Source organism: Adelges cooleyi, unplaced genomic scaffold (genome assembly GCF_023614345.1).
Source record: "Adelges cooleyi isolate 19-005CV unplaced genomic scaffold, UGA_ACOO_1.1 ACOO_flye_CR_arks_rails_tigmint_CR_PRNA_446, whole genome shotgun sequence".
In the NCBI taxonomy this organism is placed as follows: domain Eukaryota; kingdom Metazoa; phylum Arthropoda; class Insecta; order Hemiptera; family Adelgidae; genus Adelges; species Adelges cooleyi.
Genome location: NW_026096129.1, coordinates 634,916 through 707,004, shown reverse-complemented (window position 1 = coordinate 707,004; position 72,089 = coordinate 634,916). Strand labels below are relative to the sequence as shown.

At 30.3% G+C, this 72,089-nt stretch overlaps 2 protein-coding genes across 12 annotated transcripts; both read left to right on the top strand.

Moving 5' to 3' along the window:
* The first annotated feature begins 6,539 nt into the window (after positions 1–6,539).
* Positions 6,540–8,563, top strand: LOC126842125 (uncharacterized). The gene is made up of 2 exons (XM_050579017.1): positions 6,540–6,719; positions 7,307–8,563. Exon 2 carries the CDS (start codon positions 7,328–7,330, stop codon positions 8,561–8,563), a length of 1,236 nt encoding a protein of 411 aa, XP_050434974.1. The 5' UTR covers positions 6,540–6,719; positions 7,307–7,327.
* Positions 8,564–15,136: 6,573 nt separating this feature from the next.
* On the top strand, positions 15,137–39,524 carry LOC126842111 (uncharacterized). Of its 11 annotated transcripts, none has more exons than XM_050578993.1 (4): positions 19,989–20,264; positions 21,580–21,725; positions 22,776–23,988; positions 39,426–39,524. In XM_050578993.1, exons 1-4 carry the CDS (start codon positions 20,039–20,041, stop codon positions 39,461–39,463), a joined length of 1,623 nt encoding a protein of 540 aa, XP_050434950.1. In that variant the 5' UTR covers positions 19,989–20,038; the 3' UTR covers positions 39,464–39,524. The 11 variants fall into 11 exon arrangements, with proteins under 11 accessions (XP_050434957.1, XP_050434958.1, XP_050434956.1 ...); XM_050579002.1 differs by lacking the exon at positions 39,426–39,524 and adding an exon at positions 39,125–39,383 and having other exon boundaries at positions 22,776–23,688; XM_050578997.1 differs by lacking the exon at positions 39,426–39,524 and adding an exon at positions 34,134–34,232 and having other exon boundaries at positions 19,989–20,191; positions 21,654–21,725.
* Positions 39,525–72,089: the final 32,565 nt, after the last annotated feature.

Below are 72,089 nucleotides of genomic sequence, written 5' to 3'. Positions count from 1 at the left end.
ATATTATTATTATCATCATCATCACTTGGAACAGACAACGCACATTCACATGGCACACTAAACAAACAACTAGCCGTATATTATATTTAATACATTATATTTTTCGGTATATTAGTTGATGGGTCACATACTATATGCAGGTGACGGTGTACCTACCTATGTACACACACACACACAGCATAATATTTATAATGCCTTGGCGGCGTTTAAAGACAAAAAGATTGTGCCCATATATATATATAGGTAGGTACACTCTCACGTTTTGTGTGTTGCTTGTTGTGGCTGTGGTTGATCAAACATTATCAGGATAAAACGAGGGGAAACAGAGTGAGTGTGTGTAAGATGGAAAAGTGAAAAAAAAAAGGTTTGGTTAGTTAAATGGGTAGATAAATATTATAGGTATAGGTTGTACGCCTTAAGGTACACCTCTAACCTATGACGATGCCGCTTCGGAAGCGGTTTTGATAAACAGAGGCCTTTTTTTTCAATTTTTTTTTTTTTCATTGAGAGTTTAGGAGTGCTCTGGGGCAAAACGGTGAGACATACTCTCGTTCATATTTTGTACGGTACCGGACAGGCGGTAAATAATAAAAAAATAACAATAATAAACCGTCGGCTCGTTGTGGAGTTGCGGCCACTTGAATAATATTGTACACAAGATACAATGTGTGTATATGTATATATAAATATAATGTGTTGGTTTTTAATAAAAATAATAATAATACGGCGAGGTGGCCGCCCTTAAAGGGCCGACGATGACGTATAAATAAAATAGTGGTCGGGTTTAGAGGGATCAAACGCCTATATACATATACATGTACTATATGAAAAGGGGGATGGGTCGTGTATAATAAGTATGTATGTGTGTGTGAGTGAGTGGTGTTTATTGTTTTTACATGGGCACGAAAACCGTGTATGTGTGTGCAAAGAGAGTGTCAAAGGAAAATATTATCATTGATAACAAGAGTTCAGGGAAAATTCACTGAATTATATATATATATTTTTTTTTTTGGCAGGGCCAAGTATACGGTCAATATGAGTCGAGGACGATTTCTGTGTGTCAAATCCACAGTCTCTGGATGATCTACCGCCGTCTGCACACTACTACAATAATAATATTGCCATAGTCTTAGTACAGGGAAAAAAGGCCAAGCTAGACTGTAATAATAATAATATAAGAAGGGGGAGGAGAGGGGATTGCCCGAGACCGGAAGTTCGTGTGGTATTTTAGCTAATGGACCGGACGACTGCGGCTTGTGTGCGTAGCAATATAATATTTTATATTATATATATATATTGTATTATATTATAGACATTTCGTACTGGGACGACATCCGGTAGAGGAGGGAGAGTGGTCTCTAAGACTAAACCAGTGGAGAAGCTAAGAATTTTGGCCGGAGGGGATAGGGGGGCAATATGATAAAATTGTTCATATGTCCTGGATAGGTATTGCATTTTTAAAGAATTCCCTTTTCAACCGATACCAATTACAATATCCAAGACTCTCAAGTCTTTGTCGAGTCATGGCTGTTGTTCTTAGTTTGCTTTTGACCTTAAGCAATGTGCAAGCAATATTAGAATAGCTGAACTAGACAAAATTAGTAGTGTATTTTGTTTAATTTTACCAGAGTTTATTTCGAAAAAAAGTAGGTAGTGTAAATTTGAATTAAATGTCTGTAATCTGTATTTATACTAGACAAAATTAAACGGTTTGGACCCAGGACTAAAGTCAGTCTGCCTAGTTAGAAGGTAAAAAAATACTGTTCAATATACAATGGTAATAAGATATCAATAATAACAGTATCTTCAAAAAAAATACACAGATAAGTAAAATAAACTAGATTGTTAACTAGTGAGAAGAACGGAAGTGGACGTCGGCCATTTTTGTAGGATTTATGTGTGTTGGAGATAATACATATGTATTATACCTGTGATTCTGCGCTATCAACTTGACTTATAATAGTTATAATCAGTGATAACAGTTATAAACGTGTGATAAGGTTCTAATTCCCGCAAAGATGTAATCTAGTTTATTAATAATAATTATTAGTGTATAATAATTATTATTATATATATCTGTGTTTTAAGATAAGGAGTAAAATATATTTTATCATAATATAGAGTAGGTACCAATCGCTTAATAGGGAGGACTTTTTTTTCCTTTTGTGTGGCCATACTGCGGTTTTATTAATTTTGTTTACTTCACTATCGCATGCAATTTAGTGTATAAATTATAACTAGTTTACATTCGACTAGTTCATATTAATATTATCACTCTATGTTTGGACTGCATACACGTAGTGTAGAGTACGGTTTATCGGTTTCCATTGTACTACAATGATTGTGGCGATTAAATTATAGTAATTATTATGGAAATGACAATGGCGCGTTTATCGGCTGCGATGAAGTCACAGTGTTGTTTTCATGGGTCAAAGGTCGCAGAGGTTCAATGGTTAACAGCAGCTGCTGCGGTACCAAAACAATCAAACCCAGGTTATAACCGATGAGCTAGATTACTGCGGTAAAGCCGCCATTGTTTTGTTGAACAAAATACATTTCATATTGTAGCTGTTACACGATAGATTTTCAACTATAAAGGTTTTTTGATTGGTTAAACTTAATGCAGTAGGGCCAAATAATATTATAGCGTCAAAAAAACCGTACACGTTATTTACAATAATAACGTAAACTGATAAGAAATACTGATAACGAGTGACTGATAACACTACAGATGTTTGATAACATTTTTTTGAATACACTGTTTAAAGTGCACTACCTGATTTTATTTAATCTTTGTTAATATTTTTCAAGAAAACAAAATTTATATTAGTCGATGAATTGCCAAAGAAAGATGACAAATTATTTAACAATTATGTATTATATAATAATAATAAATAATAATAATAATAATATATATAATTCAGACACTTATTTAGCAAACATAAAAGTTTGATCAGTAAATAAAAAAAATGGGAATTTATAATAATTGAAAAAAACAGAAAACATGTGAATTAATGATGATAATATTTTATGGGTAATAAAAAGTTGAATGACTTAAAAACAATAAAAATAAACAGCGCACTATAATGATATTTATTGAAACCATTTGAATTTACTAATTTAGCATCACAAAAGTCCAAATGTTTTTGAGTATATTTTATAATTATTTTGTCAGCCAAAAGTTCTTGACTATAAAATACTGTTTGAATATTATGAATTTCTTCAAAACCATAAGTACATAAAAACATTTATAATAATATATTGAAAATTTTTTAATGTTTGCGCTGTCCTGGTAATTATGAGTTGACATTTCAGACAGGTACAAACTTCTTCTTAGGCAGTTCGATGACTAATTTGAGTTATAATTTTTTATTTTTGGTGGAAAATGGTCAAACCTAGGAAACATACAAGTGTCAGTAATTCAGTACAGGATGTAATGCAATTTAAGAGTTTGAACATAAAATTTATCAGTAATTCTACGTCCAGAAGCAAGATATTCTAAACTAAGACTTTATTTGCAAAGGTTAGCAGAGGTGAAAATATATGCGAAAGACTCCATAGAACTGAACAATACTCCTAATATTAGCCTGACAATTTATAGAAACATACATTGTTTTTGAGTCAAGACTCGTCCTTGAAATCCTTTGTATTTCTAATTATTATCAAGAAACTCAGAGTTCTTAGGGCTTTTGAGCAAATTTGTTCAATTAAGACAAAAGATTAAATTGAAACAGCACTCCGAGAACGCACAAAAAGTGTTAACTTGTTCTAGGCGAACCCCAAAAATGTAGTATTCATTGTCTATTTAGATGTGTTTAATAATTACAAACCCATCGGTACGAGACCAAACACTTAGTGTGATTGATCAACTTACAAATGGTGTAGTACAAGGCAATGCACTTTGGTGTGTCCAATATCGTTTGCGGACGATATTGTGGTTTTAGTGGATGAGAGTACGGCTGAAGTGTCAGACTATTGGTGACAAACAGTATTGAGAATAAGTAGAGAGGTCTGCACCGAAATAACATTATGGTTAAAGAGCAAGTGGTTAACAGAATAGAGGGTATAAGTACATTGGGATCGGTTAGAAAAAAGGCTGGATGAGAATATGTAGTGGGAGCAGAACTAATTATCATTGGATGAGATGGAAAGGGACAGTAATTATTAAAGGGTTATGTGAAAAGTACAGATAGGTGAGACCGGAAATGATGTATAACGTGGAAGTGAATGTTTGGTATTGCACAGGAAATGTGCAACGACAGGAGTTAGACAGGATCAGGTGTGAGTGTATACAAGATGCATTTCAGGAGAGTTGCCAAAAATGACAGAGAATAGATTGAGATGGTTTGGGCGTACTGCTAGAAGATAGTATATATTATATTGTGAATGATTTAAGAGATGGACGTGCGAAGCTATGATGAATATGGTGGCTGATGGGAAGTGATAGAGCTGATAGGGCTGATGTGTGGATAGAAAGGATTGGGCTTGTCGACTGTTATATTTGTAAAGTTTCTTGGTAAATTGATGTATGAAAAAAAATGTGTTAAAAAACCTAAAGCCAAGTTTGTAGACGATAAAACCAAGCGAACCGTTCGAAGAATATTATTTTTAAAATCGTTTACAATATTCATCCGGCGTTTGTGTGTACAGCAAACAGTCGGTACCGAGGACGGCTTCGGCTGTTATTTTGTGTGTGTATGAACAAAACAAAAAAAAAAAAACGACGTGCAGATAATACTATACCTACAGATGTAAATGTAAAAAAAAATTAATAATAAATAAAAAAGCTCGGATTTTACATATTTTATTTTATTATTATAATGTTTGTTCGGCGCGCGTACCAGGGAATCGACGCAATATGGAATGGATCGTCGACGACTGCTCATTTAATAGCAATAATAATAAAGGGGGTTAACGCTTTTTTTCAATTACACAGGACCGATTCGTTTGCCCGTGTCGGTATTAACCTAACGGAAGATCGCATGTTATTTTAACGCGTACAGCCCGAATAGATCCTATAGATCCTCGGCCGGCGGTCGCACACGCGCCGCTCAGGATTACATCTAGTTAAACTCTTGTTATTGCTGCACCGCCGTCTGTCAGCGATATTCATTATTAATGCCACGGTTTAAAGAATATTACAATAACAATACAGTGCAGCGTGTGTAGCAAATTATATACCTACAAAAAGGCATTTTTTAATCGATAAACTATATATGTACATAATCCAAACGTTTTGCAAAATAGAAGTGGTTTGATTGGCAAAAAAACCTTTATATCTGCGGTTCTGTACCATCAAATTGTTATAACAACTATTAACATGTGATAACACTATTATAAACGGTTCTAATTCCTGCAAAGACAGTGGAAAATGGTAATTTCAGTTATCTCTATTGGCGGCATGTACATTTAGCAATCTAGTTTATTATAAATATCTGTGTTTAAATCTTTGTTTTATAAAGAATATTTACAATTTGTGCTGCAAGTCATAATAAGCAAATAGTTACATTGTTTTATGTACAGAAATAAAAATAAACAAGTTTAAATCTTATGACTGACATCTGCACAATAATTTATACTAATCCATGCGGCCTGTATCAGTATTTTTGAAAATTTCCTTTGTTTTCGATCACACATGTATATATAAAACTAGATAATACATTTTTAGACACATATTTTTCTTAACAGGGCATTTATCGACTTCCACCACCTTTTCGCATCGAACCATTTATTAAAAAGTGACATTTTTGTTTCTTAAAAAGCTATAAAGATTTCGGCAAAGTCGATACTTCAGCGGAGCTCCAAAATAAAAAATATTACAATACTCTTAGCGAGTCAACTTTTACACAAAACAATATCGAATATCATATTTGATATTCGATTTATAGGAAATATTCCTATAAAATATTTTTAAATAATATTTTGTGTACACGCAGTGAAATAGACAATAATAATATGGAAACAACCGGTTTGTTGCATTAACATGGAATTGGTGACATCCGCGATAACGAGATATTGCAGTTGACTCTACTGAACAAATAGTATTGTATTTATAGGAATTTTTTCGTTAAAAATCTGCTGTAATTGTCATATGAGATTCGATTGCTAACAATGCCAACGCAGAATATTTTTCTTGGCTAATAGTAGATCTTAAATTGTTTTTGACTCATATCACGAGAAAAATATGCAGCTAAACAGTTGGCAGAAAACCGTTGCCAAAAACAAATACTACATATCATACTGTAGATAGTGAACTACAATACACTTTTAGTATCAACGATTATTGTTAATATTTTTTTCTACACAAAACTAATACAAAATACCATGTTTATAAATGTTAACAATCAAATACATAAAAGCAGAATACGAATGTAAATATTTTAACTACTTTAGGCATTGTAGGATGCGCATTAGTTTAAAAACATTATTTTTACACCAACATTTTGTTCACTCATCTTGTTCTCATAACTCAAGAATATTGTCTAATTATTGTGAAAGCTACTTAGTAACATTATGAAGCTGCAATTAAGAATTATTTTCTTAATCCTAGAGTTGGTTTTCTGTTTTTTAACGGAGGGCAATGGTAAAGATGACGAAAATGAAAAGAAAATGAAAGAAGAATTCAACATGAACGGTTGTACGAAAAGGTTTTACGCAAGCCGACTGCCTCCGAAATTACCAGCGCGATATCGGATTCAGCAGTTTATCAAAAAATACAAGTAAATACAAAAATCTTTTAGGGATTAAAACAACTCGTTTAGGACTTTTTTTTAAATTATCGAAATTATGTAATTACAATAATATTGTGACTACTTAGGTATTGTAAAAATAAATTACGTCTTTGTTTTATGTAAAAAATTAAAAATATACTGGAAATCTACTGTTTTTCATAGTTATTCTTTTTTGTAACATTCCAGTCTGCTCTGTTCTTTAGTTGGATTTTTGTTCATAAAACATCCCTAACTCCTGACATGTTGTTACCGCTGGTTCTGTCTCTTCCAAATCAGCGGGTTTTTTTTTCCAGCATTCAAAATTTCCATTGCCTAACCTAATGCTATAATGTGAATAATACGTCATAATTCATGATCGTGACCGAAGCCTAGGAAGTAAAGTGCCTTTTGATCCCCTACCGTCATCGTTTATAACTTCTTTCATTCTCAACGGTGGTTTTTAGATAAACTCATTTGCAAATTGACAGCACCATTTTTAAACGTTGTAAATTTAAATCATTCTGTAATGCCTTAAGACGAAATGAGTTTAATACAAATAATATTCAAAACCAAGTTGAATTGTCGCATGTTTTTAGGTGGAACGTTTGCAACAATTCATGTACATTGCACCGTATGAGGTTGCCTTTATTGAAACGTTGAACGCATACAAGACACTAAGTTCCAGACCAATTGAATTTAGCACTAACGACATAACGACACTGACTTCAAAATGTGACGACGGCGAATCGCTGAACAATAGAATTCTAACTCAAATTAAATTTTATCGCGGATTACAAGAGATACTATGCACGAACATCGCACTGCTTAAGGTCGCTTTAGCTGAAAACGTATTTGATTTAGATTATATTGCTGATAACGTCTACTGTATGATAGACATGTCGTACGTGGGGAGATATGCAGTAAGCGCTTGGCTATGGAAATTGCATGTACAACTCTTGGAACTAAAACAAAACGTGTTGGACAGAGAACAGAAATTTCTAGACGAATACATACCAGAGATTGAAGAAAGTCTACGGAAAATTTTAACGGAGTGTCGTGGAAATAATTACATAGTGGATGATGATAATCTAAAGTCGGATAAGTTTTTGGAAATGTACGACCGAAAATCTAATCAAATTTTCATCGCGGACAGTTATAAGTCTACATTGCGCATCGATGTCGGAAATTTGTTGTTGGACCACTTGTGGTGGTTGGCTCGAGGATACTCTGATGACATAACTAGCCTTTCATTTGGTTGGCCAAATATATATCCTGTAATTAAAAAGGAAATTGACAATCTCTCGGATCAATATGAAAGTGGGGAATGGCCAAAACAACCGTTCAAACACATTAAGTTACACAAAGTTCTTTTGGACATCATAAAAGCGAGATGGTACAGTCATATTTTCATCATTTTATTTGTTTATCAAAAAATAGGAAGTCAAGCTCAAAGGCTTTTTGATACGCTAATAGAGATAATAAACGAAGAAGTACATTTTTTCCATACTGACGACCCATTCTTTAACGACGTACTAAATATATTGAGTGAATTATATACACCCGAAGATGAAATGCTAAATACAATTATACGAAAACTAGAGGTCGAAGTAAACTACATTATGGGAAGTGTAACTGAACCAAATTCTGATTATGGAGAGCCTACAATTGATTTGGAGTTGATTACAAAAGCGTCTAGAAATTTTAAGGAACCAAAATTTCAAGCAAATCTTGTAGATAGATTTCGTAGCTTCATTTCAGATACTGAACGTCTAATGTCTGGTACAAATTTAAGTATACTAATGTTCTACATAAGAGGAAGTCAATTCGCTGACTTTGTTTTTCCAAATGAATGATGGAAATACTTTGAATATCAGATGTTAAATAAATATATTTTATTGCAAATTATTAACCAAGTATGAAAAATTCACATTTACTATGAAAAAATCATATTTACCATTTAACTAAATTGTTGTTCATTGCTAAATGATATTTAAACTATTCTTTCGATTCATAATAATAGATCGTCCTACATTATGCTGCTGTCTGTATAAATTAGGAATCTAAATAAAACATATAATAATTATCAATAATTTTGTTTCCTATTTAAATTTAAAAAAATGTATTTTTATTTTTCTACGTTTTTAGTATGTATAATTAAGGAGGTTCAAGTAACAGAGTTTGAATGTGGCAAAATTGGATATTAGGATTTAGCTGTGTTTGACTCTCGGTTAAATTTACTGCTGACTTTGGTTAATTAAAGATAAAAATATAATTTTTTTCTTCAATATTTTATCACAGATACATTTAACACAATTTATTCTATTATAGATTTACTTAAGAACCTTTTATGTGTAAATAACTCATTGCCTTAGTTGCGCAACCAAATTAAAATTGTTTTAAGCTTTGCCATTAAAAACATTTCTAGACGGGATTCCTTTAAAAATAAAGGAATTATTTCGTTAAATTTGGTTTTAATTGTTGTATGAGATTAGTTTGCTTACCATGCCAAAGAAAAATATTTTCTTGGATCATAGTAGACCTTTTATTGTTTTCGGCTCGTATTGTCGGAACATTATAATAAAGTGCAGCTTAACAGTTGGTAGAAACTATGAAGCCTCGGAAATATACAAGTTTCAGTAATTCAGGTTGTAATGTCATTTAAGAGTTTAAACATTAAATTTATTATTATAAGATATTCTAAACTAAGACTATATTTGCAGAGATGAATAATATATGCGAAGGACTCCATAGAACTGAACAACACTCCCAATATTGGCCTGACAATAGAAACCCACATATTTGATTTTTCGGATGAGTGAGCTTTCTGAAAGCGATCGAAAGTGTGAACTCTTTAAATAAAAATAAATACTTCTGTTCTTTATAAGTTGTACAGTGTACATTACGCATTATAATCCGTATCAACTGTACTTATAAATAGATGAATTCGAATTTTATATTGTACGACTGATAAGTCATATGTTTCATATGTATCACACGCGGTTGCAGTGGTGAAACAAATTAAAAATATGTACAGGAGAAATATAATTTCGTCGTTTTGGTCACAATGCAGCTCGTCATTTAGCTTACTTCATAATATTTTACTTATCGCGATCCCTCGTGGTGTACCATGTGATGTGTAGGGTTATCAATATGAAATACTTCACCTAGGTACTCGGTAATGATTCATTGAAATAATGAACAATATAATCTTTTCCAAAATATTCGTTGGTCACATTCCAAGTTACGACGTCCTATGGGTCACACTGAGAACATATCCATATTTACTTTCCCAGAGAAACTATGCCTTGGAACACAAGGTCAAATGTACAAAAACGTCACCATGTGTGAAGTTCAATCAACAGTTAAGCAGTATCTGAAAAATAATTTTACAACTTTGTTTAGTAACATCATATTCGATATTTCTTATAAAATATTAAAAAATAATATTTTGTGTACAAGCAGTGAAATACACAATTATAATAACAACCGTTTTGTTGCATTAACAGGGAATTGGTGGCAACCGTGACAACCAGATATTGTAGTTAACTCTACTGAATAAATAGTATTGTCTAAATCATTATTTACTTATTTCTATCTATAATACGAATACAAAAAAACCTAGATGTAAAATTGTTTTAGACTATGGTATTACACAATTATAACATGAGAAAAACTTTAAACAATTTAAATTCTAGACTGGATCATTTAAAATAAAAGGATTTTTTCTTTAAAATCTGTTTTACCTATTACCTACGTCGGATCAGATTGGTAATAATGGCAAGGCAGAAGAGTTTTCTTGGCTTATAGTAGATCTTACATTGTTTTTTTACCCATACTACGAGAAAAACCCACAGCCAAACAGTTGGCAGAAAACCGTTGTCAAAAACAAATACTACAATAGTGAACTACAGTATACAAAATATAATGGTCATAAATTTTACAAACAAATATATAAAACCTCAATACGAGTATGTAAAATTTTTTACCACTTTAGGCAATGTCAAGTACGTATTGAATTAAAAATATTATTCGTAAACCAAGATTTGTTCACTTATCTCGTCAGCATAACTCAAGAATATTGTCTTATTATTGCGAACGCTAGTTAGTAACATTATGAAGCTGCAATTAGGAATTATTTTCTTAATACTAGAGTTCGTTTGCTGTTTTTTAACGGAGGGCAATGGTAATGATGACAAAAATAAAAGAGAAAATGAAAGAAGAATCCAACATGAACAGTTATCCGAAAAGGTTTTACGCAAGCCGACTGTCTCCGAAATAACCAGCGCGATATCGGATTCAGAAATTTATCAAAAGATACAAGTACTTAACAAAAATATATTATTAGGACAAAAAATACTTGTTTAGGAAAAATGTTAAATATACTATACTAAACTGCTCTCACGTACCTTCCAGATGTTACCATATCTACTGTTTTTCATGGTTATACTTCTGAGCAACATTGCAGTCTGCTCCGTTCTTTAGTTGGATCTCTGTTCAATGATTTTATTCCATCAATTATCCCTAACTCCTGACTTCTTTTCATCGATGGTTCTATCTCTTCTAGATGTGTAGTGTTTTTTATTCAGCACATACAAATTCTTTTGCGGACAAATTCGTTGGGCGCTCCTTACCGTTCACCACCTATTGATGTTCTCTACAATTAAAATTTCCCTTGTCAATGCAATGCCCTTTTTGCTTCTGATTGTAATTCTGCCTTCTAGCTAATTGTTCTAATCCTTTTAATTCCTCACTTCCTCCTTTTGATCTCCTAAGTATAGAACCGAGACCGTGAATGTGAATTGAGCTTTAGCCTAGGAAGTAAAGTCGCTCTTGATCCCCAGCCGACATCTCTCTTATAACGTCTTGCATTTTCAACGCTGGTTTTTAGATAAATTTATTTGTAATATGTCAGCTCTATTTTTAAACATTGTAAATTTACATAATTTTATAATTTCTAAAGACAAAACACGTTTAATACAAATAATATTCAAAATCACGTTGAACTATCGCATATTTTTAGGTGGTACGTTTGCAACAATTTATGTGCATTGCTCCATATGAAGTTGCCTTTATTGAAACAATGAAGACATACAACACACTCAGTTCCAGACCACTTGAACTTAGCACCGACGACATAAAGACACTGACGTCAAAATCTAACGACGGCGAATCGCTGAACAATAGAATTCTAACTCAAATTACATTTTACCGTAAATTACAAGAGATACTATGCACGAACATCGCACTGCTTAAGGTCGCTTTAGCTGAAAACGTATTTGATTTAGATTATATTGCTGATAACGTCTATTGTATGATAGACATGTCGTACGTTGGAAGATTTGCAGTAAGCGCTTGGCTATGGACATTGCATGTACAACTTTTAGAACTAAAACGAAACGTGTTGGACCAAGACAAATTTAAAGACGAATACTTACCAGGGATTAAAGAAACCCTACGAAAACTGTTAGCGGAATGCCAGGATAAAAAATACATAAAGAACGAAGATCATCTACCGTCGGGTAAGTCTTTGGAAATGTACGACCAAAAATATGAAAGATTCACCGTGGATAAGTCTACATTGCGCATCGATGTCGGAAATTTGTTGTTGGACAACTTGCGAACTTTGGCTCATAGATTCTCTGAAAACATAACTGGCCTTTTATTTAGCTGGACAAGTATAATATATCCTGTAATTAAAAAGGAAATTGACAAGTTTTCGGATCAATATACAAGTGGAGAGTGGCCAAAACAACCGTTCAAACACATTAAGTTACACAAAGTTCTTTTGGACATCATAAAAGCGAGATGGTACAGTCATATTTTCATCATTTTATTTGTTTATCAAAAAATAGGAAGTCAAGCTCAAAGCCTTTATGATAGGCTAATTAAGATAATAAACGAAGAAGTACATTTTTTTCATACTGACGACCCATTCTTTAACGACGTACTAAATATATTGAGTGAATTATATACACCCGAAGATGAAATGCTAAATACAATTATACAAAAGCTAGAGGGGAAGTAAACCGCATTCTAGGCAATTTCACTGAACGAAATTCTGATTATAAAGAGCCAACGATTGATTTGGAATTGATTAAAAGTGCGACTAGAAATTATAAGAAACCCAAATTTCTAGAAAATCTTTTACTTAGATTTTTAAACTTCGTTTTAGATACTAAGAGAGGCATGAGTAATACAAATTTAAGTACTCTAGTATTGTATATAAGAGGAAACCAATTCGCCGACTTTATCTTCTCAAATGAATATTAATGGAACCTTTGAATATCAGTTGTAAAAATAAAAATATTTCATTTCAAATTATTAAGAACGTATTAAAGTTTATATTTACTATTTAACTAAATTGGTGTCCATTGCTAAAAGATTTGATTCGATTCATAGTAAAAAATTGTCAATCATTTAACTGTTGTCTTTTTCAATGAAAAATCTAAATAAAACATGTAAAAATTATTATCAATCACTTTGTTACTCATTTTCAATTAAAAAAAATGTTTGTATTATCTACGAGTGAAGACCGTATAATTAGGGAGCTTCAAGTAAACAGTAAAAATATATGTACCAGTGAATTCACCATATTACTAATAATACATTTTTAAGCACATAATTTCTTAACAGAGCGTTTATTGATTCCCACCACCTTTTCCAATCGAACCGATTATTAGAAAGTGACATTTTTATTTCTTATAAAGCTATAAAGATTCCTGAAAACCTGTGACCTCCGCCAATCTAATATGCAATATATTTGTTATTTAAATATTTTAGTGTTTAAATTTTATGATTAAATATTAATTTTTTAAATGACGGCAAATTCGAAACTTTAGGGGAGCTCCAAAAAAAAAAGTATTACAATACTCTTGGCAAGTCAACCATACTGTAATCTATTCTGTACAATCAACTTTTACACAACGCAATATCAAAAATCAGATTTAATATTTCCTATAAAATACTTTAAAATATGTTTTTGCGTACAGTGGAACAGACAAAATATAATATAGAAACCACTGTTTTGTTAACAGGGAATGGTGGCAACCGCGACAACCAGATATTGTAGTAAACTCTACTAAACAAATAGTGTTGTCTGAGTCATTTTTTATTTATTTCTAACAATATTACAGATACATCTGTGATAATGAACATTATTTTATAAATATTTTAACGTTCGGAATTCATTACAATATAATATTATTAGTATTTGTGTACCAAACGAGTACTAACTAGTATTTTAATTTTTAGGTGTCTAAAATATATTTCCATAGGAAAGAAAATGTTAGCTACATAGTTGAAACATTGCAAAATATCTAGATGGTGTTACAATATTTAAATATGAGAAAGCATTTAAACAATTTAAGTTCTAGAATTGGTCATTTGAAAATAAAGGAACTATTTCTTTCAGATCTGTTTTTACTAGTGGTGTGACTAATCGAATAAAAAAAATGATATATTCGAATACATTATGCGCACGAATATTCGTTATTCGAATAACGAATATTTGAATTTTTTATTCGAATATTCGATGGGTTATTTGAATATTCGAATATTTAATCATTTTCTTTGTAGGTATAATTAGATAAAAAAAAAAATTAAGTGTCTGGTTCATTATGTCGTCGGTCACCGGTAAAATTTCGAGTCGACTGAGCTTGTACGCGTACGTAAAAAGTATAGTTAACCTAACTAAATGTTTAGTATGTTAATCCAACTACTCATAAACAACTAAACTAGTTTGTATTTCTAACTAAAATGATGTAATAGGGGCAGCCATATTATAGTAGATCAAACACGAATATTTCCAAACATTTACTATAAGCAAATTATTTTTTTTCGTGTAAAAAAACATAACTAAAAAATCTTTTAGAATAAGAAGTTCTTTTAAATTTTGTCATGCGAAAATTCGAATTATTTGATTACTATTCGAATTATTCGATTGTTATTCGAATTATTTGATTACTATTCGAATATTCGAATTATTTTCATACGAATAGTATTGTTCGATTATTCGAATAATAGAAAAGTTGGATTCAAAGTCTCAGCTCTAGTTTTTACCTACATCGGACCGGATTGGTAATAATGGCAAGGCAGAACTGTTTTCTTGACTAATAGTAGATCTTAAATTGGTTTTGGCATACATTTCTAGAAAAACCTACAGCTAAACAGTTGGCAGGAAACCGACGCCAAAACCAATATATTTAAAACATTATATACTCTTTAGTGAACTACAATACACTTTTGGTGTCAATAATTGTTATTGTTTTTTTTTTCATATGCAACTTAAACAAAATTCCCTACTCATAAATTTTAGCGATCAAATATATAAGAACTGAATACGAATATGTAAATATTTTTACAGCTTTAGGCGATGTAAAGTCTGTGTTAGTTTAAACATATTATACATATTCTTTTGTTCACTCATATTGTTCTCCTATCCCAAGTATATTGTCTTATTATTCTGAAAGCTAGTTAGCGACATTATGAAGCTGCAATTAAAAATTATTTTCTTAGTACTAAAGTTCGTTTTCTGTTTTTTAACGGAGGCCAATGGTAAAGATGACGAAAATGAAAAAGAAAACGAAAGAAGGATCCAACATGAACGGTTATCCGAAAAGGTTTTACGCAAACCGACTGTCTCCGAAATAACCAGCGCGATATCGGATTCAGAAGTTTATCAAAAGATACAAGTAAATAAAAATATATATTGAAATTAGAAATACTCGTTTGGGACTTATTTTCAAGTTACCAAAATTATGTAAATGAAAATATTTTGTGTCCATTTAGGTATCGTAAAAATAAATTTGGTCTTTGTTCTATGTTGTTGTGCCAGATGTTACCATATGTACTGTTTTTCATAGTTATACTTTTGAACAACGTTCCAGTCTGCTCCGTTCTTTAGTTGGATTTTTGTTCAATAATTTTAATCATAAAACATCCCTAACTCCTGACTTGTTTTCACCGCTGGTTCTGTCTCTTCCAAATCAGCACTCAAATTTTTTATGTGGACAAATTCGTTGCGTTCTCATTACCGTTCAAGACCTAATGCTATGATCTACTATTTAAATTTCCCTTGACCAATACAACGTCCCTATTGCTTCTAATTTCCAATCCTTCCTACTGTATATCTAGCTATTTTTTATAATATTTCAATTCTTCACTTCCTCTTCTTGATTTCGTAAATGAATGTCTAGTGACTTAGCCTTGGAATTAAAGTCTCTCTAGGTTTTAAGTTATGTCACTAATGAAGGTAACTGTAAGCCAGGTATCAATTGCTGATCGTCTTGCTTTTGCTTACATCACGCATAGCATGGTTTGCTATGGGTGATGTAAAGGTGAATATTGAGGATCATTTAGTTAAATCGATTATGCACAATCTGTTGTGGAGTCATAATTTTCCCTACCTTTCTTGCTGACTCTCACTCCATTCTTTCTCATATTTGTCTCTTGCACCAGGCTGAGATGACTTTTGATGTTTTACATCACATTTTCGCCACTCTGTCCTTCTCGGGCGTATCCTGTTATTTCTTTTCCTTCCCTCTTTTATGTACATTTCTATATATCCTATATTTATAATGTCTAAACACAAAATGCGTTTAACAAAAATAATATTCAAAACCAAGTTGAATTATTGCATGTTTTTAGGTGGAACGTTTGCAACAATTCATGTACATTGCACCGTATGAGGTTGCCTTTATTGAAACGTTGAACGCATACAAGACACTAAGTTCCAGACCAATTGAATTTAGCACTAACGACATAACGACACTGACCTCAAAATGTGACGATGGCGAATCGCTAAACAATAGAATTTTAACTCAAATAAAATTTTACCGTAAATTACAAGAGATACATTGCACGAACTGCGTATTCCTTAAGGCCGCTTTAGCCCAAGGAGAAGATGATTTAAAAGATATTGTCCATTACGTCTACTTAATGATAGACATGTCTTACAGAGGTGGATTTATAGTGAGCGATTGGCTATGGAAGTTGCATGTACAACTGTTAGAACTAAAAAAAAACTTGTTGGACACATCAAAATTGCCAAACGATTGCTTACCAGAGATGAAAGAAAGCCTACGGAAAATTTTAACGGAGTGTCGTGGAAATAATTACATAATTAACGATGATCCTCTACCGTCAGATATGTCTTTGAAAATGGACGACCAAAAGTATCGAATTTTCTTCTTTGATAATTATAAGTTGAGATTGGGGATTGATGTCGGAAATTTATTGTTGAACCACTTGTGGAGGTTGCTTCGTGAATTTACTGAAAAAATAACCGGCCTTTTATTTCGATGGACATGTATATATCCTATAATTGAAGAGGAAATTAACAATCTCTCGAAGCAATATACAAGTGGAGAATGGCCAAAACAACCGTTCAAACACATTAAGTTACACAAAGTTCTTTTGGACATCATAAAAGCGAAATGGTACTGTTATATTTGGATACATTTATTCGTTTATCAGAAAATAGGAAGTAGAGCTCAATACTATTATGATATGTTAATACATGTAATAAATGCACAACTTAATTTTATGTATACTGATGACCAAACCTTTAATGACGTATTAATCTTACTTAGTAAAATATATACACCCGAAGACGATAAGATAAATACAACTATAGAATTATTAAAGAACGAAGTCAACCGCATTTTGAGAAGTGTCACTGGACCGAATTATGAATATAAAGAGGCTACAATTTCTTATGAATTAATCAATAAAAAGACTAAAAGGTTTAAAGATCCCAAATTTCTTCATGATCATGTAAATAGCTTGAAGCACTTTGTTTTAAATATAAATAGCGACATGGATAAAACAAGTTTAAGTATTTTATTATTCTACATAAGAGGAAACCAATTCACCGACTTCGTTTTTCCAAATGAATGATGAAAACCTTTGATTATCAAATGTAAAATAAAACAATTTTTTATTATAAATTATTAACCACGTATAAAAATTCATACTCACTACAGTAATAAAATGTTCATTGCTAAATGCTATTTAAACCATTGTTTTGATTCATAATAATAAATTGTCACAGCTTTAGCTGTTGTCATTATAAATTATAAAACTAAATAAAACATTTAATAATTATCAATCACATTGACATCTCATTAAATTGGTTTTTGATTTCTAGAAGTTGAAGAGGTATATCGAGTTGTCGATTATCCCTCCCATCTTCCCAGTCGTGGCCTACTATCTCTTTCCTTTTCTCCGTTGGTTACATTTCTTCTAATCACAACTACTCCTTAATTCTTGATGCCCAACCGTCATCTGACATACAACGTATTTCATTCTTGATGGTGGTTTTTTAGATAAATTAATTTGTAAGCACTATTTTACATGTAAATTACGATGTAAATTTATATCATTTGAAAATTTAAATAGACTAACTGCGTTTAATAAAACCAATAAGTTGAGATTGGGGATTGATGTCGGAAATTTGTTGATGGACCACTTTTGGAGGTTGCCTCGTGGATTTACTGAAAACGTAACGGGCCTTTTATTTCGATGGACATGTATATATCCTGTAATTAATGAGGAAATTGACAATCTCTCGGAGCAATATACAAGTGGAGAATGGCCAAAACAACCGTTCAAACACATTAAGTTACACAAAGTTCTTTTGGAAGTCATAAAAGCGAAATGGTACAGTCATATATGGATAATTTTATTCGTTTATCAAAAAATAGGAAGTCAAGCTCAAAGCCATTATGATAGGCTAATAAAGATAATAAACGAAGAAGTAAATTTTTTCCATACTGACGACCTATTCTTTAATGACGTACTAAATTACTGAGTGAATTATATACACCCGAAGACGAAAAGCTCCAATTTTTGGGAGTTCAAGAAATTTGGTTTAGAATCCAACATTAAAATAACTAAGTCACCACCCTGTCAAAGCTAATCTAATGAGTTGGCAGAAAGAGGGGTACAAACAGTTAAAAATTATCTTATAAAATATTTATTAGATTATAAATACAATGATTTTAAAATAGAAGAATCAATTTTAAGATTTATTAGTAGTTACAATAATGTACCGTCAACGGTAACGTTAAAATCACCCTTTGAGATGTTGTTTTCTTATAAACCCAAAACCAGAACAAATTTGTTGAATAAAAAAGTTTTAAATAATGAAGTAAAATATAAAAATAAAAAAGTTGCATTTAATTTAAATAAAAATGTATACTATATACAATAAAAACAAACTATTTGTTACTTATAAAGAAAGAGAGAAAGTAATTTATAGAAATCATTATAAAGAGTTAATAAAATGGTTACCTGCAACAGTTGTGAAAAGGTTGAGTAAACTTATTTATGTGATTAAAGTTAATAATGAGATGAGAAGAGTACATTGTAATCAAATAAGATACCCAAATAAAAAAGAGGCGTGTAAATTGGGGACTGAGATAATAAACATAGGAAATAAAGATAAGATAGATAGAAAGAAAAAAGGGAAACATTTGAGAAGATTAAATCGAGAAATTAAGAAACCTAAAAGGTTTAATTAAATTAAATAAAATATTAATGAAAGGAAATTATGTATAAATGTAAACTTATATTTTGTAATTCATTTTATGTTATGTTTTTTATATTGTGTTAAAATGATTGAAACTTGTAATGATCACATTTTTATTGTTTTAATTAGGTTTAAATATTTGTCTAAATTAAAGGGAGGAAAGTGTTATTTATGTTAATGATTATTAATGATAAGGTTTATTAATGTTACTGTTATCGGTCGAAAACAATATACAGTCAGTCTCGTATAGTCCGTATTAGAGTACAGTGATATTATTTAGCATTCAGTTTGAAAAAATATGTCTGGTATATGAAATTGTATAAAAATTTACCTTCTATCATTTAAAAATAAAAGAATTATTTGTTAAAGATCTGTTTTACATATTACCTACATCGGATCGGATTGGTAATAATGGCAACACAGAACTGTTGTCTTGGCTAATAGTAGATCTTAAATGGTTTCTGACTCATATTGCCAGAATAACATGTGGCTAAACAATTGGCAAAAAACCGTTGTCGAAAACAAATACAACATTACATACTCTATAGTGAACTACAATACTTTTTTATTATCAACAATTGTTGTTCTTGATATATTTTTTTCATAAGGAACTTATACAAAATACCATGCTCATAAATTTTAATGACTAAATATATAAAAGCTGTATACAATTATGTAAATATTTTTACAACTTTAGACGATGTAAAATCTGTATAAGTTTTCAAATATTATTCGTACACCAACTTATTGTTCACTCATCGCGTTCTCTTAACTCGAAGATATTGTCTATTTATTGTGAATGCTAGTTAGTAACATAATGAAGCTGCGATTAAGAATTATGTTCTTAATCCTAGAGTTGGTTTTCTGTTTTTTAACGGAGGGCAATGGTAATGATGACGAAAATGAAAAAGAAACTGAAAAAAGGATCCAACATGAACGGTTATCCGAAAAGGTTTTACGCAAGCCGACTGTCTCCGAAATAACCAGCGCGATATCGGATTTAGAAATTGATCAAAAGATACAAGTAATTTAAAAAAATATATTGGGATTAGGTATATTTGTTAAGGATTTATTTTTTAATTGCTAAAATTTTACAAATACAAATATTTTGTGTCTAGTTGGGTATCGTAAAAATAAATTTGGTCTTTGTTCTATGTTGTTATGCCAGATGTTACCATATCTACTGTATTTCATAGTTATACTTCTGAACAACATTCTGTTCTGCTCTGTTCTTAAGTTGGATTTTTGTTCAATTATTTTATTCTATAAAACATCCTTAACTCCTGACTTGTTTTCAGCGCTGATTCGGTCTCTTGTAAATCAGCACTGAAATTTTCTTTGTGGACAAATTCGTTGCGTTCTCTTTACCGTTGAAGATCTAATGCTATGCTCTACAATTTAAATTTCTTTGACCAATACAACGTCCTTATTGCTTCTAATTTTTAATCCTGCATTCTAGCTATTTTAAGTTTGTTATATATGTCTGGAATATGCAAAATGCCTAGATGCAAAATCATTTTAGGCAATGGTGTTACACTATTATAATACGGAAAAGATCTAAATAAATATGAATTCTAGAATGGATCATTTAAAAATATAGGAATTACTTCTTAAAAATCTGTTTTTTCTATTACCTATTTCGGGTCGGATTGGTAATAATGGCAACACAGAACTGTTGTCTTGGGCCTTGGCTAATAGTAGATCTTAAATGGTTTCTGACTCATACTGCCAGAATAACATGCGGCTAAACAGTTGGCAGAAAATCGTTGCCAAAAACAAATACTACATTATATACTCAATAGTGAACTACAATATTTTTTTGGTGTCAACAATTATTGTTATTGGTATATTTTTCATATGGAACTTATACAAAATACCATGCTCATAATTTTTAACGATTTAATGTATAAAAGCTGTATACGATTATGCAAATATTTTTACCAAGTTGGTTTTCTGTTTTTTAACGGAGGGCAATGGTTAAGATGACGAAAATGAAAAAGAAACTGAAAAAATAATCCAACATGAACATGGAATTACAAAAATATATTGGAATTAGATATATTTGTTTAGGAATTTTTAATTACCAATATTATACAAACACAAATATTTTGTGTTCAGGTGGGTATTGTAAAAATAAATTTGGTCTTTGTTCTATGTTGTTGTGCCAGATGTTACCATATCTACTGTTTTTCATAGTTATACTTCTGAACAACATTTAAATCTGCTCCGTTTTTTAGCAGGATCTCTGTTGAATTATTTTATGATATCGTATTTCCTTTGCGAATAATATAAAAAGAATTATTTTCTTAATACTTAAGTTCGTTTTCTGTTTTTTAACGGAGGGCAATGGTAATGATGGCGAAAATGAAAAAGAAGCTGAAAATAGGATCCAACATGAACGGTTATCCGAAAAGGTTTTACGCAAGCCGACTGTCTCCGAAATAACCAGCGCGATATCGGATTCAGAAATTTATCAAAAGATACAAGTAATTACAAAAATATATTGGGATTAGGTATATTTGTTTAGGACTTATTTTTTAATTACTAAAATTATACAAATACAAATATTTTGTGTCCAGTTAGGTAAAATATTTATTGTATAACAGCTTTCATGTACACGCCAGATGTTACCATATCTGCTGTTTTTCATAGTTATACTTCTGAGCAACATTCCAGTCTGCTCCATTCTTTAGTTGGATCTTTGTTCTATAATTTTTATCCATCAAACATCCCTAACTCCTTACTTGTGTTTACCGCTGGTTTTGTCTCTTATAGATAGACAGCGGGTGTTTTCCAGCACTAAAAATTTCAATTGTGGACAAATTCGTTGCATCCTCATTATCGTTACCACTGATTGCTATTCGCAATCCTGCATGCCGTCTATTTTTCTAATTCTTTTAATTCCTCACTTCCTCCTCTTGATAAATAAATGTCTAGTCTATCGGCTTAGCCTGGGAAGTAAAGTCTCTCTGGGTTTCAAGTCATATCAGAATTGTAGGTAACTATAAACTAGGTATAAATTGCTGATTGTCTTGTGTTTGCTATCTTTCGTCTATCTTAGCACCTTTTACATTTTACTTCTCCCACGTATAGCATGTTTCGCTATGCAAGACGTAAAGATAAACACTAAAGGATAAGTCGGTTAAATCAATTTTGCGCCGGTCACAATTTGTTACCCTCCCTTTCTTGTCAACTCTCACTCAATTCTTTTTATATTCGTCTCTTGCGCCAGACCGAGATGAGTTTAGATGTTTCACTCCATATTTTCGACGCTCTCTCTTTCTCAGCTGTAGCCTATTATTACCTCTCCTTCCCTCTTTTACTTCTTCTGACATACAACTACTCCGTAATCTTGATCCCCTACCGTCATCTCTCCTATAACGTCTTTAATTCTTAACGCTGGTTTCTTCGTTTAAATAAATTACTTTGTAATTTTTTACCAATTTTGTTAAACGTCATAATTTTATATCATTAAAACCAAATGCGATTAGTAAAACTAATATTCAAAACCAAGTTGAATTATTGCATGTTTTTAGGTGGAACGTTTGCAACAATTCATGTACATTGCACCATACTGGGTTACCTTTATTGAAACATTGAACGCATACAAGACACTAAGTTCCAGACCAATTGAATTTAGCACCGATGACATAACGACACTGACCTCAAAGCATGACGACGACGAATTTCTGAACAAAAGAATTCTGACTCAAATTAAACTTTACCGTAAATTACAAGAGATACATTGCACGAACTGCGTATTCCTTAAGGCCGCTTTAGCCCAAGGAGAAGATGATTTAGAAGATATTGTTGATTACGTCTATTTAATGATAGACATGTCTTACAGAGGTAGATTTATAGTGAGTGGTTGGCTATGGAAATTGCATATACAACTTTTAGAACTACAACGAAACGAGTTGGACACATTTAAATTGCCAAACGATTGCTTTCCAGAGATTAAAGAAAGCCTGCGGAAAATTTTAACGGAGTGTCTTAAAAATAATTACATAATGATCGATGATTATCTACCGTCGGATATGTCTTTGAAAATGGACGACCGAAAATATCGAAATTTCTTCTTTGATAATTATACGTTAAGATTGGAGATTTATGTCGGAAATTTGTTGTTGGACGGCTTGTGGAGGTTTGAGGATAAATTTTCTAACAACATAACTGGCCTTTCATTTGGTTGGCCAAATATATATCCTGTCATTAAAAAGGTAGTTGACAATCTCGTGCATCAATATGAAAGTAGGGAATGGCCAAAACAACCGTTTAAACACATTGAGTTACACGAAGTTCTTTTGGACGTCATAAAAGCCAGATGGTATAGTCATATTTGGATCATCATATTCGTTTATCAAAAAATAGGAATTCAAGCTCAAAGCCGTTATAATAGGTTAATAGAGATAATAAACGAACAAGTTTGTACTTTCCTGACTGATGACCCTTTTTTTAACGACGTACTAAATTTACTGAGTGAATTATATACACCCGAAGACGAAAAGCTAGATACAATTATAGAAAAACTAGAGGTCGAAGTAAACCGCATTCTCGGTAGTGTCACTGAACCAAATTCGGATTATGGAGCGCCTACAATAGATTTAGCATTGATTAGAAAAAAAACTAGAAATTATGAGGATCACGAATTTCTTGGTGATCTTGTATATAGATTTATAATCTTCAGTTTAGACACTAGCCGTTATTTGTCTGGTACAAGTTTAAGTATTCTACTATTCTTTATAAGAGGTAACCAATTCGACGACTTTGTTTTCCCTAATGAATGATGAAGATACTTTAAATATCATATGTAAAAAATATATTTTTTTTTTTATATTTCATTACCACGTATAAAAAATCATATTCACTATTTAACTAAATTGTTCATTGCTAAATTATATTTAAATTATTCTTCCGATTCAAAATAATAAATTGTTTTACATTGAACTGTTGTCTTTATAAATTTTAAATCTAAACAAAACATATTATAATAATTATTAATTACTTTGTTTCCTATTTCAATTTAAAAACTTGTTAAAAACCCGAAGAATATTATTTTTATTAACAAGTACAAAATTTATCCAACGTATGTGTGTACAGCAAACAGTCGGTACCAAGAACGGCTGTAGCTGTTATTTTGTGTATGATCAAAAAAAACGACGTGCAGATATTATACCTACAGATATAGTGGTAAACAAAATATAAAAAAATAAAAAAGCTCGGATTTTACATTTATTATTACAATTTTTTTGATCGTTGACGAAAGATCATTTAATAGCGATAGTAATAATAAAAAGGGGGTTGACGTTACTTTCCATTAAATAGGACCAATTCGTTTGCCCTTGTCGGTATTAACCTGGGAAGATTGCATATTATTTTAACGACTATAGTAAAGAATAACATCAAGTCAGTTTGCCTAGTTAGTAGAAATACAAATATCGTTTAATATATCTTGGCGATAGGATATCAACGATAACAGTTGATTCAACCTTACTGTTAACTATTTGGGACTGTGAAATTTTACACTATGCAATATCGAATATCATATTTGATATTTCCTATAAAATATTTAGAAGGAATATTTTGTGTGCACGCAGCGAAATACAAAATAATAATATGGAAACCACCGTTTTGTTGCATTAACAGTTAATTGGTGGCATCCGCGACAACCAGATATTGTAGTTAACTTCATTGAACAAATAGTATTGTCTGAATTATTATTTATTTATTTCTATCGACAATACGAATACATCTGGGATAATAAACATTAATTTGTAAATATTTTAACGTTCGGAATTCATAACAATATAATAAAACTAGTATTTGTGTAATTAACGAGTACTAACAAGTATTTTACTTTTTTAGTGTCTAAAATATATTACCATAGGAAAGAAAAGGTTAGCTACATAGTTTAATACATTGCAAAATACCTAGATGAGGAAACAATACTTAAATATGAGAAAGCATTAAACATTTTTAACTTTTAGAATTGATCATTTGAAAATAAAGGAATTATTTCTTTTAGATATTTTTGAACTTTTATCGGACCGGATTGGTATAAATGGCAAGGCAGATCTGTTGTCTTGACTAATTGTAGATCTTAAATTGTTTTTGACCTATATTTCTAGAAAAAAATACAGCTAAACAGTTGGCAGCAAACCGATGCCGAAAACAAATACTACATTATATACTCTATAGCGAACTACAATACACTTTTGGTGTCAATAATTGTTGTTATTGTTTTTTTTTCATATGGAACTTAAACAAAATTCCCTACTCATAAATTTTAGCGATCAAATATATAAGAACTGAATACGAATATGTAAATATTTTTACCGCTTTAGGCGATGTAAAGTCTGTGTTAGTTTAAACATATTATACATATTCTTTTGTTCACTCATATTGTTATCCTATCCCAAGTATATTGTCTTATTATTCTGAAAGCTAGTTAGCGACATTATGAAGCTGCAATTAAGAATTATTTTCTTAGTACTTAAGTTCGTTTTCTGTTTTTTAACGGAGGGCAACGGTAAAGATGACGAAAATGAAAGAAGAGGGTTCAACATGAACGGTTATACGAAAAGGTTTTACGCAAGCCGACTGCCTCCGAAATTACCAGCGCGATATCGGATTCAGCAGTTTATCAAAAGATACAAGTAAATAAATATATATATTGGTATTAGAAATACTCATTTAGGACTTATTTTTAAGTTACCTAAATTATGTAAATGAAAAAACTTTGTGTCCATTTAGGTATCGTACAAATAAATTTGGTCTTTGTTCTATGTTGTTGTGCCGGATGTTACCATAACTATTGTTTTTCATAGTTATACTTTTGAGCAACATTCCAGTCTGCTCCGTTCTTTAGTTGGATTTTTGTTCAATAATTTTAATCATAAGACATCCCTAACACCTGACTTGTTTTCACCGCTGGTTCTGTCTCTTCCAAATTAGCACTCAAACTTTCTTTGTGGAAAAATTCGTTGCGTTCTCATCACCGTTCAAGATCTAATGTTTTGCTTTACCATCTAAATTTCCCTTGACCAATACAACGTCCCTATTGCTTCTAATTTCCAATCCTTTCTACCGTATATCTAGCTGTTTTTTCTAATCTTTCAATTCTTCACTTCCTCTTCTTGATTCCTAAATAAATGTCTAGTCTACTGACTTAGCCTTGAAATTAAAGTCTCTCTAGATTTCAAGTTATGTCACTAATGAAGGTAACTGTAAACCAGGTATCAATTGCTGATCGTCTCGCTTTCGCTTACATCACGCATAGCATGGTTTGCTATGCGTGATGTAAAGGTCATAATTTCTCCTCCCTTTGTTGTCGACTCTCACTCAATTCTTTCACATATTTGTCTCTTGCACCAGGCTTAGATGACTTTTGATGTTTCACACCACATTTTCGCCACTCTATCTTTCTTAGCCGTATACTGTTTTTTCCTTTCCTTCCCTCTTTATGGTACATTCCTATATATTCTATATTTATAATGTCTAATGAATAAATTAGAAAATGCGATTAATAAAAATAATATTAAAAACCAAGTTGAATTATTGCATGTTTTTAGGTGGAACGTTTGCAACAATTCATGTACATTGCACCGTACTGGGTTACCTTTATTGAAACATTGAATGCCTACAAGACACTAAGTTCCAGACCAATTGAATTTAGCACCAATGACATAGCGACACTGACCTCAAAGCATGACGACGACGAATTGCTGAACAAAAGAATTCTGACTCAAATTAAACTTTACCGTAAATTACAAGAGATACATTGCACGAACTGCGTATTCCTTAAGGCCGCTTTAGCCCAAGGGGAAGATGATTTAGAAGATATTGTAGATTACGTCTACTTAATGATAGACATGTCTTACAGAGGTAGATTTATAGTGAGCGGTTGGCTATGGAAATTGCATGTACAACTGTTAGAACTAAAAAAAAACTTGTTGGACACATCAAAATTGCCAAACGAGTGCTTACCAGAGATTAAAGGAAGCCTACGGAAAATTTTAACGGAGTGTCGTGGAAATAATTACATAATGAACGATGAGCCTCTACCGTCAGATATGTCTTTGAAAATGGACGACCAAAAATATCGAATTTTCTTCAAGAAAAACTATAAGTTGAGATTGGGGATTGATGTCGGAAATTTGTTGTTGAACCACTTTTGGAGGTTGTCTCGTGGATTTACTGAAAACGTAACGGGCCTTTTATTTCGATGGACATGTATATATCCTATAATTAATGAGGAAATTGACAATCTCTCGGATCAATATGAAAGTGGGGAATGGCCAAAACAACCGTTCAAACACATTAAGTTACACAAAGTTCTTTTGGAAGTCATAAAATCGAAATGGTACAGTCATATATGGATAATTTTATTCGTTTATCAAAAAATAGGAAGTCAAGCTCAAAGCCATTATGATAGGCTAATAAAGATAATAAACGAAGAAGTACATTTTTTCCATACTGACGACCCATTCTTTAACGAAGTACTAAATTTACTGAGTGAATTATATACACCCGAAGACGAAAAGCTAAATACAATTATAGAAAAACTAGAGGGCGAAGTGAACCGCATTCTGGGAAGTGTCACTGAACCAAATTCTGGTAATGAAGGACCTACAATTGATTTGAAATTGATTACAAGCGCGACTAGCAATTTTAAGTATCCAAAATTTCTAGGAATACTTGTAGAAAGATTTCTAAGCTTCATTTTATACACTAAAAATCTAATATCTGGTACAGAGTTAAGTATTCTAGTATCTTATATTAGAGGAAACCAATTCGCCAACTATATTTTCCCAAATGAATGATGGAGATACTTAGAATATCAGATGTAAAAAACATATAATATTTTATTTTAAATAATTTACGAAATATAAAAATTTATACTCACTATTTAACTAAATTGTTATTCATTACTAAATGATATTTAAACTATTGTTTGGATTCATAATCATAAATTGTCTGACATTTAGCTGTTTTTCTATAAATAAAACGTTTAATAATTATCAATCACTTTGTAACTCATTTTCTTTTTAAATAAAATTATACTTTTATTTTAAAAATTAAGGAGGTATTATTAGGGAGATTCAGGTAACAGAGTTTGAATTCGGAGAAATCTGATATTAGGATCCAGCTGTGGGTATCTCTCTGTGAAATTTGCTGCTGACTTCTGTTAATTAAATACAGGACTGTTGAAACTCCCAAAAAGCTTAACTTGTATTTGAGAACTATGATAGTTAAAACAAGAGAGGCGTTGTCATGTTAATAATAACCTACCTCTAATATATTTATTTTATGCTTTACAATTTTCTTAGCTAACTTGACAGGGCCAATGTGTCAACAATATTAGTTATATGGTTGAATATCTTCTTGGAGGGGGTCCTTTATTGGTGAATATATTTCTTCTTAGGTGGACTTAACACGTTAATAACAAAAGTAATTTATTTTATTTCCTACTTCATACCTACAAGGCGATAAATCCAATATATATATATATATAGCTTAACTGGAAGTTGGAACGGTCGCATTCGCAAAACCAGAGAGCTATGTAGTGATCAAAGATTAGTGCATGCAATATGTGGGTGTGTGATTTTTTAAATGACTTGGACTAAATTCAATTTTAATAATTGAATAAATATTTTAAAAAATCAATTACAACTCAATAATAAATAAACAATTCATAAATAATAAATAAACAATTGCCCCTTTGGCACAACAATATTATGGTAAAACAATAATAACAATAATAGCCAAATTATAAACTCTTTATCGGCCAAATAATTTTTGGTAAAGCAATAATAAAAATAACTGGACAACATTATGGCCTCTTATAAATATTATACGGTAATAGCTCGAGACTTGTGTGAGCTAGTAAGTTATAGCTTAAGTTAAATGTTATGGACAACCAGTTATCAAATATTGTAGTAAACTTTACTTGAAAAATAGTAGTATCTGAATCATTATTTCTTTATTTCTATCCATAATACAATTATTACATCCGTGATAATGAACATTATTCTAAAAACATTATAGCGTTTGGAAAATATAACAATACAATTTTTTCTAGTACCCATGTATTAAACGAGTACTATCTAGTATTATACTCTTTGGGTGCCTAATATTTTTTGTTTCATAGGAAAGGAAATGTTAGTGTTATGTATGTTAATGATTATTAATAATAAGGTTTCTTTATGATACTGTTATCGGTCGACACAATATACAGTCAGTCTCGTATAGTCCGTATTAGAGTACAGTGATATTATTTCCCATTTTCCCATTCCTTATAACCTAAAACTGGATAAAATAAAGCAAAACACGTGTGTTTAAAACAATATTTTTAATAATAATAATGGTGTTAGGTTAAATTCAATCGTATGTACCAGGTGACGACTTCAATGAATATAGTGAACGGTTACAACAGTTTTTTGTCTTAAATGACATACAAGACGAAAAAAAGGTGGCATTATTGCTAACGTTTATAGGCCATAATACCTATTCAACGTTGAAGAAATTAATATTTCCAGAAGAACCAGCAAAGAAAAAAAACGAAGATCTAGTAAGTGTTTTAAAAAAAACATTTTATTCCTGAAAAAAACGAAATACCGAAAAGGTATAAGTTTCATTTAAAAGACCAAAAAACAAGGGCAGTCCATTTCGGAGTATGTGATTAAATATTTTGTAATGGAAGGTTGGCCAAAATGAATAGATAAAGATTTTAAGTATTATGTAAGACTAAAAGATTATTTCAGTACACAAGATAATTGTATATTTTATGGAGACAGACTAGTAATACCTGTTCAATTAAAAAACAAAGTTCTACAATTACTTCATAAAGATCATGAGGGTATTATTAGGATGAAAATGTCTGCTAGAGATATATTTTGGTGGAAAAACATGTCAAAAGATATAGAAGACTATGCAAAAGGTTGTGTTTTGTGTGATCAAACAAAAAATATGAATAAAGAAGTAGTCATATCAAAGTGGCCAAGGACAAGTAGGCCGTTTAAAAGAATCCATATAGATTTTTTTCATTTTAGTAATCATACATTTTTAATAATTGTGGATGCCTAAAGTAAGTTTATAGATGTTAAGAAGATGAAAGGTACAAGTTGTGTAAAAGTAATTAAGGCGTTACAAGAGAGTTTTGTGTATTTTGGAATTGCAGAAGAAATTGTTTTAGACAACGTCCCGCCATTTATTTTTTGGGAGTTTAAGAAATTTGGTTTAGAATCCAACATTAAAATAACTAAGTCACCACCCTGTCAAAGCTAATCTAATGAGTTGGCAGAAAGAGGGGTACAAACAGTTAAAAAATATTTATTAGATTATAAATACAATGATTTTAAAATAGAAGAATCAATTTTAAGATTTATTAGTAGTTACAATAATGTACCGTCAACGGTAACGTTAAAATCACCCTTTGAGATGTTGTTTTCTTATAAACCCAAAACCAGAACAAATTTGTTGAATAAAAAAGTTTTAAATAATGAAGTAAAATATAAAAATAAAAAAGTTGCATTTAATTTAAATAAAAATGTATATTATATACAAGAACAACAAACTATTTGTTACTTATAAAGAATGAGAGAAAGTAATTTATAGAAATCATTATAAAGAGTTTATAAAATGGTTACCTGCAACAGTTGTGAAAAGGTTGAGTAAACTTATTTATGTGATTAAAGTTAATAATGGGATGAGAAGAGTACATTGTAATCAAATAAGATACCCAAATAAAAAAGAGGCGTGTAAATTGGGGACTGAGATAATAAACATAGGAAATAAAGATAAGATAGATAGAAAGAAAAAAGGGAAACATTTGAGAAGATTAAATAGAGAAATTAAGAAACCTAAAAGGTATAATTAAATTAAATAATATATTAATGAAAGGAAATTATGTATACATGTAAACTTATATTTTGTAATTCATTTTATGTTATGTTTTTTATATTGTGTTAAAATGATTGAAACTTGTAATGATCACATTTTTATTGTTTTAATTAGGTTTAAATATTTGTCTAAATTAAAGGGAGGAAAGTGTTATTTATGTTAATGATTATTAATGATAAGGTGTATTAATGTTACTGTTATCGGACAACACAATATACAGTCAGTCTCTTATAGTCCGTATTAGAGTACAGTGATATTATTTAGCATTCAGTTTGAAAAAATATGTCTGGTATATGAAATTGTATAAAAATTTACCTTCTATCATTTAAAAATAAAAGAATTATTTGTTAAAGATCTGTTTTACATATTACCTACATCGGATCGGATTGGTAATAATGGCAACACAGAACTGTTGTCTTGGCTAATAGTAGATCTTAAATGGTTTCTGACTCATATTGCCAGAATAACATGTGGCTAAACAATTGGCAAAAAACCGTTGTCGAAAACAAATACAACATTACATACTCTATAGTGAACTACAATACTTTTTTATTATCAACAATTGTTGTTCTTGATATATTTTTTTCATAAGGAACTTATACAAAATACCATGCTCATAAATTTTAATGACTAAATATATAAAAGCCGTATACAATTATGTAAATATTTTTACAACTTTAGACGATGTAAAGTCTGTATTAGTTTTAAAATATTATTCGTACACCAACTTATTTTTCACTCATCGCGTTCTCTAACTCGAAGATATTGTCTAATTATTGTGAATGCTAGTTAGTAACATAATGAAGCTGCAATTAAGAATTATGTTCTTAATCCTAGAGTTGGTTTTCTGTTTTTTAACGGAGGGCAATGGTAATGATGGCGAAGATAAAAAAGAAGTTGAAAATAGGATCCAACATGAACGGTTATCCAAAAAGGTTTTACGCAAGCCGACTGTCTCCGAAATAACCAGCGCGATATCGGATTCAGAAATTTATCAAAAGATACAAGTAATTACAAAAATATATTGGGATTAGGTATATTTGTTTAAGACTTATTTTTGAATCACTAAAATTATACAAATACAAATATTTGTGTCCAGTTGGATAAAATATTTTATGTAAAACAGCTTTCATGTACACGCCAGATGTTACCATATCTGCTGTTTTTCATAGTTATACTTCTGAGCAACATTCCAGTCTGCTCCATTCTTTAGTTGGATCTTTGTTCTATAATTTTTATCCATCAAACATCCCTAACTCCTTACTTGTATTTACCGCTGGTTTTGTCTCTTATAGATAGACAGCGGGTGTTTTCCAGCACTAAAAATTTCAATTGTGGACAAATTCGTTGCATCCTCATTATCGTTACCACTGATTGCTATTCGCAATCCTGCATGCCGTCTATTTTTCTAATTCTTTTAACTCCTCACTTCCTCCTCTTGATAAATAAATGTCTAGTCTATCGGCTTAGCCTGGGAAGTAAAGTCTCTATGGGCTTTAAGTCATATCAGAATTGTAGGTAACTATAAACTAGGTAAAAATTGCTGATCGTCTTGTTTTTGCTATCTTTCGTCTATCTTAGCACCTTTTACATTTTAAGATACTTCTCCTACGTATAGCATGTTTCGCTATGCAAGACGTAAAGATGAACACTACAGGATAAGTCGGTTAAATCAATTTTGCACCACTTTTGTTAAACGTCATAGTTTTATATCATTAAAACAAAATGCGATTAGTAAAACTAATATTCAAAACCAAGTTGAATTATTGCATGTTTTTAGGTGGAACGTTTGCAACAATTCATGTACATTGCACCGTACTGGGTTACCTTTATTGAAACATTGAATGCCTACAAGACACTAAGTTCCAGACCAATTGAATTTAGCACCAATGACATAGCGACACTGACCTCAAAGCATGACGACGACGAATTGCTGAACAAAAGAATTCTGACTCAAATTAAACTTTACCGTAAATTACAAGAGATACATTGCACGAACTGCGTGTTCCTTAAGGCCGCTTTAGCCCAAGGGGAAGATGATTTAGAAGATATTGTAGATTACGTCTACTTAATGATAGACATGACTTACAGAGGTAGATTTATAGTGAGCGGTTGGCTATGGAAATTGCATGTACAACTGTTAGAACTAAAAAGAAACTTGTTGGACACATCAAAATTGCCAAACGATTGCTTACCAGAGATTAAAGGAAGCCTACGGAAAATTTTAACAGAGTGTCTTAAAAATAATTACATAATGATCGATGATCCTCTACCGTCGGATATGTCTTTGAAAATGGACGACCGAAAATATCGAAATTTCTTCTTTGATAATTATAAGTTGAGATTGGGGATTGATGTCGGAAATTTATTGTTGAACCACTTGTGGAGGTTGCTTCGTGAATTTACTGAAAAAATAACCGGCCTTTTATTTCGATGGACAAGTATATATCCTATAATTGAAGAGGAAATTAACAATCTCTCGAAGCAATATACAAGTGGAGAATGGCCAAAACAACCGTTCAAACACATTAAGTTACACAAAGTTCTTTTGGACGTCATAAAAGCGAAATGGTACAGTCATGTATGGATAATTTTATTCGTTTATCAAAAAATAGGAAGTCAAGCTCAAAGCCGTTATGATAGGTTAATAGAGATAATAAACGAACAAGTTTTTACTTTCCTGACTGATGACCCTTTTTTTAACGACGTACTAAATTTACTGAGTGAATTATATACACCCGAAGACGAAAAGCTAAATACAATTATAGAAAAACTAGAGGGCGAAGTAAACCACATTCTCGGTAGTGTCACTGAACCAAATTCGGATTATGGAGCGCCTACAATAGATTTAGCATTAATTAAAAGAAAAACTAGAAATTATGAGGATCACGAATTTCTTGGTCATCTTGTATATAGATTTATAAAGTTCTATTTAGACACCACCCGTTATTTGTCTGGTACATGTTTAAATATTCTACTATTCTTTATAAGAGGTAACCAATTCGACGACTTTGTTTTCCCAAATGAATGATAGAGATACTTTAAATATCATATGTAAAAAATATATTTTTTTTTTTATATTTCATTACCACGTATAAAAAATCATATTCACTATTTAACTAAATTGTTCATTGCTAAATTATATTTAAATTATTCTTCCGATTCAAAATAATAAATTGTTTTACATTGAACTGTTGTCTTTATAAATTTTAAATCTAAACAAAACATATTATAATAATTATTAATCACTTTGTTTCCTATTTCAATTTAAAAACTTGTTAAAAACCCGAAGAATATTATTTTTATTAACAAGTACAAAATTTATCCGACGTATGTGTGTACAGCAAACAGTCGGTACCAAGATTGGCTGTAGCTGTTATTTTGTGTATGATCAAAAAAAACGACGTGCAGATAATATACCTACAGATATAGTGGTAAACAAAATATAAATAAATAAAAAAGCTCGGATTTTACATTTATTATTACAATTTTTTTGATCGTTGACGAAAGATCATTTAATAGCGATAGTAATAATAAAAAGGGGGTTGACGTTACTTTCCATTAAATAGGACCAATTCGTTTGCCCTTGTCGGTATTAACCTGGGAAGATTGCATATTATTTTAACGACTATAGTAAAGAATAAGTCAAGTCAGTTTGCCTAGTTAGTAGAAATACAAATATCGTTTAATATATCTTGGCGATAAGATATCAACGATAACAGTTGATTCAACCTTACTGTTAACTATTTTGGACTGTGAAATTTTACACTATGCAATATCGAATATCATATTTGGTATTTCCTATAAAATATTTAAAAGGAATATTTTGTGTGCACGCAGCGAAGTACAAAATAATAATATGGAAACCACCGTTTTGTTGCATTAACAGTTAATTGGTGGCATCCGTGACAACCAGATATTGTAGTTAGCTCCAATGAACAAATAGTATTGTCTGAATCATTATTTATTTATTTCTATCGACAATACGAATACATCTGGGATAATAAACATTAATTTGTAAATATTTTAACGTTCGGAATTCATAACAATATAATAAAACTAGTATTTGTGTAATTAACGAGTACTAACAAGTATTTTACTTTTTTAGTGTCTAAAATATATTACCATAGGAAAGAAAAGGTTAGCTACATAGTTTAATACATTGCAAAATACCTAGATGAGGAAACAATACTTAAATATGAGATAGCATTAAAAATATTTAACTTTTAGAATTGATCATTTGAAAATAAAGGAATTATTTCTTTTAGATATTTTTGAACTTTTATCGGACCGGATTGGTATAAATGGCAAGGCAGATCTGTTGTCTTGACTAATTGTAGATCTTAAATTATTTTTTACCTATATTTCTAGAAAAAAATACAGCTAAACAGTTGGCAGCAAACCGATGCCGAAAACAAATACTACATTATATACTCTATAGCGAACTACAATACACTTTTGTTGTCAATAATTGTTGTTATTGTTTTTTTTTCATATGGAACTTAAATAAAATTCCCTACTCATAAATTTTAGCGATCAAATATATAAGAACTGAATACGACTATGTAAATAATTTTACCGCTTTAGGCGATGTAAAGTCTGTGTTAGTTTAAACATATTATACATATTCTTTTGTTCACTCATATTGTTCTCCTATCCTAAGTATATTGTCTTATTATTCTGAAAGCTGGTTAGCGACATTATGAAGCTGCAATTAAGAATTATTTTCTTAGTACTAAAGTTCGTTTTCTGTTTTTTAACGGAGGCCAATGGTCAAGATGACGAAAATGAAAAAGAAAATGAAAGAAGGATCCAACATGAACGGTTATCCGAAAAGGTTTTACGCAAACCGACTGTCTCCGAAATAACCAGCGCGATATCGGATTCAGAAGTTTATCAAAAGATACAAGTAAATAAAAATATATATTGAAATTAGAAATACTCGTTTGGGACTTATTTTCAAGTTACCAAAATTATGTAAATGAAAATATTTTGTGTCCATTTAGGTATTGTAAAAATAAATTTGGTCTTTGTTCAATGTTGTCGTGCCAGATGTTACCATATGTACTGTTTTTCATAGTTATACTTTTGAACAACGTTCCAGTCTGCTCCGTTCTTTAGTTGGATCTTTGTTCTATAATTTTTATCCATCAAACATCCCTAACTCCTGACTTGTTTTCACCGCTGGTTCTGTCTCTTCCAAATCAGCACTCAAATTTTTTATGTGGACAAATTCGTTGCGTTCTCATTACCGTTCAAGACCTAATGCTATGATCTACTATTTAAATTTCCCTTGACCAATACAACGTCCCTATTGCTTTTAATTTCCAATCCTTCCTACTGTATATCTAGCTATTTTTTATAATATTTCAATTCTTCACTTCCTCTTCTTGATTTCGTAAATGAATGTCTAGTCTACTGACTTAGCCTTGGAATTAAAGTCTCTCTAGGTTTTAAGTTATGTCACTAATGAAGGTAACTGTAAGCCAGGTATCAATTGCTGATCGTCTTGCTTTTGCTTGCATCACGCATAGCATGGTTTGCTATGGGTGATGTAAAAGTGAATATTGAGGATCATTTAGTTAAATCGATTATGCACAATCTGTTGTGGAGTCATAATTTCCCCTACCTTTCTTGCTGACTCTCACTCCATTCTTTCTCATATTTGTCTCTTGCACCAGGCTGAGATGACTTTTGATGTTTTACATCACATTTTCGCCACTCTGTCCTTCTCGGGCGTATCCTGTTATTTCTTTTCCTTCCCTCTTTTATGTACATTTTTATATATCCTATATTTATAATGTCTAAACACAAAATGCGTTTAACAAAAATAATATTCAAAACCAAGTTGAATTATTGCATGTTTTTAGGTGGAACGTTTGCAACAATTCATGTACATTGCACCGTATGAGGTTGCCTTTATTGAAACGTTGAACGCATACAAGACACTAAGTTCCAGACCAATTGAATTTAGCACTAACGACATAACGACACTGACCTCAAAATGTGACGACGGCGAATCGCTAAACAATAGAATTTTAACTCAAATAAAATTTTATCGTAAATTACAAGAGATACATTGCACGAACTGCGTATTCCTTAAGGCCGCTTTAGCCCAAGGAGAAGATGATTTAAAAGATATTGTCCATTACGTCTACTTAATGATAGACATGTCTTACAGAGGTGGATTTATAGTGAGCGATTGGCTATGGAAGTTGCATGTACAACTGTTAGATAAAAAAAAAAACTTGTTGGACACATCAAAATTGCCAAACGATTGCTTACCAGAGATTAAAGAAAGCCTACGGAAAATTTTAACGGAGTGTCGTGGAAATAATTACATAATTAACGATGATCCTCTACCGTCAGATATGTCTTTGAAAATGGACGACCAAAAATATCGAATTTTCTTCTTTGATAATTATAAGTTGAGATTGGGGATTGATGTCGGAAATTTAGTGTTGAAGCACTTGTGCTTGATGCTTCGTGGATTTACTGAAAAAATAACCGGCCTTTTATTTCGATGGACATGTATATATCCTATAATTAAAGAGGAAATTGACCATCTCTCGAAGCAATATACAAGTGGAGAATGGCCAAAACAACCGTTCAAACACATTAAGTTACACAAAGTTCTTTTGGAAGTCATAAAAGCGAGATGGTACTGTTATATTTGGATATATTTGTTCGTTTATCAGAAAATAGGAAGTAGAGCTCAATACACGTATGATAAGTTAATACATGTAATAAATGCACAACTTAATTTTATGTATACTGATGACCAAACCTTTAATGACGTATTAATCTTACTTAGTAAAATATATACACCCGAAGACGATAAGATAAATACAACTATAGAATTATTAAAGAACGAAGTCAACCGCATTTTGAGAAGTGTCACTGGACCGAATTATGAATATAAAGAGGCTACAATTGCTTATGAATTAATCAATCGAAAGACTAAAAGGTTTAATGATCCCAAATTTCTACATGATCATGTAAATAGCTTGAAGCACTTTGTTTTAAATATAAATAGAGACATGGATATAACAAGTTTAAGTATTTTATTATTCTACATAAGAGGAAACCAATTCACCGACTTTGTTTTTCCAAATGAATGATGAAAACCTTTGATTATCAAATGTAAAATAAAACAATTTTTTATTATAAATTATTAACCACGTATAAAAATTCATACTCACTACAGTAATAAAATGTTCATTGCTAAATGCTATTTAAACCATTGTTTTGATTCATAATAATAAATTGTCACAGCTTTAGCTGTTGTCGTTATAAATTATAAAACTAAATAAAACATTTAATAATTATCAATCACATTGTAACTCATTTTAATTTGAAAAAAATTGGTTTTTGATTTCTAGAAGTTAAGGAGGTATATCGAGTTGTCGATTATCCCTTCCATCTTCCCAGTCGTGGCCTACTATCTCTTTCCTTTTCTCCGTTGGTTACATTTCTTCTAATCACAACTACTCCTTAATTCTTGATGCCCAACCGTCATCTGACATACAACGTGTTTCATTCTTGATGGTGGTTTTTAAGATAAATTAATTTGTAAGCACTATTTTACATGTAAATTACGATGTAAATTTATATCATTTGAAAATTTAAATAGACTAACTGCGTTTAATAAAACCAATGCACGAAACCTTGTCTTGTCACGTTGCCTCGTGGATTTACTGAAAACGTAACGGGCCTTTTATTTCGATGGACATGTATATATCCTATAATTAATGAGGAAATTGACAATCTCTCGGATCAATATGAAAGTGGGGAATGGCCAAAACAACCGTTCAAACACATTAAGTTACACAAAGTTTTGTTGGACGTCATAAAAGCGAAATGGTACAGTCATGTATGGATAATTTTATTCGTTTATCAAAAAATAGGAAGTCAAGCTCAAAGTCGTTATAATAGGTTAATAGAGATAATAAACGAATAAGTTTGTACTTTCCTGACTGATGACCCTTTTTTTAACGACGTACTAAATTTACTGAGTGAATTATATACACCCGAAGACGAAAAGCTAAATACAATTATAGAAAAACTAGAGGGCGAAGTAAACCACATTCTCGGTAGTGTCACTGAACCAAATTCGGATTATGGAGCGCCTACAATAGATTTAGCATTAATTAAAAAAAAAACTAGAAATTATGAGGATCACGAATTTCTTGGTCATCTTGTATATAGATTTATAATCTTCTATTTAGACACCACCCGTTATTTGTCTGGTACAAGTTTAAATATTCTACTATTCTTTATAAGAGGTAACCAATTCGACGACTTTGTTTTCCCAAATGAATGATAGAGATACTTTAAATATCATATGTAAAAAATATATTTTTTTTTTTATATTTCATTACCACGTATAAAAAATCATATTCACTATTTAACTAAATTGTTCATTGCTAAATTATATTTAAATTATTCTTCCGATTCAAAATAATAAATTGTTTTACATTGAACTGTTGTCTTTATAAATTATAAATCGAAATAAAATATATAATAATCAGTGTTAAACACTTTGTCTCCCATTTCAATGTGTTTCAAAATTTGTTAAAAAAACCGAAGAATATTATTCTTAAAACAAGTACAACACTCATCCGGCGTATGTTTGTACAGCAAACAGTAGGTACCGAGAACGGCTGTACCTGTTATTTTGTGTATGAACAAAAAAAAACGACTTGCAGATATTATACCTACAGATATAGTGGTAAACAAAATATAAATAAATAAAAAAGCTCGGATTTTACATTTATTATTAAAATATTTTTGATCGTTGACGATTGCTTATTTAATAGCGATAATAATAATAAAAAGGGGGTTTACGCTATTTTCCATTACATAAGACCAATTCGTTTGCCCGTGTCGGTATTAACTTGGGAGGATTGCATGCTATTTTAATGACTAGAGATAAGAAGAAACTCAAGTCAGTTTGCCTAGTTAGAAGAAATACAAATATCGAATATCATATTTGATATTTCCTATAAAATATTTAAAAGGAATATTTTGTGTGCATGCAGTGAAATACAAAATAATAATATGGAAACCACCGTTTTGTTGCATTAACAGTTAATTGGTGGCATTCGCGACAACCCGGTATTGTAGTTAACTCCATTGAACAAATAGTATCGTCTGTATCATTATTTATTTATTTCTATCGACAATACGAATACGTCTGTGGTATTAAACATTATTTTATAAATAGTTTAACGTTCGGAATTCATAACAATATAATATAACTAGTAATTGTATAAGCGAGTACTATCTAGTATTTTACTCTTAAGGTGTTTTAAAATGTTTTCCAAATGAAAGAAAAGGTTAGCTACTGAGTGTCAATTGAAAAAAAAATATGCCTGGTATATGCAAAATACATAGATGCAAAGTAATTTTAGGCTATGGTGTTACACTATTACAATTTGGGAAAGACCTAAATAAATTTAAACTCTAGAATGGATCATTTAAAAATATAGGAATTATTTCTTAAAAATCTATTTTACCTATTACCTACATCGGGTCGGATTGATAATAATGGAAGGCAGAAGAGTTTTCTTGGCTATTGGTAGATCTTACATTGTTTTTGACTCTTATTACGAGAAAAACATGCAGCAAAACAGTTGGCGGAAAACCGTTGCCAAAAACAAATACTACAGTGCAGACTCTATAGTGTACTTTAATACAAGTTTGGTGCAAACAACATTTTTCTATATGGAACTTATAAAAAATACAATGCTCACGAATTTTAATGATAAAATATTATATAAAAGCTGAATACGATTATATAATTATTTTTACCACTTTAGGCGATGTAAGGTGTTTATTAATTTAAAAATATTATTCGTTTACGAACATGTTATTCAATGAGTAATACAAGTTTAAGTACTCTAGTATTCTATATAAGAGGTAACCAATTCACCAACTTCGTCTTCCCAAATGAAAGATGAAAAATATTTGAATATCCGATGTAAAAAAAAAATGTTTTTATTATAAATTATTAACCACGTATAAAAAATTCATAATCACTTTAATAAGAAAATGTATGTTCATTGCTAAATGATATTTAAACTATTGTTTTGATCATAATAATACATTGTGTTACATTTATCTGCTGTCTTTATAAAATATAATTAGTCTAAATAAAACATATAACCATTATTAATCACTTTGTTACTTATTTTCTTTTTCGACAAAATTATTATTATTTTCTACGAGTTAAGGAGGTATCATTAGGTAGATTCAAGTAACAGAGTTTGAATGCGATGAAATTGGAGATTAGGATCTAGCTGTGGTTAAGTTTCAGTTAAATTTGTTGCTGACTTCTATTATTTAAATTCAAGGCTGTTGAAACTACCAAAACACTAAACTAAAATTTTAGAACAATGATAGTTAAAGCAAGAGTGGCATTATTACGTTATTAATAACCAACCTAATATTTTTTAAATTTTTTTTTAATTTTAAATATAGTTGATCATTTTGGAGTTGGTCCTTTTTTTGGTAAACATTCCTCTTCTTAGGAGTACTTAATATGATAATAACAAAATTATATTTATCTATTTCATTGCCAACTTCATACCTACAAGGCGATAAACCCAAACTTAATATAGCTTAACTTGAAGTTGGAGATGTCGTCTGCGCAAAACGAGAGAGCTATGAAGTGATCAATGAGTATGTGTGTGTACTATTTGGCTGTGTGCTTTATTAAATGACTTGGATTAAATACAACTTCAATAATAAAATATATATTTAAAAAAATCAATTACAACTCAATAATTACTGAATAATAAACAAACAATAAATAAACAATTGGCCCTTTGGCTGAATAAAATTTGGTAGAACATTAAGGTAGAGTAATAATAAATATAACTGAACAACAAAATGGCTTCTTGGCACGAAATAACATTACACTATAATGACTAGAGACTAATAAGATAACGTTGGGTGAGCTGGTAAGCCTAAGTAAAATATTATAAAAACTAAAATTTTTTATTAGAACATTAATTAGTACAGAATAATACAAATAAATTAAAAAAATAATGAATAATTAAAAAAACCATTCATAAATAATAATGAAAATTTGTTCATTTGGCCGACTAGATAATAATCACTGGTACGTTTAACCCGATGTCTATCGTTCTTACTAAACTAAAATAATAAAACATTTAAAAAATTGTGCTTATAATTCACAATAAGTAACCTATACTAAAAATTAAAACACAAATTTAATAGTGTAATATTATAAAAATTCAAATGTACTCAAACAACGACGAACCGCAAACCACTGGGCAGGGTGCTATCTAAACCTAACCTAACCTAAAATGCAAAAAAAAAGGACTAGTAATTAAAATTGAAATGTTCCTATGGCAAATAAAATACGGCTCAGACTATGTCCTAATGACTTAATAATTACACCAATAAACTAAAATTCACACAGAGATTACAAGAATTCACTGGGTGCACGATAGAGAAGAGTAAGCCTTTTGCTATTGACCGCAACACAATCATAGAATATTAAATTTAAAACACATGGTACAAGTCTTAAAATATATTATTTTCCTTCAATATTTTATCACAGATAACACCATTTGATCTCTAATAATTTTACAAAAACAGGTGCTATAGTACAGATTCTAATGTACGACAGTACACTTTTGGTGTCAACAAATATTGTTATTTTTATTTTTTGTATAAGACTTGTACAAAGTACCATGCTTATACATTTTAACGTTCACACATATAAAAGCTGAATACCAGTGTTGGGCGTAATCGAATACTTAATGATTAAATTACCTAATCGATTACAACAATGTAATCATGATTAAATTAATCATTAACCATTTAATCATTTTGTAAAAGTAATCAGTAATCATGATTATATTTTGTAATAATTAATCATTTAATCATTTTTTAATCATGAACATCGACTATATGATTACATTAATCATTCAATTGTGATCGTAAAACGATTAAAAAAAAAATTGTTTAACCGCCCCAGGCATTCTCTAAACTATATAATATATAAACCTATTTTATAATATATATAAGTAAATATACACATATACTTATATACATATTATATAAGTGTTCCACAATGATTTAACCGTTGTAATCCCTTCGAAAAATTAATTTTTTTAATTCGCTTTATCTAAATATTCCGTTAGCCAACAAGAAGTTTATTTATATTTTAGTAATTTTTATTTAGTAAGTAGTTTATTTAGATTTTATTGAAATATAAAAAATATTCCAAAAAATTTAGATAAAATGTTGAACGAAAATAAAATTGTATAGATGGCATTGAAAAAATCAAATCGTCGTCGTAGACATCCCATATTTTTATTTAGATTATATGTAATAAAGAAAACGCCCTAGGTTAAAAAAATGTAATCATTAATCATTTCATGATTACAATTAAAAGATTAATTTAATCATAATTACAAACTAATGACTAATGTAATCATAAGTATAATCATGATTACATTTATACGATTAATGTAACCATAAATTTAATCATGATTACATTTATATGATTACATTAATCTAACACTATGATTACTGATTACAATTATTAATCGTAATCATTAATCATTAATCAGATTACAATTTGCCCAACACTGCTGAAAACGCAAATATTTTTACCATTTTGGACAAAGTAAAGTGTGTACTAGTTCTTAAATATTATTCATATACTGTTGTTTATTTTTCCAATCTTCATTGGTAGAACTAACGCCTCGGCTATAATAGTTGTTTAGCTGTCGATCCTTTAGGATTGGGTCCCTTCTAGGTAGACCTTCGTTGTCTTTGAATGTTTTTCGTTGCTTCCACTACATTCCTCCATCTGTTTCTGATAATGCTACCCGCCATTGTTACTCGCCTAATTGAATTATCATTGATCCTATCTGATCGACGCTTTCTAGGGTTAATCCTGAGTCTACTCCCATTTGACTTTGCTGCTAGATCATTCCTCAAAATGTCCTTTGTCCTCCACACGTGGCCTGACCACATATCATCGTACATTTGTTTACATTTTTAGCCTATGATTCAAGTCTATAAAATTGTTTTAACATGGATATGTTTTTGGGCTGGGGGTCATTCTAATAATCGTGTTACGATTTCGTGTAATCGACAAAAAGATGTAATAGACATAAAGACCGTCATTGACATAAAGAAATTATTTTATAATAGATGATCATAGTAATTCTATCATCGTGTTTGGTTCGTATTATCAGAATACCAAAAAAAAAAGTGCAGCTAAACAGTTGGTAAAAAATCGTTGACAAAAACACGTCCTATATTACAGTCCCTAAACTGTACTACTTAAAAATGTATTGTAATACTTTAGGGCCTAAAGTACTACAATACATTTTTGTTGTCTACAATTATTGTTATTGTTTTTTTACATATGGAACTTACACAAAATGCCATGCTCATACAATGTAACGTTCAAATATCCAAAAGCTAAATACGTAAATAGTTTTACCATTTTAGACAAAGTAAATTTCGTATTAGTTTAAAAATATTATTGGTATACCAACATTTTGTTCAATTGCCTCGTTTTCATAACTCTGAATAATTGTCTAATTATTGCGATAGCTAGTTAGACATTATGGAGATGCAATTAAGAATTATTTTCGTAGTACTTGAGTTCGTTTTCTGTTTTTTAACAGAGGGTAATAGTAATGATGGTGAAATAGAAGAATCGAATCTATATCAAGTTAAACAAATACATGGAAAGGTTATTCGAAAGCCGACTGTCTCCCAAATAACCAGTGCAATATCGGATTCAAATATTTATCAAAAGATACAGGTAAATACAAATATATTGGAATTAGAAATATGTGCTTAAGACTTACTTTTAAATTACCGGAGTTATATGAGTAAACAAAAATTGTAACTAGTTAGGTACAGTAAAAATAAATTTGTCGATTCTCAATCAATTCTTCGCATATTTATCACTTACGCTAGACTGAGATGAGATTTGATGTTTCACGTATCATATGCAACACTATCATAGAATATCACATTTAAAACACATGTTACAGGTCTAAAAATATGTTATTTTCCATCAATATTTTTTTTTTATAGGACTTATACAAAATATCATGCTTATAAAATTTAACGTTCAAACATATAAAAGCTGAATACGTAAATAGTTTTACCATTTTAGACAAAGTAAATTGCGTATTAGTTTAAAAATATTATTGGTATACAAACATTTTGTTCAATTGCCTCGTTCTCATAACTCTGAATAATTGTCAAATTTTTGCGATAGCTAGTTAATCATTATGAAGATGTAGTTATGTATATAAATAAACATAAATTGTGACCAGTTAGGTACCGTAAACATAAATTTGTTTTTGATTCTCACTCAATTCTTCCCATATTTATCGCTTACGTCCGATTTGATGTTTCACGTCATATTATTATCCCTCCAATATTCCCAGTCGTGGCCTACTATTTTTCGCCATACCTCCATTGGTTATATTTCTCCTGATCACAACTACTCCTTAACCCTTGATGCCCAACCGTCATCTCTCATATAGCGTCTTTCATTATCAATGCTGGTTGTTTAGATAAATTCATTTGTAAGCACCATTTTTATCGATGAAAATTTCTGTCATTCTATAATGTATAAGACAAATTGCGTTTAATAAAACAAATCTACGAAACCACATTAAATTATCGCATGTTTTTAGGTGGATCGTTTGCAACAATTCTTCTCTATAGAACCGTATGAAGTTAAATTTATTCATACGTTGAACACGTACAAGACATTGAGTTACAGACCAATTAAATTTAGTATTGGTGAAATAAAAACACTAACCACAAAATGCGACGACGACCGATCACTGAACAATAGAATTCTAACTCAAATTAAATTTTACTCTAAATTACAAGAGATACAGTGCACGAACTGCGCACTTCTTGAAGCCATTTTACCGAAAGTAAGCGATTATATAGAAGGTCTCGCCGACTATGTCTACTTAATGATAGATATGTCGTACAAAGGAAGATTCGTAGTGAGCGGTTGGCTATGGAAGTTGCATATACAACTTGTAGAACTAAAACGATACGTGTTAAAAAAATCAAAATTGCGAAACGTTTGCTTACCAGGGATTAATAAAACCCTTCAGAAAATGTTAACGGAGTGTGGAGAAAATAATTACATAATGAAAATGTATGACTACACGTTACATAATTTTAACGACCTCGAAATGTTTTCAGATTTATTTTTGGAAATGTACGACCAAAAATATGAAATTTTCATTGGGGAAAATCATCAAAGTAGATTACCCATCAGTGTCGAAAATTTGTTGTTTGACTACGTGTGGATATTTGTAAGTAGTTTCTTTGAAGATATATTGGGCCTTTCGTTCGATTGGCAACAAACACATTATGTAATTGAAAATGAAACTAACCATATCAGGAATCAATATAATAGTGGGGAATGGCCAGCAGAACCGTTCAAACACATAAAGTTTCACGAACTTATTGTAGACATCGTAAAGGCGAGATGGTACTGTTATATTTGGATACAGTTATTCGTTTATCAGAAAATAGGAAGTAAAGCTCAATACACCCATAATAAGTTAAAACGTGTAATAAACGCACAACTATTTTTTATCTATACTGATGACCAAACCTTTAATGACGTACTAATTTTACTGAGTAAAATATATACACCCGAAGACGATAAGATAAATACAACTATAGAATTATTAAAGAACGAAGTCAATCGCCTTTTGAGAAGGGTCACTGGACCAAATTATGAATATAAAGAGGCTACAATTGCTTATGAATTCATCAAACAAAAGACTAGAAACTTTGAAGATCCCAAATTTCTACATTATCATGTAAATAGATTGAAACGCTTTGTTTTAAATATGAATATAGACATGGATAAAACAAATTTAAGTATTTTAGTATTCTATATAAGAGGAAACCAATTCACCGACTTTGTTTTTCCAAATGAAAGATAAAAACCTCTGAATATTAAATGTAAAATTAATAATATTTTATTATAAATCATTAACCTCGTATACAAATTCATGCTTACTATAATAATGAATTGTCCGACCTTTAGCTGTTGTCATTATAAATTATAAATATAAATAAAACGTATAATAGTTATCAATCACATTGTAACTCGTTTCAATTTAATAAAAATGATTTTCGATTTCTACAAGTAAAGGAGACATAATTAGTTACCTATACCTAAATAAAATGTTAAAAAAAACTAGTTATGAAAATACAATAAATTAAAATGTCCCTGTGACAATAACACAGCTTAACTAATTGATTCGCATTATTAAAAATGTCCCTTTGACAAATAAAATACGGCTCAGAATATGCCCTTATGACAATTATTCATACAAATAGCCATAAGGGCTTAATAACTACACGAATAAATCTAAAATTCACACAGAGATGGAAGACATATAAAGCTTTAGATAAACTTTTTACAAATTACCAGTGTTCACTGTGTGGACGGTAGAGACTTGAAGTAGCAGGCATTTTTGTAGCAAGCCGTTTGCTATTGGCGGCAACACAATCATAGAATATGATTTTGTCATCATGTTATTTTCCTTCAAAATTTCATCACAGACAACACAATATAATCTATAGTAATTGTACTTATACTATATAATATTATGAGTGTCAGTAACCCCCTGCCCTAATTGAGCAACTGATGTAAAATTGTTTTAAGCTTTGGCATTAAAATATTTTCTAGACTAGATATTTAAAAATAAAGAATTTTTTTCGTTCAATTCTGTAGTAATTGTTATATGAGATTCTATTGCTTACAGTGCCAATGTAGAATATTTTGACTTTACCAGAATATCAGAATAACGTGCAGCTAAACAGTTATTTGAAAACCGTAGACAAAAACAGGTGCAATAGTACAGACTTTAATGTACAACAAAACACTTTTCGTGTCTACAAACATTGTAATTTTTATTTTTTGTATAGGACCTATACAAAATACCATGCTTATAAATTTTAACGTTAAAATATATAAAAGATGAGTTGTAAATATTTTTATCATTTAAGACTAAGTAAACTGTGTACTAGTTCTTAAATATTATTCGTATACCAACATTTTGTTCACATATCGCGTTCTCATAACTCCGAATAATTGTCTAATTATTGCGATAGCTAGTTAATCATTATGGTGATGAAATTAAGAACAATTTTTTTAATACTAAAGTTCATTTTCTGTTTTTTATCGGAGAGCAATGGTAATAATGGCGAAAAAGAAGAATCGAATCTATATCAAGTTAAACAAATACATGGAAAGGTTATACGAAAGCCGACTGTCTCCCAAATAACCAGTGCAATATCAGATTCAAATATTTATCAAAAGATACAAGTAAAAACAAATATATTGGGATTAGAAATATATCCGTAGGACTTATTTTATAATTACCGGAGTTATATAAGTAAACATAAATTGTGACCAGTAAGGTAGTTTGTACGCTGGTTTTTTCGATAAATTAGTTTGTGAGCACCACTTTAACGATGTAAATTTATATCCATTTTTAATGTATATAAACAAATTGCGTTAAAAATAGCTGATCTACAAAACTACATTGAATTATCGCATGTTTTTAGGTGGAACGTTTGCAACAATACTTTTCTATTGCACTGTATGAAGTTGAATTTATTAATATGTTAAACGCGTACAAGACAATGAGTTACAAACCAATTAAATTTAACACTGACGAAATAACAACACTGACCACAGAATGTAACGACGACGGATCGCTGAACAATAGAATTCAAATTCAAATAAAATTTTACCGCAAATTACAAGAGATACAGTGCACGAACTGCGCAATCGTTGTGGCCATTTTACCAAAAGTAAAAGATGACATGGACAGTCTTGTCGATTACGTCTACTTAATGATAGACATGCCGTACAGAGGGGGATTTGTGGTGAGCTCTTGGCTGTGGAAATTGCATGTACAACTTTTAGAAATAAAACGAGGCCTGTTGGACATATCAACATTTCTAAATGAATACTTACCAGAGATTAAAGAAACCCTACGAAAAATGCTAACGGAGTGTCAAGCAAATAATTACATAATGAAAATGTATGACTACACGTTACATCATTTCAACGAGCTCGATATGTTGTCAGATATATTTTTTGAAATGTACGACCAAAAATATAAAATTTTCATTGGGGAAAATCATCAAAGTAGATTACCCATCAGTGTCGAAAATTTGTTATTAGATTACGTGTGGATTTTTGTGATGAGTTTGTGTAAAGACATATCTGGCCTTTCGTTTGATTGGAAATATACACTTAATGTAATTGAAAATGAAATTAGGAATATCGAGGATCAATATGATAGTGGGGAATGGTCAGGTCAACCGTTCAAACATATAAAGTTTCAAGAACTTATTGTAGACATCGTAAAGGCGAGATGGTACTGTTATATTTGGATATATTTGTTCGTTTATCAGAAAATAGGAAGTAGAGCTCAATACACGTATGATAAGTTAATACGTGTAATAAACGCACAACTATTTTTTATCTATACTGATGACCAAACCTTTAATGACATATTAATATTATTGAGTAAAATATATACCGAAGAAAATAAGATAAATACAACTATAGAATTATTAAAGAACGAAGTCAACCGCATTTTAAGAGGTATCACTGGACGGAATTATGAATATAAAGAGGCTACAATTGATTATGAATTGATCCAACGAAAGACTAGAAATTTTGAAGATCCCATATTTCTTCATTATCTTGTAAATAACTTGATACGATTCGTTTCAGTTACTTATAAAGACATGAGAAAAACAAATTTAAGTATTCTAGTGTTCTACATAAGAGGAAACCAATTCACCGACTCTGTTTTCCCAAATGAATGATGAAAACCTTTGATTATCAGATGTAAAATAATTAATATTTTATTATAAATTATTATTAACCACGTATACAAATTCATACTCACTATAATAATAAAATGTGCATTGCTAAATGATATTTAAACTATTGTTTCAATTCTTAATAATAAATTGTCCTACATTTAGATATTGTCTTTATATATTATAAATCGAAATAAAATAGTCTAATAATTGTCAATCACTTTGTAACTCATTTTTTTATGAAACAAAATTATTTTTATTATCTACGAGTTAAGTAACAGAGTTTGGCTGCAGAAAAATTGGAGATTAGGGTCCAGCTGTGGTTGACTCTTAGTTAAATTTAAAATAGAGACAACGTATCGGCAATAATAGTTATATAGTTGATGTTTTTGGGCTGTGTCCTTTCTTGGTAAGCATTCCTCTTTTTAGGAGGACTTTACATGATAATAACAAAAGTACACTATTTTATTGCCAACTTTATACTTAAAAAGCGATAAACACAATCTATATACAGCTCTACTGGAAGTTGGAGATGTCACCTGCGCAAAACAAGAGGACTAAGATGTGATCATCGAGTAGTGAGTGTCCTATGTGTGTGTATTCTTTATTAAATTAATCGGACTAAACTCAATTTTAATACTTAAATTATTATTTATAAAATCAATTACAACTCAATAATAACTGAATTATAATAAAATAAACAAACAATAAATAAATAATTAAAAAACAATTGCCCTTTTAGCACAACAATGTTATGATAAAACATTAATAACAATAATAGAACTTTTAGCTTAATAATATTTGGTAGATCAATAATAAAAATAACCGAACAACAAAATGGCCTCTTGACACAAAATAATATTACACGGTAATGACTAGAGACTAATATGGTAACGTTGTGTAAGCTGGTATATTGAAGCTTAAGTATAATGTCGTTGGAGACGAGAGGGAGCGATCAAGCCGTTCACTATTGGCCGCAACACTATCATAGAATATCACATTTAAAACACATGTTACAGTTCTAAAAATATGTTATTTTCCATCAATATTTTATCACAGATAACATAATATGATCTATAATAATTTTACTTAAAAGAGCATTATGATTGTCAATAAACCCCTGCCCCTAGTTGCGCAACTGATGTAAATACGTTTTAGCTTTGGCATAAAAACAATTTCTAGACTGGATATTTAAAAATAAAGGACTTATTACGTTAAATTGAGTTAGATTTGTTATATGAGATTCGAAATTAGATTACTAGCTAAACTGTTATTTGAAAACCGTTGCCAAAAACAGATGCTATAGTACAGACTCTAATGTACTATAATACACTTTAGGTGTCAACAAATATTGTTTTTTTTTTGTATAGGACTTATACAAAATACCAAGCTTATAAATTTTAACGTTCAAACATATAAAAGCTGAATACGTAAATAGTTTTACCATTTTAGACAAAGTAAATTGCGTATTAGTTTAAAAATATTATTGGTATACATTTTGTTCAATTGCATCGTTTTCATAACTCTGAATAATTGTCTAACTATTGCGATAGCTAGTTAATCATTATGGAGATGCAATTAAGAATTATTTTCTTAATACTAATGTTCGTTTTCTGTTTTTTAATAGAGAGTAATAATGGTAATGATGACGAACATGAAGAATCAAATCTATATCAACTTAAACGGTTACACGGAAAGGTTATTCGAAAGCCGACTGTCTCCCAAATAACCAGTGCAATATCGGATTCAAATATTTATCAAAAGACACAAGTAAATACAAAAATATTGCGACTAGAATAATATGCTTAGGACTTATTTTTAAATTACCGTAGTTATACAGGGTGCGGCAAATCAAACAGTGCAGTTTTGAAAGGTTGGTATTTCCCGTGTGTTGGGGATAGTGTGATTGTGATGGTCTCATTTCGTCGGGTGGGTCATGCCGTTATCAGTCATTACCATGGTTTGGTCTGGTGACATCGGAGTATCGCCGTTCGTACGTTTTTTGAAAATGGTCGTTCTTTCGTCGCAACTCAGCGAGCTTTTCGGCTGCACTTTAACCTCTGACGGGTGTCATGTGATGTGATTTGAGCATTTGTGATTTTTTCTTGTGGGGCTATCTGAAGGAAAAGGTTTTTAAACATCGGCCTCGCACCTTGGAAGATCTCAAAGAGCGAATTCAGGAGGAAATTGCCGCTACACCAGTCGAAATGTGTCAAAATGCGGCCGAAAACTTCAGAAATCGCCTTCATCAATGCATCGCTGCTGGCGGCCATCATCTTTCAGATGTCAATTTTTAAAACTTGATACATAAAACGGCATGATGTACTGAAGAAAATTAAATAAATCTTATTTCTGTAAGTTGCTTAGTTTTTTCTTTATAGCCTTTCAAAACTGCACTGTCTGTTTCGCCGCACCCTGTATAAGTAAACATAAATTGTGACCAGTTAGGTACCGTAAACATAAATTTGTTTTTGATTCTCAATCAATTCTTCCCATATTTATCGCTTACGCCCGACTGAGGTGAGATTTGATGTTTCACGTCATATTATTATCCCTCCAATCTTCCCAGACGTATCCTACTATTTCTCGCCATTCCTCCATTGGTTACATTTCTCCTGATCACAACTAGTCTTTGACTCTCTTCTCAACGCTGGTTTTTAGATAAAATTATTTGTAAGAACTATTTTTAACAATGTTAATTTATATTTAAAACCACATTGATTTATCGCATGTTATTAGGTTGAACGTATGCAACAATTCTTCTCTATTGAACCGTATGAAGTTAAATTTATTCAAACGTTGAACGCGTACAAGACAATGAGTTACAGACCAATAAAATTTAGTACTGACGAAATAACAACACTAACCACAAAATGTGACGATGACGGATCGCTGAACAATAGAATTCTAACTCAAATTAAATTTTACTCCAAATTACAAGAGATACAATGCACAAACTGCGCACTCCTTGATGCCATTTTACCGAAAGCAAGAGATTATATAGATGGTCTTGTTGATTACGTCTACTTAATGATAGACATGTCGTACAAAGGAAGATTTGTAGTGAGCGATTGGCTATGGAAGTTGCATATACAACTTTTACAAATAAAACGATTTGCGTTAAGCATAACAACATTTCTAGAAGAATACTTACCAGGCATTAATAAAACCCTTCGGAAAATGTTAACTGAGTGTCGAGCAAATAATTACATTATGAAAATGTGTGACTATACGTTACATAATTTCAACGATGTTGATATTATGTTGTCAGATTTATTTTTTGAAATGTACGACCAAAAATATAAAATTTTCATTGGCAAAAGTCATCATAATAGATTACTCATCGGTGTCGAAAATTTGTTGTTTGACTACTTGTGGTTTTTTCTTAGTAGTTCCTTTGAAGATATATTTGGCCTTTTGTTTGATTGGGACAATGTACATGATATAGTTCAAAATGAAATGAAAAATATCAAGATTCAATATAGTAATGGGGAATGGGCAGCTCAACCGTTTAAACATATAAAGTTTCATGAACTTATTGTGGACATCGTAAAGGCGAGATGGTACTGTTATATTTGGATAAATTTGTTCGTTTATCAGAAAATAGAAAGTAGAGCTCAATACTATTATGATATGTTAATTCATGTAATAAATGCACAACTTAATTTTTTGTATACTGATGACCAAACCTTTAATGACATATTAATCTTACTTAGTAAAATATATACACCCAAAGACGATAAGGTAAATACAACTATAGAATTATTAAAGAACGAAGTCAACCGCATTTTGAGAAGTGTCAATGGTCCGAATTATGAATATAAAGAGGCTTCAATTGATTATGATTTGATCAAACAAAAGACTAAAAGGTTTAATGATCCCAAATTTCTACAATATCATGTAAATAGATTGATACGCTTTGTTTCAAACACTAATAGAGACATGAGTAAAACAAATTTAAGTATTTTAGTATTCTACATAAGAGGAAACCAATTCACCGACTTTGTTTTCCCCAATGTATGTTGAAAGCTTTTGAATATTAAATGTAAAATAAATAATATTTTACTATAAATTATTAACCTTGTATACAAATTCATACTTACTATAATAATAAATTGTCTGACCTTTAGCTGTTTTCATTAAAAATTATAAGTTGAAATAAAATAATCTCATAATTATCAATCACATTGTAACTCATTTCAATTTAAAAAAATGATTTTCAATTTCTACAATAATAGTTATATACTTAATCTTTTTGGATTATGTCCTTTCTTGGTATGGCAATATGGCAATGTTTTTTGAGCTGGTTAAAAGTTGAAGCTTAGGTAAAATATTATGACACAAAAATTTTTATTGGAAGAATAATTAATAAATCACAATAATACAAATTAACAGTTAATATTTACATGGATGTAGACCCTTTGGCTGACTAGATAAGAAACACTGGTAGCATTGACCCTATGTTTATCGATTTAACTTTCACTAAAATAAAATATAGAGTTAAAATTTGTTCTAATAATTCACAATAGGTAACCGATAATATAAAACAAAACTCAGATTCAATAAAATAGTAATATAAAATTCAAAAGAACCTACTTACACAACGAAGAAACGCAAACCGCTGGCCTAGGCTGCAACTTAAATACAATGCTAATGAAAACAACTAATTAAATTACAATAAATTCAAATGACCGTGTGACAATAAAACAGCTTAACTAAATTATACATTAAAAATGTCCCTTTGACAAATAAAATACGGCTCAGTGTATGCCCCTCATTGCGCAACTAACGTAAAATCGTTTTAAGCTTCAGCATTAAAACAATTTTTAGACTGGATATTTAAAAAAATCGATTGTAATTGTCATATGAGATTCGATTGCTTATAATAGCAATGTAGAATATTTTTCTTAGTAGATCTTACATTGTTTTTGACTCTTATAATTAGAATAACATGCAGCTAAACAGTTAGCAGAAAACCTTTGCCAAAAACAAATACTACGATACAGACTATATAGTGTAGTATAATACACTTTTGGCAACAACAATTATTTTTTTTTAAATGGTACTAATATAAAATACCATGCTCAAAAATTTAAACTATAAAATACATAAAAGCCTAATAAACCATAGGCGAAGTAATGTTTTTACTACCTTTCAAACATTATTCGTGTACTAAAATGTTGTTCTCTCATTACGATCTCATAACTCGAGAATATTGTCTTATTAATGTGAGAGCTAGTTAGTGACATAATAAAGCTGCAATTAAGAATTATTTTCTTAACACTAAAGTTAGTTTTCTGTCTATAACCACAGGGCAATAGAAATGAAAGAAGAATTCAACATGAACGGTTATGTGGAAAGATTATACGCAAACCGACTGTCTCCCAAACAACCAGTGCGATATCGGATTCAAATATTTTTCAAAAGATACAAATAAATAAAAGTATAATAGGAATAGAAACATTTGCTTTGGTCTTATTTGTAAATTATCAAATTATGTATATAAACATATTTTGTGACCAGTTGACCTAACTTAACCAGTCTGATCTGCTATGTCCTTCAGTTAAATTTACCATTTCAAAGCAATGTACTTATTGTTTATTATTCGCAATCCTGCCTTCAAGCTATTTTTTCTAATCCAAAATTAATATATATATATATATATATAAGGACAGGAAGCCCTTATGGCTTAATAATTACTCGAAAAAAATACGAAACTCTTACGGAGTTAAAACACTCAAAAAAGTCCAGATAAAACAATACAAATTACAAATGCTCACCATGTGGACAGTGCCGACTAGAGGGAGCGAGCAAGCCGTTTACTATCGGTTGCAACACAATTTATAGAATATATTACCTATAAAACACATGGTCTAAGTCTAAAAATATATTTTTTACTGCAATATTTTATCACAGATAACACAATACGATCTATAATAATTTTACTTAAAACTACATTATGAGTGTCAATAACCCACTGCTCCTAGTTGCGCAACTGATAGAAAATCGTTTTGAGCTGTTGCAATTGTCATAGAGGATTAGAACACTCACAATGCCAATGTAGAATATTTTTCTTAGTAGATCTCACATGGTTTTTGACTCATATTACCGGAATAACATGCATTTAAACAGTTGGCAGAAATCGTTTCCAAAAACAAAATTAATACTACATTACAGACTTTATAGTGTAGTATAATACACATGTGGTGTCAACAGTTATGGTAATTTTTTTATGTGGTACTAATATAAAACACTATGCTCAAAAATTGAACAATAGAATTTTGTCTTATTATTGTGGGAGCTAGTTAGTGACATTATGAAGATACAATTAAGAATTATTTTCTTAATGCTTAAGTTCGTTTTCTGTCTTTTAACGAAGTACAATAGTAATGAAATAAGAATTCAACATGAACGGTTATACGAAAAGGTTATACGCAAACCAACTGTCTCCCAAATAACCAGTGCGATATCGGATTCAAATATTTGTCAAAAGATACAAGTAATTACAAAAATATATTGGGATTAGAAATACATGTTTAGACTTAATTTTAAGTTATCAAAATTATGTAAATAAAAATATTTTGTGACCAAGTAGGTATCGTAAAAATTAAATTGGTCCTTGAATTTTGTTAATAAATTTAAATTAAAAAAAAATTATAACAGGAATAGAAATATTTGCTTAGAACTTGTTTTTAAATTACCGAAATTATATAAATCAAAATATTTTTGCCTCTTTTCTTCCCAGTCGTAGCCTATTGCCTACTATTTCTCTCCAATCCTTCTTTGGTTAAATATCTACTGATTACAACCACTCCTTAACTCTTGATGCCCTACCCTGATCTCTCATATAACGTCTTTTATTCATAACGCTGGTTTATAGATAAACTTTTTTGTAATTTTCAAGCGTTATTTTTAACGTTGTAAATTTCATTTGGAAATTTAAACAGACAAATTGCGTTAAACACAATTTATAATCAAAATCAAATTGATTTTAGGTGGAACGTTTGCGACAATTCATTTCTATTGAACCGTATGAAGTTAAATTTATTCAAACGTTGAACGCGTACAAGACAATGAGTTACAGACCAATTAAATTTAGTACTGACGAAATAACAACACTAACCACAAAATGTGACGACGACGATTCGCTGAACAATAGAATTCTTACTCAAATTAAATTTTACTGCAAATTACAAGAGATACAATGCACAAACTGCGCACTCCTTGATGCCATTTTACCGAAAGTAAGAGATTATATAGATGGTCTGGTCGATTACGTCTACTTCATGATAGACATGTCGTACAAAGGAAGATTTGTAGTGAGCGATTGGCTATGGAAGTTGCATATACAACTTTTACAGATAAAACGATACGCGTTAAACATAACAACATTTCTAGTAGAATACTTACCAGGGATTAATAAAACCCTTCGGAAAATGTTAACCGAGTGTCGGGAAAACAATTACATAATGAAAATGTATGACTACACGTTACATCATTTTAACGACCTTGATATGTTGTCAGGTTTTTTTTTGGAAATGTACGACCGAACATATGAAATTTACATCAGGGAAAGTCATCACTATAGATTACCTATCGGTGTCGATAATTTGTTGTTTGACTACGTGTGGATTTATATGAGGAGTTTGTGTAAAGACGTATCTGGCCTTTCGTTTGATTGGAAATATACACATGATGTAGTTGAAAATGAAATAAGGAATTTCGAGGATCAATATTTTAGTGGGAAATGGTCAGGTGAACCGTTCAAACATATAAAGTTTCAAGAGTACATTGTGGACATCGTAAAGGCGAGATGGTACTGTTATATTTGGATATATTTGTTCGTTTATCAGAAAATAGGAAGTAGAGCTCAATACACGTATGATAACTTAATACTTGTAATAAATGCACAACTTAATTTTATGTATACTGATGACCAAACCTTTAATGACGTACTAGTTTTACTGAGTAAAATATATACACCCGAAGACGATAAGATAAATACAACTATAGAATTATTAAAGAACGAAGTCAACCGCCTTTTGAAAGGTATCACTGGACGGAATCATGAATATAAAGAGGCTACAATTGATTATAAATTGATCAAACGAAAAACTACATATTTTGAAGATCCAATATTTCTACATTATCTTGTAAATAACTTGACACGCTTCGTTTCAGTTACTTATGAAGACATGAGAGAAACAAATTTAAGTATTCTTGTATTCTACATAAGAGGAAACCAATTCACCGACTTTGTTTTCCCCAATGTTTGTTGAAAGCTTTTGAATATTAAATGTAAAATAAATAATATTTTACTATAAATTATTAACCTTGTATACAAATTCATACTTACTATAATAATAAATAGTCTGACCTTTAGCTGTTTTCATTAAAAATTATAAGTTGAAATAAAATAATCTCATAATTATCAATCACGTTGTAACTCATTTCAATTTAAAAAAATGATTTTCAATTTCTACAATAATAGTTATATACTTAATCTTTTTGGATTGTGTCCTTTCTTGGTATGGCAATATGGCAATGTTTTTTGAGCTGGTTAAAAGTTGAAGCTTAGGTAAAATATTATGACACAAATATGTTTTATTGGAAGAATAATTAATAAATCACAATAATACAAATTAACAGTTAATATTTACATGGATGTAGACCCTTTGGCTGACTAGATAAGAAACACTGGTAGCATTGACCCTATGTTTATCGATTTAACTTTCACTAAAATAAAATATAGAGTTTAAATTTGTTCTAATAATTCACAATAGGTAACCGATAATATAAAACAAAACTCAGATTCAATAAAATAATAATATAAAATTCAAAAGAACCTACTTACACAACGAAGAAACTCAAACCGCTGGCCTAGGCTGCAACTTAAATACAATGCTAATTAATACAACTAATTAAATTACAATAAATTCAAATGTCCGTGTGGCAATAACACAGCTTAACTAAATTATACATTAAAAATGTCCCTTTGGCAAATAAAATACGGCTCAGTATATGCCCCTCATTGCGCAACTATAGATTACCTATCGGTGTCGATAATTTGTTGTTGGATTACTACTAGTGATGGGAAATAAATCCGGATTTTCTTAAAATCCGTAAAATCCGGTTTTCGGTTTTCGAAGTTCAATGAAAAAAATCCGGATTTTACGAAGAATCCGAATTTCACGAAGACTCCGGATTTCACGAAGAATCCGGATTTTACGAAGAATCCGGGTTTAATGACAATTTCGTATTTCAAAATTTGAACTTAAGAAACCGTAACCTGGGTTTAAATAAAAAGCCAAATTACCGATTTTAAAATTTATAAAGCCATTTTGTAATTACTAATTCAGCAGTACAAGATGACCAAATTGTTCAAATTAGCATTTCATAGAATTAAAAGTCAACTAACTTTAATCCTCTATGAAATGCTATTATCGGACACCTTCAACTAAATTACCCTAAGTTATATGTTTCTAATGGACTTTAAGTTTCATATATGTAATCTAGCTTAAATGCAAAGTAAGTATGCTGTATTACAGTTCACTATTTGTGATATATTGAAAACAATTAGCTATTTAAAAATTGTAAGCTATATTTGAGTAGTTTTTACATGCTTTTCTTTAACTCGCTAACACGGTACGTACGTCTGTACGTTTGTACGGATATTTTTCAAATCTTGCAAAATTAATTTAATCCACTTCCCGATGTCGTAGAAGGCTGAAACATGGCACAGACACTCATCTCGGATGACACTATAATATAATGTTATCATATTGGGACTCGGGCATCCAGGTCGCCCTACACAGGGTCATATGTGGGGGTCATTTCACTAAAATTTCATGTTTTTTTTAAATCTTCTAAAATTAATTTAACCCACTTCCTGATATCATATAGGCTGAAATTTAACCTAGACACTCATTTTGGATGACAATACAATGTTCCGTCAAAATATTGGGACCGAGACATCCAGGTCGCAAATACCGGGGGGTCAAATATGGCAGCCATTTCACTAAAATTTAATTTTTTTTTTTCAAATCTTCTAAAATGAATTTAGAAATCTATTCACCAATTATTAAGTACCTTTAATAGGACTAAAAAGTAAAAAATAAAATAAATAAATAATTAAAACTTTGTTTTTAAAAACATGCTTTTCTACAAAAAAGTAAAAAGTGAACTAAAAAGTAAAAAATAATTTTATTACAAGAACAATTTACCAATCAACTGTAGCACATTTTATTTAAAATGTCAATTACTTTAAAAACAACCGAAAATTAACTACAATTTTATATAATGTAATTGGTTCTACTGCTTAACTATTTATATCAAAAAGTATTATTAGTATTATTATTATTTATTTAGATTTAAGACATATACAATTCCAGATTGACTTATTATTTTTCCTAATTTATATATATATATATATATATATTGTGTTGTGTATTTTTCATATTATTACAACTTATTGCTCTAATCTATTATAAAAGTGTCATTGAGACTTGTAAATCGTGTTTATACATAATGTTCTTATAACTATAAAAACAGATACCTAATTTACCAATTCAATAATTAAATATTTTTTTGTACACTACATAAACGCGTTGTACATAATACTAAATAATTAACAAATATAATTTATTTATTATTGTAAAAAAATTGAAATCCAATCTACGAATTTACAATGAAAACTCCGAAATCCGGATTTATAATGAAAACTTCGAAATCCGGATTTATAACGAGAACTTCGAAATTCGGATTTATAACGAAAACTTCGAAATCCGGATTTCGAAGTTCGAATACTACAACTCCGGATTTCGAATTTCGAAGTTTAAAACTCCGGTTTTTTGAACTTCGCAAAATCCGGATTTTCCCATCACTAATTACTACTGGTTTCGTTTGAGTAGTTTGTGTCAAGACATATCTGGCCTTTCGTTTGATTGGTACAATTCACATAATGTAATTAAAAATGAAATAAGGAATATCGAGGATCAATATTTTAGTGGAAAATGGTCAGGTGAACCGTTCAGACATATAAAGTTTCAAGAATTCATTGTGGACATCGTAATGGCGAGATGGTACTGTTATATTTGGATATATTTGTTCGTTTATCAGAAAATAGGAAGAGAAGCTCAATACTATTATGATAAGTTAATACATGTAATAGACACACAGCTTTTTTTTATATATACTTATAGCCAAACCTTGCATGACGTATTAGGTTTACTGAGTAAAATATATACACCCGAAGACGATAAGATAAGTTTAGCTATACAAATAATCAAGAACAAAGTCAACCGCATACTAAAATATGTTACTGGACCGAAGTATGAATATGAAGAGGCTATAATTAATTATGAATTGATAGAACATTTGACTAGGAATTTTAAAGATCCCACATTCCTTCACGTTCATGTAAATAGCTTGATACGCTTTGTTTCAGCTACTAATAAAAACATGAGTAACACAAATTTAAGTATGCTAGTATTCTATATAAGAGGTAACCTATTCGCCGAATTTTTCTTCCCAAATGAATGATAAAGAATCTTTGAATATCAGGTATAAAATAAGATATTTTTATTTAAATTATTAACCATGTACAAAATTTCATACTCACTATCTATATAAATTTATATACATTGATATATGATATTTTAACTATTGTTTCGATGCATAATAATAAATTGTCTTATATTAACTGTTGTCATTATAACTTATAAACACTTATAATCAATAAAGTAATTATATATATATATATATATATATATGTATATATAACCTACATAAAACAAATAATAATTATCACTCACTTTGTAACTCATTTTCAATTTAAAAATAATCATTTTTATTTTCTACAAGCTTAAGAGTTTTAATTAGGGCGATTCAAGTATCAGATTTTTAATGCGGAGAAATTGGAGGTTAGTGTCTAACTGTGGTTAACTCTTAGATCAATTTTCTGTTGACTTCTGTAAATTAAATACAAGGCTGTTAAAACTTCCAAAACATTAAATTTGTGTTTGGAAAAAATGATAGTTAAAGCAAGGGGGGCATTATTACGTTATAACACTATAATAAAGTGTAGCTAAACAGTTGGTAGAAAACTGTTGACAAAAACAAATAGTACAGACTCTAAAGTACTACAATTTACTTAAAGTGTCAACAATTATTGTTAATGTTATTTTTTTTTATAAGGAATTTATACAAAATACTATGCTCTTAAATTTTAACGTTTAAATATATAAAAGATGAATACGTGAATATTTTTTACTATTCTAGACAAAGTTAACTGTGATTTAGTATTAAAATCGCTATTCGTGTATTAACATTTGTTCATTCATCGCGTTCTCATAACTCAAAAATATTTGTCTTATTATTGTGAGAGCTAGTTAGTGACATTATGAAGCTTCAGTTAAGAATTATTTTCTTAATACTAAAGTTCATTGTATGTTTTTTAACGGATGACAATAGTAATGATGACGTAAATAAAGAATCAAATGACATAATAATTCAACATGAACGGTTATACGAAAAGGTTATACACAAGCCGACTGTCTCCCAAATATCCAGTGCGATATCGGATTCAATTATTTACCAAAAGATACAAGTAAACAAAAATATATTGGGATTAGAAATATTTGCTTAGGACTTATTTTTAAATTACCGAAATTATGTAAATAAAAAATATTTTGAGACCAGTTAGGTACTGTAAAAATAGATTTGGTCTTTGTTTTATGTTAAAAATTTAAAATATTTTATTCAAAACTACTCTCAAGTACACGCTATATGTTATTTATTATTTTTTTTTTTTAAACAAAAAAACCGCGGCAGCTCTGGCCATTGGTCGAACAGTGACTTAAATTATTTATATTACATAGTTACATATAGACTTAAAATTATATTTAGTATACATGTTATATTTCTTTATATAAAGTAGATTTTTTTAGAAAGATAAATAGTTTTTGGATTGCGGTTGGTTCCGGACTGAAGATTTCATATAGGTGGGTGGTACCGAGGATTTCCATACGATCTTGCTGGTTACTTCTGCACTCTGTGAAGATGTGCTTGATTGTAAGTTGTACACCGCAGGTAGTGCAAATGGGGGGATCCTCCCTTGTCACTAGGTGTCGGTGAGTGAGTGAGGTATGGCCGATTCTTAGCCGGTTTATAGTTGTTTCTTTTCTAAAAATATTTTGTGACCAGTTGACCTAACCTAACCAGTCTGTTCCGTTCTTTATTTTATTTCATCGAACATCCATAACTCCTTACTTGTTTTCACCGTTAATTTGAACTCTTCCAGCTCAACGAGTATTTTTCCAGCACCTTAATTTCCTTTGGAGACAAATTAGTTGTTCCTCTTTAACGTTCACCGTCGGATGCTATGCCTAACAGTTAAAATATATCATTTCAAAGCAATGTCCTTATTGTTTATAATTCGCAATCCTGTCTTCGAGCTATTTTTTCTAATCCTTTTAATTCCTCATATCCTCCTCTTGTTTTTCCCAATGAATTTCTACTTGATCGGCTTAGCCTATTATGTAAAGTCCCTCTGGGTTTTAAGTCATGTCAAAATTGAAGGTAACTACGTATAATATAAGATAAGCTACGTAAAATATTGCTAATCGTTTTGCTTTTGCTACAAAACTTTAGTTACCTTAACCACGCATAATATTAGGATAGTTATTAAACATCAATTGGTTAAAAATCCACACACTCTCCTAGTTTAGTATAGAAATATCTCTCTTACAATTGCAACTCGTCCGTGGTTTTGGGGTATGACATCCCAGACATGTTGTGTGAACCCTAACAGTTCACAATTTGTTACCTCACTTTTGCTTTTGACTTCAACAAAATTATTCCACTATTTGTCTCTCACACCAGACTAAAATACAATATGATGTTTCACATCATATTTTTTTCACTCTCTCCTTCCCAGCCGTAGCCTAATATATCCCTCCTTTCCTACTTTCATATAATGTCTTTTATTTACAATGCTGGTTTTTAGAAACAATATTTTATAATTTGTCGGCACCACTTTTATCTGCTGTTAATTAACATCATTTTATAAAGTATAAAGACAAATTGCGTTATATAAAATTTATACTTCAAACAACATTGATTTATTGCATGTTTTTAGATTGAACGTTTGCAACAATTCTTTTCTATTGAACCGTACGAAGTTAAATTTATTCAAACGTTGAACGCGTACAAGACAATGAGTTACAGACCAATTAAATTTAGTACTGACGATATAACGACACTGACCTCAAAATGTGATGACGACGATTCGCTGAACAATAGAATTCTTACTCAAATTAAATTTTACTCCAAATTACAGGAGATACAATGCACAAACTGCGCAGTCCTTGATGCCATTTTACCGAAAGTAAGAGATTATATAGAAGGTCTGGTCGATTACGTCTACCTAATGATAGACATGTCGTACAAAGGAAGATTTGTAGTGAGCGATTGGCTATGGAAGTTGCATATACAACTTTTACAAATAAAGCGATACGCGATAAACATAACAACATTTCTAGTAGAATACTTACCAGGGATTAATAAAACCCTTCGGAAAATGTTAACGGAGTGTCGGGAAAATAATTACATAATGAAAATGTATGACTACACGTTACATCATTTCAACGACCCTGATTTGTTGTCAGGTTTATTTTTGGAAATGTACGACCGAACATATGGAACTTACATCAGGGAAAGTCATCATTATAGATTACCTATAGGTGTCGATAATTTGTTGTTGGATTACTTCTGGCTTTGTTTGAGTAGTTTGTGTAAAGACGTATCTGGCCTTTCGTTTGATTGGAACAACACACATGACATAATTAATAATGAAATTAAGAAAATCGACGATCAATATTTTAGTGGGAAATGGTCAGGTCAACCTTTGAATCACATTAAGTTTCAAGAATTTATTGTGGACATCGTAATGGCGAGATGGTACTGTTATATTTGGATACATTTGTTCGTTTATCAAAAAATAGGAAGTGGGGCTCAATACTATTATGATAAATTAATACATGTAATAAACGCACAACTTAATTTTATGTACACAGATGACCAAACCTTGAATGACGTATTAGATTTACTGAGTAAAATATTTACACCCGAAGATGATAAGATAAGTTTTGCTATACAAATATTAAAGAACAAAGTCAACGACATACTAAAATATGTCACTGGACTGAGGTATGAATATGAAGAGGCTACAATTAATTATGAAGTGATCGAACATTTGACTAGGAATTTTAAAGATCCCACATTTCTTCACTATCATGTAAATAGCTTGATACGCTTTGTTTCAGCTACTAATAAAAACATGAGTAACACAAATTTAAGTATGCTAGTATTCTATATAAGAGGTAACCAATTCGCCGAATTTTTCTTCCCAAATGAATGATAATGAATCTTTGAATAACAGGTATAAAATAAGGTATTTTCATTTAAATTAATAACCATGTACAAAATTGCATACTCACTATCTATATACATTTATATACTTTGATATATGATATTTTAACTATTGTTTTGATGCATTATAATAAATAGTCTTACATTAACTGTTGTCATTATAACTTATAAAAACTTATAATCCATAAATTCATTATATATATATATATATATATTTATAATTTACATAAAACAAATAATAATTATCACTCACTTTGTAACTAATTTTCAATTTAAAAATAATCATTCATAACTTCTTCCTTCTTTTTGCCGTGAATTCCGTCTCTTTCAGAGCAACTGGTTTTTTTCCAGAACCCTAATTTCCTTTTTGGACAAATTCGTTATTCCTCTTTAACGTTCACTGTCGGATGCTATGGCCCACAGTTAAAATATACCATTTCAATGCAATTCCTTATTATTCGCAATCCTGCCTTCAAGCTATTTTTTCTAATCCTTTTAATTCCTCGTATCCTCTTCTTAGTTTTCCCAATAAATATCTACTTGAAGTTAAATTTATTCATACGATGAACGCGTACAAGGACCAATTAAATTTAGTACTGACGAAATAACAACACTAACCACAAAATGTGACGACGACGGAACGCTTAACAATAGAATTCAAACTCAAATTAAATTTTACCGCAAATTACAAGAGATACAGTGCACGAATTGCGCACTCCTTGATGCCATTTTACCGAAAGTAAAAGATTATATAAAAGGTCTTGTTGATTACGTCTACTTAAGGATAGACATGTCGTACAAGGAAGATTTGTAGTGAGCAATTGGCTATGGAAGTTGCACATACAACTAGTAGAACTAAAACAATACGCGTTAAACAAAACAACATTTTTAGTAGAATACTTACCATGTTAACGGAGTGTCGAGAAAATAATTACATGATGAAAATGTATGACTACACGTTACATAATTTTAACGACCTTGATATGTTGCCAGGTTTATTTTTGGAAATATACGACCGAACATATAAAATTTACAACAGGGAAAGTCATCACTATAGATTACCCGTCGATGTCGTTAATTTGTTGTTGGATAACTACTGGCTTTGTTTGAGTAGTTTGTGTCAAGACATATCTGGCCTTTCGTTTGATTAGTACGATTCACATAATGTAATTGAAAATGAAATTATGAATATCCAGCATCAATATTTTAGTGGGAAATGGCCAACAGAACCGTTCAAACACATAAAGTTTCAAGAATTCATTAAAGACATCGTAAAGGCGAGTTGGTACTGTTATATTTGGATATATTTCTTCGTTTATCAGAAAATAGGAAGTAGAGCTCAATACTATTATGATAAGTTAATACATGTAATAAACGCACAACTTAATTTTATCTATACTGATGACCAAACCTTGAATGACGTATTAGGTTTACTGAGTAAAAAATATACACCCGAAGACGATAAGATAAATACGACTATAGAAATATTAAAGAACGAAGTCAACCGCATACTAAAATATGTCACTGGACCGATGTATCAATATAAAGAGGCTAAAATTGATTATGAAGTAATCCAACAAAATACTAGACATTTTGAAGATTCTGAATTTTTAAATTATCATATATATAGATTGATACGCTTCGTTTCACTTGTTGATAGAGACATGAGTGAAACAAATTTAAGTATTCTAGTATTCTATATTAGAGGAAACCAATTCGCCGACTTTGTTTTCCCAAATGAATGATGAAGAACCTTTGAATATCAGATTTAAAAAAAAACTATTTTATTATAAATTATTAAACACGTATAAATAGTCATACTCACTATTTAAGTAAATTTATGCTAAATGATATTTTAACTATTGTTTTGATGCATATCAATAAATTGTCTCTATAAATTATGAATCTAAATAAAACACAATACAATTATCAATCACTTTGTAACTCATTTGAAACCTTTGATCACATGTAAAATAAATAATATTTTATTATAAAATATTAACCACGTATAAAAATAAATACTCAATATATTAAGAAAATGTGTGTTCATTGCTAAATGATATTTAAAATATTGTTTCAACTCATAATAATTATTAATAATATATATACTCATAATAATAATTATTTTCCTACATTTAACTATTGTCTTTATAAATTATAAATCGAAATAAATTATTTTTATATTTATTAATCACTTAGTAACTCATTTTATTTTTAAACAAAATTATTTTTATTATCTATGAGTTTAGGACAAAAAATTGTGTATATAAGGACAAGAAGCCCTTATGGCTTAATAATTACTCGAAAATATACGAAACTCTCACGAAGTTAAGTCACTCGAAAAAGTCCAGATAAAAGAATACAAATTACAAATGCTCACTGTGTGGACAGTGCCGACTAGAGAGAGTGAGCAAGCCGTTTACTATCGGTTACAACACAATTTATAGAATATATTACCTATAAAACACATGAACTAAGTCTAAAAATATATTTTATTACTGCAATATTTTATCACAGATAACACAATACGATCTATAATAATTTTACTTAAAATTAAATTATGAGTGTCAATAACCCACTGCTCCTAGTTGCGCAACTGATAGAAAATCGTTTTGAGCTGTTGCAATTGTCATAGAAAATTAGAACACTCACAATGCCAATGTAGAATATTTTTCTTAGTAGATCTCACATGGTTTTTGACTCATATTACCGAAAAAACATGCATTTAAACAGTTGGCAGAAATCGTTTCCAAAAACAAAATTAATACTACATTGCAGACTTTGTAGTGAGTATAACACACATGTAATGTCAACAGTTATTGTTATTTTTTACATGTGTTATTAATATAAAATACCATGCTCAGAAATTGAACTATAGAATATTGTGTTATTATTGTGAGAGCTAGTTAGTGACATTATGAAGGTGCAATTAAGAATTATTTTCTTAATACTCAAGTTCGTTTTCTGTACTTTAACGGAGTGCAGTAGTAATGAAATAAGAATTGAACATGTACGGTTATACAAAAAAGTTATACGCAAACCGACTGTCTCCCAAATAACCAGTGCGATATCAGATTCAAGAATTTGTCAAAAGATGCAAGTAATTAAAAAAAATATATTTTGGGATTAGAAATAGATGTTAAGGATTTAATTTTAAATTAACGAAATGATATAAATTGAAATATTTATCCGTCTCTTCTTCCCAGTCGTAGCATATTGCCTACTATTTCTCTCCGTTCCTTCTTTGGTTAAATTCTGGTTTTTAGGTAAATTGATTTGTAATTTTCAAGCGCCGCTTTTAACGCAGTAAATTTTAAATCATTTGAAAATTTAAATAGATTAATTACGTTCAATACAATTTATACTCAAAACCACACTGATTTATCGCATGTTTTTAGATTGAAAATTTGCAACAATTCTTCGCTATTGAACCGTATGAAGTTAAATTTATTCATACGTTGAACACGTACAAGACATTGAGTTACAGACCAATTAAATTTAGCACTGACGAAATAACAACACTGACCACAGAATGTAACGACGACGGTTTGCTAAACAATAGAATTGTAACTCAGATTAGATTTTACCGCAAATTGCAAGAGATTCAGTGCACGAACTGCGCAATCGTTGATGCCTTTTTACCGACAGTAAGAGATAATATAGATAGTGTAATCAACTATGTCTACTTAATGATAGACATGTCGTACAGAGGAAGGTTTGTAGTGAGCGGTTTGATATGGAAGTTGCATATACAACTTGAAGAACTAAAACGATACCAATCAATATTACAAAAAGATTACACAGTAGAGATTAAAGATACCATACAGAAAATGTTAACGGAGTGTCAAGCAAATAATTACATAATGAAAATGTATGACTACACGTTACATCATTTTAACGACCTTGATATGTTGTCAGATATATTTTTGGAAATGTACGACCAAAAATATGAAATTTTCATCGGGAAAAGTCATCTGAATAGATTACCCGTTGGTGTCGATAATCTAATGTTGGATTACTTGTGGAGTAGTCAACTGTCTGTGAGTAGTTTGTTTGAAGGCATGTCTGGCCTTTCGTTTAATTGGGACAATACACATGATGTAATTGAAAATGAAATTAAGAATATCGAGGATCAATATGATAGTGGGGAATTGCCAGGTCATCCGTTCAAACACATAAGGTTTCAAGAATTTATTGTGAACATCGTACAGGCGAGATGGTACTGTTATATTTGGATACTTTTGTTCGTTTATCAGAAAATAGGAAGTTTAGCTCAATACTTTTATGATAAGTTAATACATGTAATAAACGCACAACTTTTTTATATCTATACTGATGACCAAACCTTGAATGACGTATTGAGTTTACTAAGTAAAATATATACACCCGAAGACGATAAGATAAGTACAACTATAGAATTATTAAAAAACGAAGTCAACCGCATTTTGAGAAGTGTCGCTGGACCGATGTATGAATATAAGGAGGCTACAATTGATTATGAATTGATCAAACAAAAGACTAGAAATTTTGAGGTTCCCACATTTCTACATCATCATGTAAATAGCTTGATACAGTTCGTTTCAGTTACTAATAAAGACATGAGAAAAACAAATTTAAGTATTCTAGTATTCTTCATAAGAGGAAACCTGTTCGCCGACTTTGTTTTTCCAAATGAATGATGAAGAACCTATGAATATCAAATTTAAATTTCATGCTTACTATCTATGTACATTTATTTTTTTTGCTATATGATATTTTGTCTATTGTTTCGATGCAAAATAATAAATTGTCTTGCATTAACTGTTGTCTTTATAACGTATATACACTTATAATCAATAAAGTAATTATATAAAATATAATATATGATCATTTATATGTATATTTATAATCTACATAAAACAAATAATAATTATCACTCACTTTGTAACTCATTTTCAATATAAAAAGTCTAACTGTGGTTAACTCTTAGATCAATTTTCTGTTGACTTCTGTGAATTAAATACAAGGCTGTTTAGACATTCTATTGTTTTTTACTCGTATTATCAGAACACTATAATAAAGTGCAGCTAAACAGTTGGTAGAAAACTATTGACAAAAACAAATAGTACAGACTTTAAAGTACTACAATAAACTTTAAGTGTCAAAAATTATTGTTATTGTTATTATTTTTTTTTTTAAAGGAATTTGAACAAAATATTATGCTTTTAAATTTTAACGTTTAAATATATAAAAGATGAATACGTAAATATTTTTATCATTTTAGATAATGTTAACTGTGAATTAGTTTTAAAATATTATTCGTGTACCAACATTTTATTCATTCATCGCGTTCTCATAACTCAAAAATTAAAAAATCAAAATTATTGTCTTATTATTGTGAGAGCTAGTTTGTGACATTATGAAGCTGCAATTAAGAATTATTTTCTTAACACTTAAGTTCGTTTTTTGTCTTTTAATGGATGGCAATAGCAATGATGACGTAAATAAAGAATCAAATGAAATGACAATTCAACATGATCGGTTATACGAAAAGGTTATACGCAATCCGACTGTCTCCCAAATAACCAGTGCGATATCGGATTCAAATATTTATCAAAAGATACAAGTAAATAAACATTTATTGGGATTAGAAATATTTGCTTAGGACTTATTTTTAAATTACCGAAATATGTAAGTAAAATATATTTTCAGACCGATTAGGTACCTTAAAAAAGAATTTAGTCTTTGGTTTTTGTTAAAAATTTAAAATATACTATTCAAAACTGTTCTCAAGTACACGTTATATGTTACTATTTCTTTGAGTTTTCTACATATATACGTCTTAGCAATATTACAGTTTGCTCCGTTCTTGAGTAGAATCTTTGGCCAATCAATTTATCCATCGAACATTAAAAACTCCTTACTCGTTTACACCGTGGGTTCTATCTTTTCCAGATAAGCCGGTTATTTTTTAATTACATCACACAAAATGTGTTTTTGAGAATAAATTGTATTCTGTAAATTCTAAAATTTATATACCCAAATTGCATTTAATGAATTTAATATATGAAACTTTATTGATTTATCGCATTTTTTTAGGTTGAACGTTTGCAACAATTCTTCTCTATTGAACCGTATGAAGTTGAATTTATTGAAACTTTGAACTCGTACAATACATTGAGTTACAGACCAATTAAATTTAGCACTGCCGAAATAACAACACTAACCTCAAAATGTGACGACGACGGATCGCTGAACAATAGAATTCTAACTCAGATTAAACTTTACCGCAAATTACAAGAGATACAGTGCACAAACGGCGCATTCCTTGAGGTCACTTTGGCCAAAGGGCTATTTGTTTTAGAAGATATAGTCGATTACGTATACTGCATGATAGACATGTCGTACAGAGGAAGATTTGTAGTGAGTGATGGGCTATGGAAGTTGCAAGTACAACTTGTAGAATTAAAACGAGACGTGTTTAGCCCATCAAAATTGCTAAACCATTGCTTGCCAGAGACTAAAGACAACCTACGGAAAATGTTAACGGAGTGTCGAGACAATGAATACATAATGAAAATGTATGACTACACGTTACATAATTTCAACGACCTTAATGTATTGTCAAATTTATTTTTAGA

What these genes read in the sequence shown, in the direction of transcription:
- LOC126842111 (XM_050578993.1), top strand. Translation starts at nt 20,039, where the DNA reads ATGCTAGTTAGTAACATAATGAAGCTGCGATTAAGAATTATGTTCTTA. An exon ending in AATTGATCAAAAGATACAAG is followed by an intron (nt 20,265 to 21,579) that starts TAATTTAAAAAA and finishes GTTTTTTAACGG; the next exon opens with AGGGCAATGGTAATGATGGC. An exon ending in AAATTTATCAAAAGATACAA is followed by an intron (nt 21,726 to 22,775) that starts GTAATTACAAAA and finishes GCATGTTTTTAG; the next exon opens with GTGGAACGTTTGCAACAATT.
- LOC126842125 (XM_050579017.1), top strand. Translation starts at nt 7,328, where the DNA reads ATGTACATTGCACCGTATGAGGTTGCCTTTATTGAAACGTTGAACGCA.